Source organism: Lygodium microphyllum, chromosome 10 (genome assembly GCF_053477565.2).
Source record: "Lygodium microphyllum isolate KBCC chromosome 10, Lygodium_microphyllum_v1.1.10, whole genome shotgun sequence".
Taxonomy (NCBI): Eukaryota; Viridiplantae; Streptophyta; class Polypodiopsida; order Schizaeales; family Lygodiaceae; genus Lygodium; species Lygodium microphyllum.
The window spans coordinates 3,393,327-3,465,415 of record NC_141144.1 but is presented as its reverse complement, the minus strand read 5'-3'; the positions used below and the strand labels follow the sequence as shown (position 1 = coordinate 3,465,415).

Genomic DNA, 72,089 nt, shown 5'->3' with positions numbered 1-72,089 from the left:
GTCTCAAGAAAGAGGAAGTCAAAGAGGGTGAGTTATAGATTCTAATAAACAAAAGAATTTTTGTGATAACAGAGAGTGTTGGCATTTTGGTTAGAAAGGTCACATTTCTAAAATTTACTCCAAAAAGAAGGCTGAAACTAGAAATTGAAAAAAGCAACGATACAATTATGCGTCCCCAGTAGTAGAAACAAAGACAACAAAAGTGAATAGTTGTTTGTTATGCAACACTTTATGAATACTATGATTATTGGTGGTTCATTAAAGAACGATGTATGGTATATAGACTCAAGTGCATCTAACCACGTGACTTCTCATGGAGAGTGGTTTAGAGAGATATACTTAGTCCAGAGTCTCTCGGTTGTGTGGAGATGGAGGATGATATAGCTCACCCCATTACTCATGTTAGAAATGTTTCTTTGAGTATGTAGGATGGTAAAGCTAAGTATTTGGTTGATATGCTACATGTACCACATATTAGAAAAAACTTGGTTTCTATTGGTTATATGGTAAAATAGGGATTATCGGTTCAGTTCACATCTGATAGATGGTAAGTAGAAGATCTCAAAAACGATTGCAAGTTCATTGCAAAAGGAAAACGTGTTGATAGATTGTTTATTGTTGATGCAACTCTACCTAAAATGGATGCTACCATGTTTGCATTAAAACAGTTCAGGTGTTGTGGTTGATATTGAAATATGGGATAAAAGAATTGGTCATGTGGATATGCAGTAGTTGAAAGACATGCGATCAAAACAAGTTGTAGATGGTTTACCCAAGTTTAAAGTTGATGGGATGAATAAAGTATGTGAAGCATGTCAATTTGGAAAGCAAGCAAGGCATACATTTCAATATGAAAAGCATATATACAATAAGCAACTTGAATTGATACTTTCTAATGTGTGGGATCCTACAAAGATTGCAACTTTGAGTGGTTGCAAGTATTATGTTTCCCTCATTGATAATCATACTCACAAAGCATGGGTTTACTTTATGCATGAGAAAAGTGAGGTGTGTGCATATTCCTAATGAGCTACGTAGAAAATTGGATCCCAAAGTAGAAAAATGTGTATTTGTGGAATATTCTCTTTAGTAGCATGGATATAGATATTATAACCGTGTTACATGTGAGCTGAGAGTTAGCAGGGATGTTGTTTTTTATGAAAAGCTATTTGTAGAATATGCGCAAACTCATGGTATTGATTACGAGGAGACTTTTGCTCCAATGGCTAAAACGGCCACTATAAAGGTTGTCGTAGTAGTGGCTCCATCAAAGGGTTGGATCATCCATCAAATGAATGTAAAGAATTCCTTCTTGTAAGAGGAGATGTAAAAGGAAGTTCATGTGGAGCAGCCACATGGTTATGCAGATGAGAGTCATCCAGACTATGTATGCAGGCTTCATAAGGCTTTGTATGGGCTAAAGCAAGCACCCAGGGTATGGCATGAAAAGATTGCAGAATGCCTTGTCAGCATTGGATTTTGCAGAGCATAGGCTAATTGCTCACCCTATGTATGTGAGAGTGATGCATTGTGGTCATTACTATATATGTGGATGATTTAATCATTGTGGTGGGTGATAGTACATAGATTGACCGTGTGAAGGATCTCCTCAAGACTAAATTTTAGATGAAGGATTTGGGAGAGCTACACTATTTTTTTGGCATAGAAATAATTAGGACTTTAGAGGGCATACAGTTATCACAAAGATAGTATGCATTGGATATGTTGAAAAGGTATGGTATGGGGGCTGATTGTAAGCTTGTTTCTATACCTTTGGATGTTAATGTTAAGCTTAGTGCACATGATGGTGACTTGATTGAGGATGTCACTTTGTATCAAAAGATTATGAACAACCTTATCTATTTGACAATCATTAGGCTAGACCTAAACTATACAGTTTGTTTGGAAATTCAGTTTATGCATCTTCCACGAAAGCCACGTTTGGATGCAGTGCGATGCACTTATGCTATGTCAAGTCCACATTGTACTATGCCTTATTATATGGTGCAAGTGTACTGTTGGACTTACATGGTTACATTGCATCTAGGCTGGTAGTATTTCAGATAGGAGATCTACCAATGGTTTTATATATTTCCTTTGGCAATGTTGTTTTACTTGGAGTAGTAAGAAACAGTTGACAGTTGCCTTGTCTAGTACAAAGATAGAGTACATAGGTAGTGTAATTGCAACATATGAGGTAGCTTGATTATGCAAGCTACTTGGTGATTTGGGGATGCAGGTGGACAATAAGGTTATCATCTACTATGATAACCTTAGTAGCATTCAATTGGCTAGGAACCTACTATATCATGTGCAAACCAAACACGTACAGATCCATTACCATTTCATTCGGGGGAGCGAGTTCTAACAGGTGATATATTGACTTGGTTTACATCAACACAGAGGATCAAACTACTGACATTTTCACTAAGGCCATGGGAGCTGAGAAGCTTCAACGCATCATGAGTATGCTTGGAGTCCATGACCTCATGCAAAGCCCAAGGGGGAGTGTTGAGATGTTAAGCTCTATATGACCTAGCATCCACTATGCACCTTGGTGATGTGGCAGGATATTATTCACTGGCATGTTAGGTGACGAACATGAGGATACACCTATGATTCTATAATTGGACTACACCTACGTAGTCCATCCTTGATTATGGCATATTCATTGTGCCACCTTTTTTTTCCTTGGCGGGTTCACACTTAGTGATCCCATGTACATACTTGTGGTACTTTCATATTAGTTTTTTATCATGCTGTAAACTTACTTCTTTTGCGTGGAAGAAGAAGAAGATTTCAACCCTATCTCTCTATGTTCTCAAGTCTCCTTTGCTTTTGTGTGTGTATACTCTTAGGTGCTTTGTCTCTCCTCTCTTGTGTGTTTTTAGAAATGAAAGGCTATCAAACAGTAAGATGAATGCTAAAAGAAAATGTTCATTAACTGACAAAAATTGTGAGAGAATGCTAAGATAGTTGATTTGCAAGTGTGATGCGATAGTCATGATGCAATCGAGTCCTCTTTGCTTTCTATTTATAGTCATGCCTCATAACCCTAACTTGATAATGCTTGAAACTCCAAATATAATAGTGATACACTAGAAAGCCTTAGGACGAAGGTAATGTAATAGCAATACAGTAGTGGACCAATTAATTACCTAAATTTTGAATGCAAGAGTGCATTAGATACTCTCAAGAAGACAATCTTGCCATATTTTTTCTATGCCTTGATTTTGCGAGACAAATTATACTTGAAATGTAGTCACACATTGAAAATGCAACATATTACTCCCTGAATGCAAGTGTGATTCGTTGATTAAAATGGTAAACTACTACTTTTGATGCCTTGTCGATGTAGTAGTCTACACTTATAGAGTAAAGCCCACTAATATATTGAGTGTACTGGTACAAATAACATGTCTCATGAACCAAAGAATGCAACCACTCCAATTATGACCAATGCATACATGGTGCATGCCTTCGAGGATGAGATTTTGTATTGAGCAATGGAAATAGTATTCCAAACTCCACCCAAAAGCACACAATATAAAACCTATGGCCAAAAAGTGTGAGACTATCACCCCTACCTCAAGTAGAGTTGGTAAGACTTCTTGTACCATTAACAAGATCATGTTGATATAGAGATGCACATCATGATTTGCACAAAGTTTCAAATCATGAGATAAGAAATGGAGAAAGAAACATACAAAAAGATTTGGGATGAATTGCTAGATGAGATGAAGATAATGCATGAACAAAATGGACATAACTATAAATAAGGAAATACAAATGCAAACATCATCAAAGCTTGACATGATGTAATGGAAAGATTGAAAAAGATATGCATACATGTGTAGATGTAGTAGAAGGAGCAAAAGACAAAAATAAAAAATGTGGAAAATGTTGCATAAGAAGACCATGAGATTAGAGACATGTAATTTCTTTCCCTGATGAGGAAGCGTTATATGAATTAAAATACCTTGTGAAGTATGGTTAGATTGCTTGGCAAGGGTTATAAAATAGTGTCTCACATTATTGCTGCTAGAAATGCATGAAAGGGACTAGAAATAAGAACTTAGGCTATAAAACCCTTAAGTTATGTCTAAAAACATATGATAAGACTAGAAGGGAATTGGAAATTTGAGGCTAAAATAAGGAAGAGGAAAATCATCGAATGCCTATGCATTGTATTATGGTAGGAGATCTAATGTGCATGAAAATATTGATTATGCAACTAGATGGATGTTGCATTTTACCATAAATGTGGTGCTTGAAGGATTTGTAGGAGCTCTTATGCAATGAACTCTAGAGGGATAAGGTGCTAGCTATCAAGGAAAGGCAAGAGCTACAATTGGAATTTGATGAGGAGAAGGGTGCTCATTAAGATTTCTTGCAACTATCTGCATAACAACTTCACAATCTCCAAGCCTAACAGGGAGAATAAGACAAGGAAATGAGATAAAAATGCAATAAGAAGAAGAAATACAAAAAGAAACGTGAGGAAACTATAGCACAAATGGTAGAACTTACAATTCAAGTAGAGTAGAAGAGCTAAAAACTATATTTTCGTAAAGGGTGAGTTGGTTCTCTACTATGATATACACCTAAAATTACTACGGGGAAAATTAGAACCCAAGTAAGATGGTCCTTACAAAACCATACATATAGAGAAGAATGGCTATGTAGGCCTTTTAGTAGATTTGCAAGGGGTGGAGTTTAAGAACAAAGCAAATTTCAACAAGTTTAAGCCCTATTACATGTAGAGAGATTATGTGGGGCTTGGTGCCTTTGCATATATCTCATCATGGTTCTACTTTTGTGTTGTGATTAAAGGTATTCAATGAATCTCATGTAATTGGTTAATTAAGAAAGTTGCTTTTATGTGCTCTTCCAATATGGTAGGACCGTAATTAAATACTAAGAATATCAAGTATGTTGGGTGAAAAGCAAGTGTAGTTGTCACAATGACACTATCCTTCAAATGGGTGGACCCAATTAGTCAAGTGTTTTCCTAATAGAAATTCATATAGGAACATGGCCGAATGTTGACTGCCTAGGGTCATGTCATAGATCTCGACTAGCATTGTTTTAGGGAGTCACAATGAGATTATGCTGAGACAAAAGGGTTGAGCATAGCTTCCCTTTATCTCTTGCTCACTTTGAACCAAATGTAGCGATAGTCCACTCTTAGCCTTGATTGATTGCAAAGCGATCCTTCTTGGCTTGGTGCTAGATTGTTGATAGACATTGATAGGTCATGGATCCCTCAAATTGATCCCGGTGGGTAGGGTGTGACCAACTAAATGTTGCTATAATGTTTGCTCCCAGTAAACTCAACTATATGGTTAAGATTGCAACCTTGTTTAGTATTTGAATTTCCTACAAAGTCATACTTCCTTTCCCATGCCTTCACAATTACACAAGTCATGAGAGATGGAACATAACTAGTATATGAACTTCTGCATTAATGGGATCAAGTTTAGGATGTGATGTCATGGTCTAGCCTCATATGTTAAGATGGTGTGATCAACCTCCTTGTCAATGAGCATTCACATACATTTTCTATGAATAGAGAACATGTAGGGGTAGAGTAGGCTCTTCTGATGTAATATCCCCACATGGCTAAGGAAAATAAAACAAAGGTTTGATAAACCTTAAATACTTGATTCTTTTTTATCAATTTCAATGCCTACACTCGACTAAACAACCATGCCACTTGACTCAACGTCATCATCCTCTTAGACATCATCTAACATGTAGTTTGCATAGAAACCTACGATCAAATTGTTAACTACAATCAATGACATATAAAAAGAGACACCATACTGGCCACAAAATCATTACGAGTAGGGGCTGCCTCTTATTCATGGAATCCTCTGTGGCTAGAAGGGTAGCCAATAGAGGTTGCCACATGTGGAACACCTCCTCCTCATCTCAAACTGCATCAACGTTATATCCATTGGACTTGTGTGACCTACCTCAAACTCCTCATCACCTTCACTAACAATATTGTCATCCTCCCCTTCATAATAACCAAATTAGTGGAGCAAACTTAGCCTAATTTAATTGTCTTTAGCCCAAGTGCAATATCACTTCAATCAAGGCACAATGAAGTTAATAGTAACGAGGAGAGCCATGATTTATTAAGGCTATATAATAGCATTGAGGAAACATATTATAGTTGATTTTCTATTATCAGTTTCAATTGTATTGACAATTGTTATTGGAAATTACATTATGTGATAGTAACCTTTATATTTTAATGAAAGTATAACTTATACTTGATTTGTCATATTATAAAAGGTCTAGATGATCCCATGACTAGGGTATTCTTAAAAGGAGTACAATTAGCCTGAGTAGCACTTAGGCTATTTATAAAATCCTAGTAGAACTTATTTGTTGCATAGGAAGACCACAAGATTAGAAATGCCTAATTTCTTCCCTTGATGAGGAAGTGTTATCCAAATTAAGATACCTTATGCAATATGGTTAGATTTATTGGCAAGGGTTATAAAATAGAGTCTTACATTACTGCTAAAAATGCATGAAAGGGACTAGAAATAAGAACTTAGGCTCTAAAACCATTAAGTTATGTCCAAAAACATGGGAATTGGAAATCTAAGGGTGAAATTAGGAAGAGGATAATCATTGGATGAGTATGCATTATATTATGCTAGGGGATCTAATGTACATGACAAGTTGTTATGCCCTTTGTTAGAGAGGAACTTATGATTTTATTATCTTCAATCAAGAATGTTAATGAGGACTTGTATGAGTTGTTAAGAAGTTATGTTGCTTGTTTTGAAAAGAGATTGTTTCCTAGTTGAGATATATTGTTTGCCTTGTTCTTGATTGAATTGTGCGAATCCCCTAAGAGGGAGAGCTACACTTATTCCAAGGGTTTGTCAAATGAGGGTTTGATGCACAATGGCTCACCTCCATGAATACACCGCAAGAAAAAGAGGCCAGTAATGGCAAGAAACTCAAAAGGGCACTACTTGATACACTAGTTGAAGATCAAGTAGTGTGAAGGCTGCCACTAAATGTTGGTTCACTCCTATGACATATTGCAAGCTAAGGAGGCTTTGGACACTCCATGTTGAGCCTAGGACAGAGATGGAAGGACCTCCATGTCCTAATATATTTGGACATTGGAGGACCATATTCTAGATAAAGGGTGGATTATGGATTGTGTCCATGGAACTTGGACACAAATATCCAAGTGTTTGGATACAGATCCTGGTGTAAGAGATGGAATCTTGGATTAGCATTGCACCTTAGAGAAGATGCAGATAAGTACATTATTGTTACTGTCTTCTAATGAGTGTTTGATATTGTCTTTGTACAGTGTATAAATTACATGAACAAACCTTGTGCTAATGGATGTAATTAAAGAAGCTATTTTATATGTTACATTAACCATGCTAGGTAATTAACTAATTAAAAATTACATCTTAAAATGAAAAGTAGAAGGGTAGATTTCCCCCTACTATGCTTGTGTAGCCTTGGTGAGTCAAGAGTTTTCTTTTAAAGTGTTAGATTTAGGAGGTTTTAGGAAATAGTTGGATGATGATTTTCTTAGGAAATATTATAGAGCTTGACCTCATGTCATTTTAGGGGGCTAGGGTGAAACTTTGTCTCACAAGCAGAGGGGTTGATCCATTACCTCCCCCTCATTTTTCACCCTCTGAACCACATGCGACATGGGTCTGCTTCGGTTCAAGCTAATTTGTAGGTGACCATAGTATTGTTTAGGAGCCTTAATTTTAGGTCAATCCTTGTAGATATAGACCGAAGCTTTCTTTGCAAGGTAAACTCAAGTGAGCCTAGGTAACAATGTCTGTGATATTCCAAGGGAGTTTTGGACAGTGTCACCTAGGAATATCTCTTAATGGCCTACCCAAATCTCATGCCATCAAGAGAGCACTTGAAAAGCACATTACATGTGGTATTAGAGCAAAATAATATAAATAAGTTAGCAATACTTTTGACTTATTGACTCAAGAGCAAAAGATTTGAAGATATCATAACAAAATTAACTTAATGATAGGATATTGGATTGCCAGGGACCTTTTGCAAACATGAATGATGAGCTGAAGAAAAGAAATATCTCTTGAAGAAGAAGAAGCCACCTGAATTCATAGGGAAAGGATCCAATATCAGGATTGATGTTGCAGTCTACATTGAAACCCTTAAAGAGTATTTTGATGCAACTGGAACAAGTATAGTTAACAAGTCTGTGATTGCAAAGCTATGATGACTAGTACATGAGACACACTTGTGGTGAAAGCAGTGGTGTGTGGACAACACTACCACTGAATCCCTTCTAAGCTAGAAATATATCAAGAAGGCTATAAGACATAGATACTGTGGGAGCTTTCGCTCAACCGCCAAGACCCACGACCGCTTATTACTTCAAGCGTTCCAAGCGAGCTCTAATGGCTATCTCTCACCTAGCCGATGCGTCGTTGCTCCTACGAGTGTAGTGAGCTTACCTTGATGCTTGATTGAGTACCCTCCTCTCTCTTGCACTCCGGTAGCTCCACGATTCTTGATGCTAGCTCAAGCATCCTCAAGCCTCCTCCATCTCCAAGCTCCATCCTCCATAGCCGCGCGCCCAAGAGACGAGAAGAGAAGAGAAGAGAAGAAGGGAAGAGGAGATGGTGAAGAGCTTCACCCTCTTGATCCCTCACTCCCACACACACTCACTCCCTCACACTCTCACACTCCCTCTCTCAAGAGCACACACAAGCAAGAAGGAGAGAAGAATAGAGGAAGAAGAAGACTCTTTTTGCCACACACCAAAGAATGAGCTTCTCATTCACTTTTCAACTTTATATACAAAGCCCTAAATCCTTTTTGGGCGGTCATCCCCTTTTCCCTTTTTTACATGGCCGGCCGTAGCCTAGGCACTTTTTCCTATTTCTCACCATTCTAATTTATCCTATTCTTGACTAATGCGTACACTTTGCACAGGAGTGAGCCTGGCACTCTTTTACAAAGATTCGGGGGCGCTCCCACATTTAAATGGTGCGCTAAATCCTTTTGTTGTCTCGGAGTGACACCGAAGCTTTCTGAGGGTCGTGCCCGAACATTTAAAATTTTCAGGGTCTGGTTACCGGTCAAGGTGCCTTTTTCTACTTTTATCCTACTTTTTCCATTTTCCGCTCCTCTGTGCTGCGGGAAACACGGTAACAGATACTTGCTGCCTTCCTATCATTCCATGAAGATGAATGAGTTCTTTTCCCTTCACCAGCTATGACTTAGCTTGGAGGCTTGTCATTCTTGGTTTGTGACACTTCAAAAATATGAAGAGCATATGAATGCTACCCAACAAGTGGTAAAATTCTACTATGGAGTTAATCAACCCTTGGATGCTTATCTAGAGTCCCTAAGGTCAATTGACTTGCAACACGCTCTTGTACAAGCCAAACCTTGATTGGCCAAATAAAGACCAACTTGTGGAAGATGCTACCTCTCAAAGAGTGCCAAAGAAGACCAAGACAACTCAAAAGACCCAGGAAAGAGGTTCCACAAGTGCCATGAGATAGGGCACATTCAAAAGAGATGCCCCAATCCTCTATGCTTCCTTTGCAATGATCTAGGACATATCCAAGAAAATTGCCCTAAATTAGATCAAGAAGAGGAGGATCCAACAAATAAATAAAGTAGTGCAAGTTGAGAATGTGATTTACTCCAAGAGCCAAAGAATGATGAAGGCTTAGAGCCCACTAAAATCTTTAAAGATGATTGGAAACCCTAGAAAAATCTTCATGAGATGTAATAAGCCTTGTACTAAATGTACTTTGCAATGGACATGGTATTACAAAGTTTTGTAATAAATTTATATTTGAATCCATTGTATCACTTTGAAAATTGAGTGCTCATGTGGTATGAGAGTAACACAATGGAAACGTGGTGGGCCCATAACCCACATGATTTGCAATGCAACTTACCTAAAAGAATGAAACCCTAAGTTCTTCTTGAGACAAGGACGTCTTGATTTCTCTAAGGGGGAAAGGATGTAATATCCCTGCATGAATGCCCACATGACCAAGGGGTAAAGGAAATAAAACAAAGAATAAACCTTAAGTACTCGATTCTTTTTCATAGTTTCAATGTCTACAATTAACTAAACAACCGCCGCTCGACTCAATGTTTTCATCCTTCTTGAAATCATCTAACACACAATTTGAATAAGAAACCTAGCATCAAATTGTTAATCGCAATCAACGGTAGCAAGCGAGAGATGCCATGCTAGCCTCAAAATGATCATAATAAGTAGGGGTCACCTCTTATTTGTGTGATCCTGTGACGTACCCACCTTAATTTCTTGACAGATAACGTTTTAGTAGTCGCCCAGAGTTTTCCTTCCAGTCGTCGCCATCCGTGCTCTAACCAGAATGATCAGATTTTATCTGGTTGGTTAACCCTAGGTCTACCCGCAATGGAAGTGTCCTGTCGTTACCCACGAAGGACCAACCTGAAGGTTCCTAATTGATCTAACGGTCACCTGTCAACAACTAGCTCACATTCGAAGGTGTCCTTCAAGAGGCTTCTTGTTTGGAAGGAGTGACTACCATTACCCTTGGTTCATGGAGTACACCACTTTTTTCCAATTAGCAGACAAAGGATTTATGAGATCCATCACAATGCTCTGGCATAGCTGTCGTACCTTTCCCCTAAGATAATTTACAATTTGGGTTATGAGACCAAACCGTAGGTAAGTCAACAAATCAACCCTTCCTAGAGTTTCTTCCTAGCGTTTGTTTTTGGGGAAACCTCTCGGCTAACCGAGACCACCCTGCCACCATAGGACTGGATTCGATCAGGAATCCATCCACCCACTTCCCTCTATGGAAGTTCTTAGTTATCTAATTACCTACCACATTATATGAAACATATAAAAAGAGCTTCATTAATTAAAATCCCTTTATGCACAGCTGTTCGTTTATGTAATTTACTCATAGACATACAACCAGAATAAAACAAATTCATTGATCATATTCCATAATGTGTGTTCTCCTGCCCATACAAGAGAAAAGAAAAAAATTACTATTTTGCATGCTACCTCATCCATCACATCTGCACGTCACCAAGATCAAATCCACCTATAGCTAATGTTATAGGTGTCCCCAATAGAACTCGGGCCATACAGGGGACCAAGTAGTTCCTAGGTGCAAAAAGGGATTTACTAGTAGCCAGAGCCCCCCTAGCACCTTATCCACCTCCTACTTAATATGATCCCTGCTGGGAGACCTCTCGCCATCGTAGTCGGTCCATGCTTCTACGGCGGTAAAAACATCCCCTCTTGATATGGGGATTCAACACCTATCCTTGGGGGAGGTATAGGGCTCCTCAAATTTTATATGTTCCAACACTTAATTCAATCATGATCTAATCTAGAAAATCATAAACAAGATTGATATCTGCAAGCAATTATGACTTCAATCAATCATGCAACTTTCAAGTGATGCTTAATTCTAGTAGCAATCGACACTTGAATGAAATCTTCCCCTTGGAATTTAACTAGGGGTATCTAGATTTTGGGGTCTCTAACTTCCCAGTTCTTATAACCAAGTTTCTTGGTCTTAAGTTAGTATTTCTCAAGAGACTTATCTTATTTCTATTGAATTTGGATAGAACATTTTTAGAAAAAAAAACTTGTGGTATCGCAGTTGGTAAAGGGTTGTCATCCACACCCGTGACTCCATTAATGACTCCCGTGCTCGCAACTCCAATTGTTACTTCCACGTTAGTAGGGGCATTTGCGATTTTTGCTTTTGAATTCTTTTTCTTCGGGGCCATGACAAAATAGAGACAAGAGTAGAGGTATGATAGAATAGGATAGAGTTCTTCAGTGTCTTCTCTTCTCGGATTAGCGTAGGAGAGGATGAGAGTCCTTCAGCGTATCCCCTTCCTTGGGTTGAACGAAATGATGTCTCTTCGTCTCGTGGAATAGAGTTTCCTCCTTCTCGATCAACGTCTCGTCCTTGTCAAGATTGCTCGTTGTCGCTCCTCTGGTCATCCCCAACCCCTCAATTTATAGTTTTACAAGGGGGAGGGGGGATAGAAGAGAGGACACTTGCTTTTTTTTTGTGTGTTTTTTATGACATCATTGATGACAAAGAGAGAACACTTTCTTTTAGCATTTTTAACAGCCCCATTGATGACATTAGGGAGGGACTCCATTTTTGCAGCGCGAATGTAAAAATTAACAAGCATATGGGTGAGGACGCACTACGCACCCAGCCACATCGATGACAAAGAGAGAACGCTTTCTTTTAGCGTTTTGACGTCATTGATGACGTTAGGGAGGGGCTCCATTTTTGCAGCGCGAAGGTAAAAGTTGATGAACATACGGGCGACTCTAGGCATATGACCAAGGCAGCAACCAAGGCATCTTGGCCTTGGCATACTTGGCAATAAGCTACGAAGGCTTCGTTGGTGCCGTTGGCTGCGCGCGCGAAGCTCCCACTAGCTTGTAGGAAAATCTTCCCAGGAGGTCACCCATCCCGATAGTGTCATCACCCAAGTGCGCTTAATTGCCAAGTGACTATCCACTAGAATAGTTCTTTTTTTGTTGTTATGTACTACAAATATAGTTTTAATAAGCTAGTTTTGGGAGGGTCTCCCAAGTCTTTCTTCCATGAGCTGGCATATAATGCCTCATCAATTATCTTTGTAATGAGAGTCAGTTTCATAATTAGAGCTAGTATTTTTAATTCTTCTAAAAATAAATTAGCGACATGAATCAATTTTTCTTTGGAATGTATACGCACATTAGAATAAACTAAGTAATGGGGACATTACATTCTTCCCTCCTTAGAGAGAAATCGAGATGTCCTATCTCAAGAGAAACTGGGGGTATTCTTTCATAAGTTTTACCTCATCGACCCAAGTGGCATCCTCTTTAAGATAATCCTTCCACTGGATGAGATATTCTCTAAGGGTCCTATTCCTAAGGATTCTTTCTTCTACATCCAATATTCTATCAGGTTGAAGTTCAAGTAAACCTTGGCTCGACATTACAACTTGTTGATCATTAAGAATATGATCAGGATTAGGTACATAGGGCTTCAAGAGACTTACATGGAATACATCATGAACTTTTAAGGTTTCGGAAAGTTGCAGCTTATAAGCATTAGGTCCAAGAGCCTTGATGACTTTGTAAGGTCCAGAGTATCTTTGGCTTAGCTTCTTGAAATTTCCCAATGATAAAGAACTCCTCTTTGGGCGTACACAGATAAAAACCTTGTCCCCTTCTTGGAAGATTTGCTCTTTTCTCCCTAAGCCAGCATAGGCTTTCTGCCAATCCTTGGCAGCTTGTACATCTTGCTTGATGGTTTTGACTTGTTCGTCCATCTCTTCAAGCATCTTCTTAGAAGCTTCAACCTTCAAGGTAGAGTCGGAGAAGTTTAGTGGGGTTAGGCATCCTTGTCCATATAGAGCTTGAAATGGGGTCATTTGATAGGACGCATTGTAAGCAAATTCCACCAAAGGTAGATATTGTATCCACCGTCTAGGTTCTTTGCAACAATATGCCCTAAGTATGTCTTCAATGACCTAATTTACACACTCTGTTTGCCCATCAATTTGAGGGTAATAAGCTGTACTAAAACAAAGCTGTGTACCGAGAGCTTCAAATAATCCCTTCCAAAAATGCGAAGTGAATAGAGAATTACGATTGGTGATAATTCTCTTTGGTAGTCCATGAAGTCTAAAGATTTCTTTGACAACTAACCTAGCAATATTTGATGCTTTGTAGCTGGTTTTGACCGGAATAAGGTGGGTAACCTTAGTCAACATGTCCACAATTACCATGATCGAGTTGTATCCTCCTTGAACTGAGGGTAATCCAACTACAAAATCCATACTAATGAATTCCCATTTCATCTGAGGAATATCAAGTGGTTGTAGCTTTCTTGGCAGCTTAACTCGTTCGGCTTTTATTCATTGGCAACTCAAGCATTCAATTACGTATTTAAGTATGTCACTTTTGAGCTTTTCCCAATGATAGCTTTTCCTAACTGCATTGAGAGTTTTGGCATAGCCAAGATGTCTTGAAAATGGGGAATCATGAGCTTCCCATAATATCTTCTTCTTAAGATCTTGACTTGAAGGAATACATAATCTTGTCCTGAAGGAGACAAGCCCTTCATCAATAGAGAAGTTAAGATACTTTGTCTTAAGCTTAGAATTTTGTTATTTATTCTGAATTTCCTTTAGCATTTGTTGATATTTGGGATCATTATTCGCCTTCTCCTTGGCTAGCTCAATGATGGGATTGCTAGGCATTGATATCATTGTAGTTAGTGTTTGAGCTCTAAGAGGTTCTTCTGAGATAAGTGCATTGAGAAATGATTTGCAGCTTAAAGCATGTGCAATTACATTCTCTTTGCCCAGTCTATATTTGACCTCAAAATCATACTCTTGTAAGACTTCGATCCATCGACGTTGCCTTATATTTAGGTCTGGTTGAGTGAAGATCCATTTAAGACTTTTATGGTCAATTACTAGTGAGAATTTCTTCCCGAGTAGATAATGTCTCCATAACTTAAGAGCATGGATAATTGCAAGTAATTCCAAGTCATGAGGAGCATAATTTCTCTTGTGAGTCTTCAATTTTCTAGAGAAATATGCTACTGGATGTCCTTCCTACATGAGTATGCATCCCAAAGCAAGAGAGCTTGTATCGGTCATCACCACTTCGAATTCTTTGCTAAGGTCGAGTAGTTTGAGGATTGGGATTGTGACTAGACTTAGCTTAAGCCCGTTAAAGCTAAACTAAGCCCGTCAAAGCTAGACTATTCAACTTGGGTCCATTTAATGGCAACCTGCTTCTTGAGTAGGTCGGTGAGGGGTGTAGCAATCAAGGCATAATTATTGATAAAGACCCGATACCATCTTGTTAAATCCAAGAAGCTACGAACTTCGGTTATAGTGGTTGGAGGCGGCCAGTCTCGTACATCCTTGACCTTGGCCGAATCTACTGAAATTCCCTCTGTTGAAACTATAAACCCTAAATACTCGATTTTCTTCCTGAAGAATGCACACTTCTTCTTCTTAGCATACAATGTGTGAGACTGCATTGTCTCAAGAATTGTCCGTACTTGTGACTCGTGGGTTTGTTCATCCTTGGAATATGTTAAGATGTCGTCAAAGAATACAAGGATGAAATCATAAAGATAAGGTCTGGATATATATTGCATTAATCTGTTGAAGGTAGTAGGGGCATTTGTTAATCCAAATGATATTACGATAAACTCGTAATGACCGTACCTTGTGCTAAAAGCGGTTTTTGGGATATCTTCTTACTTGATTCTGATCTGGCAATACCTTGATCTGAGATCAATCTTGGAGAAAATCTTCGTTAATTGTAGTCGATCAAGTAGTTCGTCGATCCTTGGAATCGGATACTTATTTTTTATTGTTACCTAATTTAGCCCTCGATAGTCAATGCAGAGATGGAGAGTTCCATCCTTCTTTTTCTAAAATAACACTAGAGCTCCCCAGGATGAGTTACTCAGTCTAATGTATCCCTGATCTAAGAGCTATTTGAGTTGTTCCTTTAGTTCTATGGCTTCTGGAATGGACATTCGATATGGTCTCCTTGCAACTAGTGCAACTCCTAGTACTAGCTTGATTTTGTGGTCGACTTCTCTTTGTGGTGAAAGCTTAGTTAATTCTTTAGGAAATACGTCAGCATATTCCTTAAGCCACAACTGTTCATCTTTGCCTTCTTTATCCTGTTCAGTCTTATTTAATTTGATTAGGTATATAGGTGAGCCTTTTCTTAAACCTTTAGCGATTCGAGAAGCTTTCGCTAATTGAATCTTCGGTTTTCCTACTTCTCCTTGTGTGGTCACTTGTTATCTTACAAGATTCAAGAATGAGACTTGGCCCTTTTCACATTGAATATGAGTGTCATTGGAAACCATTCCTAACATGCTTTCATAGGTTCCCAAGTTTATCACTCTGAATTTCATGTTGGTTTGATTGCCGCCCATATTAAACTCCACCTTACTTGTATGTTGTGTTGAGGAAACTTCTTTTGCATCAGCTACCTCAACTATCAGCCCAGGTGCATGCATTGTGTCTATGTCTAGTTTCCTAGCACACCTTCGTGATATGAATGAATGTGTGCTTCCGCAATCAATCAAAATTTTAAAGGGTTTAACCCATTTTTCTGCTTCAACCTCGATGTTTTTGCCTTGGCCATCAAACTCAGGTGGTTTGATTTGCTTAAGCAGGAACTTTTTTTCTTGGATCTCAGCAGCATTAAGGGTAGGAACAGCTTCCTGTGGTATCATAAGATTTTCTCTAGTTAGCTCTATGAATGTTATCATACAATTTGCTTGTATCTTTTCAAAGAGAAATCATTTCAGAAGGATAGAAATGCTTTATATTAAATTTTCAAAGAAGATTACATCATGATAGAGTTTTATGAATGAACTTAAGGAATCTGACCATGGATTTTTGATATATCTACTAACTCGTAATTCTTAATTGCTAGAATAGTAACCAATTTCATATTCAATGGATAGATAAAATAATTTCGTTTGTTGTAGGGGATAAATACATGGTTTTTTTTTGGGATGACTGGTTATTTGGGAGAAAAGATTTCCCTAATACAATCTAGGCATGGTATTTGGATACATCCATTGGGTAATAATCAGGCTTTGAAGAATGGATATCTAAAAATCGATACTTTAAAGGAAGATCAGAAAGTCCATCTTTAATGTAATTGCGGTGTTTAGAGCGACCAACAACTACAATTCGGTCCGCTAGGATGACCTTTATCGCTTCCTCGTAAATATATCGATTTAGTTTAACCTCTCAGTCTCTAGTGAATAAAGTTGAATTCATTTTGGCTTCATGGAATAAATAAACCTTCACAACTTTAAGGTTTTCCATCCATCTTATTCTCTTCAAATTGTTCTGAAGGAAGGTAAGATAGCTTGCATCCATATAACAAATTCCACCACTTATCATCCATCATCTTTCCCGATACAGTGGAGAAGGATCGTAGATGCAATTCAGAATTCACATCACTTGCATTCTCCATCCATAATCCGTAGAATGCATTGTCGATGTAAACATTGCTCGTCAGAAGACTAGGAATCGTTTTAAGATGTAGCCACCTTAATTTCGTGACGGATAATGTTTTAATAGTCGCCCAAAGTTTTCCTTCCAGCTGTTGTTATCCGTACTCTAACCAAAATGATCAGATTTTGTCCAGTTGGTTGACCCTAGGTCTACCCGCAATGGAAGCATCCTGTCGTTACCCACGGAGGATTGACCTAAAGGTTTCTAATTGATCTAACGGTCACCTATCAACAACTAGCTCACATTTGGAGGTGTCCTTTTGAGAGGCTTCTTGTCCGGAAGGAGAGACTGCCACCCTTGGGTTATGGAGTACAACACTTTTTTCCAATACAGACAAAGGATTTATGAGATCCATCGCAATGCCCTGGCAGCGCCGTTGTACCTTTTCCCTAAGATAATTTACAGCTCGGGTTCTAAGACCAAACCCTAGGTAAGTCAACAAATGGCCCTTCCTAGCGTTTGTTGTTGGGGAAACCTCTTGGCTAACCGAGACCATCTTGCCATAGGATAGGATTCGTTGGGAATCCATCCACCCGCATACCTTTATGGAAGTTCTTAGTTATCTAATTACCTACCACATTATGTAAAACATATAAAAATAGCTTCATTAATTAAAATCCCTTTATGCACAGTTGTTCGTTTACATAATTTACTCATAGACATACAACCAGAATAAAACAAATTCTTTGATTATATTTCATAATGTGTGTTCTCCTGCCCGTACAAGAGAAAAGAAAAAAATTACAATTTCTCATGCTGCCTCATCCGACGCATCTACACGTCACCAAGATCAAATCCACCTATAGCTAGCATTATAGGTGTCCCAAGTAGAACTCGGGCCATACAGGGGACCAAGTATTTTCTAGGTGCATAAAGGGATTTACTAGCCAAAGCCCCCCTGGCATCTTATCCACCTCCTACTTAATACGATCCCTATTGGGAGACCTCTCGCCATCAGAGCCAGTCCATGCTTTTGCAGTGGTAAAAACATCCCCTCTTGGTATGGGGATTCATCACCTATCCTTGGGGGAGGTATAGGGCTCCTCAATTTTTATCTGATCCAACACTTAATTCAATCAAGATCTAATCTAGAAGATCACAAACAAGATTGATGTCTGCAAGCAATTATGACTTCAATCAATCATGCAACTTTCAAGTGATGCTTAATTCTAGTAGCAATAGACACTTGAGTTTTACGTAATGAAATCTTCCCCTTGGAATTTAACTAGGGGTATCTAGATTTTGGGGTCTCTAACTTCCCAGTTCTTGTAACCAAGTTTCTTGGTCTTAAGTCAATATTTCTCAAGAGACTTATCTTATTTCTATTGAATTTGGATATAACTTTTTAAGAAAAAAAAAACTTGTGGTATCGCAATTGATAAAGGGTTGTCATCCACGCCTGTGACTCCCATGCTCGCAACTCCAATTGTTGCTTCCACATTAGTAGGGGCATTTGCGATTTCCGATTATGAATTATTTTTCTTCGGGGCCATGATAGAATAGAGACAAGAGTAGAGGTATGATAGAATAGGATAGAGTTCTTTAGTGTCTTCTCTTCTCGGATCAGGGTAGGAGAGGATGAAAGTCCTTCAGTATATCCCCTTCCTTGGGTTGAACGGAATGATGTCTCTTCGTCTCGTGGAATAGAGTCTCCTCCTTGTTAATCAGCATCTTGTCCTCGTCAAGATTGCTCATTGTCGATCCTCTAGTCATCCCAACCCCTCAATTTATAGTTTTGCAATGGGGGGGAGGGGTAGAAGAGAGGACGCTTACTTTTTTGTGTTTTTTGATGACATCATCGATGACAAAGAGAGAACGATTTCTTTTAGCGTTTTTGACAATGTCAGGGAGGGGCTCTATTTCTGCAGCGCGAAGGTAAAAATTGATGAACATATGGGTGAGGATGCACTAGGCGCTGCGTGCCCGGTGTCACTCCAGGCATACGGCCAAGTCATAGACCTTGGCATCTCGGCCTTGGCACACTTAGCAATGGGCTACAAAGGCTTCGTTGGCACCGTTGGCTACGTGGGAGAAGCTCCCACTAGCTTGTAGGAAAATCTTCCCGGGAGGTCACCCATCCCGGCAGTGTCGTCACCCAAGTGCGCTTGACTGCCAAGTGACTATCCACTAGGCTAGTTCTTTTTTTGTTGTTATATACTACAAACATTGTTTTAATAAGCTAGTCTTGGGAGGGTGTCCCAAGTCTTTCTTCCATAAACTGGCATATAATGCCTCATCAATTATCTTCGTAATGAGAGTTAGTTTCATAATTAGAGCTAGTATTTTTTTTATTTTAAATGTGAGACATTAATCAATTTTTCTTTGGAATGTATACGCACATTAGAATAAACCAAGTAATGGGGACATTACAGATCCCGTGTGGCTAGAAGAACAACCAATAGAGGTTGCCACACGTGGAACACCTCCTCTGCATCACGAACTACGTCAACATTATATCCGTTGGACTTACGTAGATTGCCTCAAACTCCTTGTTGCCTTCACTATCAATGTTGTCATCTCCCCTTTAGTAATATCCAAACAAAGTAGAGCAAACTCAATATAAATTAACTGAAGTGCACTATCAATTCAATCAAGGCATAATGTAGTTGATAGTAATGAGGAGAGCCATGATCTATTAAGCCTATATAATAACCTTTAGGAAATATATTACAATTGATATTCTATTATCATTTTCAATTGTATTGGCAAAGGGAGAGCTTAGGAAGTTATCAAAGGAGGCCTTGAGCAAAACATAAACATTCCTTTTGCTGCACTATATTACCCTCAATGTTAGAAAGAGAGAGCAAGAGATTAGAGAGATAAAGGTAGAATAAAGGGAGGAGGATAGAGGAAGAGAGAGAGGATAGATAGATAATGAGAAAGAGAGAATAAGAAGAAGAGAAGAAAATAAGATGAGAGAGAAAAGGGACAATCTCACACCCATGAATCCCCAAGGATCATTCTATGGTGAGGTGGCCTTGGTGAGCCAAGAGTTTCCTTTAAAAGCATTATATTTAGGAGCTTTTAGGAAAGAACCAGACGATAATTGTCTTATGAATATTAGATAGTTTCACCTAGTGTCATTTTAAGGGGTCGGGGTGATACTTTGCCTCCTAGGTAGAGGGGTCGATGCATTAGCTCCCCCTTGTTTCTCACCCTCTTTGAACCAAGTGAGAAACAGGTTTGCTTCGATTCAAGTTGATTTGGACATGACACTAGATAAAATGTTAGGTGGCCATAGTACTCTTTAGGAGCCTTAATTTCAAGTTGACCTTGTAGATATGGAGTGGAGCTTTCCATGTGAGGTAGACCCAAGCAAGCCTAAGCAACAATGCCTGTGATATTCCAAGGGAGTTTTGAATAGCATCGCCTAGGACTAGGGCTATCCAAATCGTGCTGTCAAGGGAGTGTTTGACAAGCATGTTACATATGACTCAAATCAGGTTACTCAAATTGATCTCACTCTAATCTCATATTTCTTACTGTCCATTGATGGTTCATGCAAGGGGCGCTTTAGAGGAACATGCTCTTAATTGAGCTCTTATTAAAATGCATTGTTCCTTCTTCTCATAATTCCACGTTTCACGACTTACTTATATAACAAGCCTTGAAAGGTCTAGGTCCACATAATTTCCTTTTTTATTTATGTCCTTTATTGGAGTATAAGAGCACATGGTTACCTTTATTAAAGTTTTATGGTTAGGTATGTGCCATAGGTCTAAATGGAGTCTCCTTTATGGCTATCTTGCATGCACATTGTTACACCCATAATGCTACCATAAGTATATTATTCTAATCTCCCTTGAATCCTACCATGAGTTTACTATCCCAATGCCCCTCAATTGAGTAGATTGTCATTGGCAAAACATTTGGTTGAGCAGATTGTCTTTGTTAGAACATTATAGTCTTTTTTGCATGCTCAACATTTCCATTAGCTTGAGGATAATAAGAGATGAATTTTAATAAATAAAAAAGAATGTAGAGAATGGATTCTCAATGACTTCATTTAAGAAGTCTTCCCTTAGTCACTTGCCAATTCAATAGGATATCCAAATCTTAAAATTACTTGCATGCATATGAACTTCTTTGCAATCAAGCCTTTACAATTGATTTCCTAATTCTCACGATGTTGGCAAGCTGTGATGGGTATTAGCTCCATGTTAATTTTTTTTATTGGCACTTTATTTTATTGACATGCATCATAGTATTTCCAAATCGAGCTACATCATTCAAAGAGTTAGCCCAACAAAGCTATACTCAAATCATCTTTCTATTTATGGTCTTTAGTGTTAAAGTTATATTTGGGTATTTGTAATGGAAGGAACTTCTAACTGAAAGGAAAATGCTCTATAACCAGGAAATACAAGTCATATACATGAGAATCCATAGTCATACCATATATTCATGTCCAGCATGTGGTGCATGGAAGCTATAGCTGGTATGAAGGAGAAGTAGGCAATATGATATTCACCTCATGCAATGGTATCCATGAGAACACACCCTCAATGACGATGGGAGGTAGAACCTCAATAGCTCCATGTTGGATTGCTTGATCAAAATTTTTGTACACAGGCAACCTCTTGCCTTTTATATGGCCCCTTAATTCTCTAAGGTTATTATTACAAAGCCTTTCAAGAACTAATGCTAAATTTTACTTTATTATAGACTATTTCCTACCCGAATAAGTTTTGTCCTCAAAACTTGAGAATGGCAAGAGTACAAAAATGAATCGTATGAAAGAGCTTGATCATGAAGGTTTGTTGCTACATATGCTTCAATCCTCAATGAGAAGAAAACACTATCACTATTGTAAAACTGTGAAAATCTTGAATGTCATGTCTTGAACATGCCTGGTGTAGTAAAAAGGCCATATCTTTGGATAAGAAACTCCAAATGAGACAATACCAAAGTCCAAAGAGTTTGGGCCTAATTTTGGTCGAAGGAGGTTTCCTTTGAAAGCTATAGAAGAGGAAGACAAGTCAAAAGTCAAAAGTGGAATGCTACAAGTGCGAAGAAAAGGGTCATATTTCCCTAGATTGTCCAAATGTTAAAAGATCCATGGATTACAAGCCCCTTTGTAGTTGATGCAAAGGGGAAGTCCATATTGCTAAAGACTATCCCAGTCCAACTCCTCAGAAGACTAACACCACTGATAATTAATCGAAGGCTCAAGAGCATGCATCCAAATTAGCGGAATTGGACATTGCTACAATTACACATGCCAAGAAAAGAGAACCATCAATTCCAACATAAACTAATCCTCATTCTAGTAGAGCCAAGAGGAGTACGGTGTAGGAAAGTGCAGTGCAAAGCACCCCAGTGTCACAGAATAATATAGAGACTATCCAAGAAGTAGTACTAGAGGTCTAAGAGATAGAAGAGGTGGATGTACCTCTAGTGTGGTAGAGGAAGTAGGAATGCAGTTGTTTCTTAAAGAAAGGGAAAATATCAAAGTGGGTGTTGCCCCATTTCCTAGTCAACTGGAGAAGCTAGTGGACTCATAACTGATACATTCCATTTTAATTTAACATTGCGACAATCGTGCTGATCTTGTCCCCCAACTGTCACAAAAGGTGCAAAAGCACTCATTGCACATGTTGGTGCAGATGTTGGTACATGAGTTGATATGTGCATTGGTATATGGTAATAACACATATATCAATGCCTATTCTAATGAGTTTTTCAATGATTATATTGACACACATATCAATACACATTTCAATGGTGGTGCCTAGCATTTTAAAACTTTCTTTGCTTGTATTTTTGTTCGAGATTTCACTGCTATACCCTTCATTTGTTGCAATGATGTAATCCCAAATACTTGAAGATATTGCCTCTTTTTGTGATATTACCCTTCCATCCAAGTTCATGCAAATCCCCCCTTAATTATGCTAACAAGGGATGCCTTTTCAATGTTAAATTTAAACCTAGTTGCCTTCTCATATATTTCAAGGATTGCCATAGCTATTTCCAAGTTTACTTTTTTGCCTTGAGAATCATTAGAAGGTCACAACCCTTTGCAATATTTATTTTTATGCCTTACCTTGCCGAAATAGTTGCTTGCCCTTATAGCTCACTCTTTCTAGACCTCCATTCTTTAAAGGTCTATCAATTAGACAAGACGTGGGTGCATGGCCAAGGCAAATGATATAGAAGTTACATCCTTAACTAAGGATGTTATTTCCATAAGATATTGGCATCCAACGACTCAATTTAGTGCATTGACTTTGTTTTGGTAATAGAGTGATCATGCTTCTAGTCCAAGATATTGACAACCTCTAGATTCCCAACAGTTTGACCAACATCAATACATGCTTTTGAGACTCAACCAAAAATGCCTCATTGACTTGATATTTATGCCATAGCCTTGGAATTTTCTTACACCCAAGCACCAAAGTGCTCTAAAAAGCTTTTTCTTTGAGAGTTTTACCACCACAGTTATCCTCCTCCATCCTCATTATGTCAACTTGCTCCAAGAGCACATGCATGCCATATGGGTCAAATCTCACTATCATTTCCAATCACTACCACTTCCATTAAGATCATTGTAATATATATTGTATAGGTTCAAATTTTCTCTCTATTTTGTTATCTACATGACATTGTGCATTTGCAAAATGACCATACTCCCATTGAGTTTCTTCCATTTTAGGCTCATCGTAAACCCTAGAGAGATAGAATGAGGATAAAAAACTAATCATCTATTAAAACGCAATGCAATCTTTTCTAATTCCCTAGTCGAAGCAGCTTGTCTCGCCATCTGTGCCCTCTATAAGAGTTGAACTTCAACTTCATTTAGCCTCTTATAATTGGTAGACCTAGAGAGCCATTTAAGTATATCAACACACTTAAGTTTTCCTCTCTCCCTTCCACAAAACCATAATCCTTGTGACTTTACACATTGCTAGATAAATTTATTGAAATCGTCCCAAGGATCATCATACTTTATTCTAATGAAATTCACTCGATTGAAGTGGCTACCATTTGCCACAGGTAGCTTGTGTTGGGCTTCCACTCTATGTAGCTCAAGAGAGACGAGAATTGGCAAGGACAAGAAGATCATTATACAAAAGACAATCAAAATTAGCCTTGACATTAACCACCAAGGGGGCCCATGTGCCATCTATATTCATTAATATCAGTTAGATTGACCTGATGAACAACACAATCCTAGGCCTGGAGTTCATACCCTGGTGCTTTGGAAGCTTTTGTGGAGGCATCATGATCTCTAACCATGTTGAAGTCTCCACCAAGCAAACACCTTTTAGAACATAGATTTCCAAACATAAGCCATTGCTTTTTCCTCAACCTCACATCATTATACCCATACATGTTGATGATTTCTAAAGAGATGTCTTCCAAGTTTATAGCCACTTATAATAGGGTGCCATCTTGTCCATTAAATTTGACTTTAGGATTTCCACAACTCTCGATGATAGTGATGCATCTCAACTCAAATCCTTGAGCTTACCTACATAGCAAGTATAGTCCCTATAGAAGAATGTTGGCCATGTTTATGATGAAATTTATGCTTTTGGATCAACATCATATCCAATTGGTGTATGTAGACCCACTTCCAAAAAAGGAAACTTTTACATTATGAATAAGCCCTTTCACATTGAAAATAGGAACTTAACTTGCTCTATCATCATACTACGCTTAATGATAATTTGTGTCAACCATTCTCTCAAAGCCTTTTTCTCCGTTTTTTAGGAAACCAGGTCATTGACCTGTGAATTATCCTAGGTCCCATCTTATCTATGTTGATTTGGGCATTAAATTGACCATCTTGCCTTGCTCCATATATTGTTGCACCATTGTACCTAGATAGCATATGTAGTAGCTTAGCATCCATACCATGATATCCTTACTCCAACAAATCCAATGGAATCCTTCTAAGAGTGATGAAGACATGTTGCCTTTTGAGATGGTAGCTCAACTATTCCAAAAGTTCTTAACCCGATGAAGTTTTGCCCAAGTGCTCTCTAGCACAGGTAATCATCGCGTCTCCTTGCCTCCTGTGTTCTTAATAAAAAGCTAGCTGCCTTCCTTCTCCCCCTTGTTAGGACAAAGTTTATAGGCACTGCTTATCTATTATTTCTACTTGCTTTAGCCCACATTGATTTGGTAGAGAAAGGTATCGAGGGTTGAAATTCCTCACCTTGATTAGAACATTTTCTATAATAATGACCTTGCAGTCGATAGTTGTAGTAAGCTCTTATGAAATTGCTCCATGCAAGGTTGCAACTCTCCCACATATGGAACATCCACATCAAGGTACTTTGAGAAGTTTTTAGCAGTGTCATAGAAGAGGAGGAACTAATTTCTAAAAGGGCTAGCAAGAGGAGGATATATATAGAGGTTGAGAAAAATCCTAAGTGATGTCAAGCAACACGTTTCATAAATATGTTGAAAGATTAGAGAATTACCCCCCATACAAGACATTCTTTTCTAAAACACTCCTTCCAATTTTAACAAGCTACCAAGGCATGATATACATGAAGTCTAGCCCTAGAAATAGATCCCCTATTCTAAGACCCTCTTTGTGGTTTCCTTTTTGTTGAATACCACTTTGAAGACCCTTTGCCACCATAACAAATTTGGTCCACAATACCCTTAGACTTGATTATGTATTGAACTAGGTTGCAACATCCATGGCCTTTGGAGGTTTACTTGTGAAGAAAACTAGAATTGCCTTTGTACTAACTTTTGAGAATGTTCAAGCAAACTTTGTCAACATCAAAGGCCACCTTCCTTGAACTATTTCACCCATCTCCATATTTATGCAAAGGGATGCTACCAAGAGCTTAGAAAACAATTGCAAGTTGGCATCGATTCAAAGCTGGAAGTATTCCTATATTACAATCGATTGCCTCGTGATTCTTGAGAGTGTCGCCCAATGAATTAGTTTGTGTAGTGCTTCCACCATTTGAATCCTCTTCATTATGCTTGCATTTGAGAGAGCTCGTTGCACAATCCATGTAATCAAATACATCCTCATTGTCATCCACACATTCTTCTCTCAGAGTTGTGCTTGCAGATGAATTCCATGGGGAGCTCCCATGCAGGGGTTTGCATGGGGAGGCGCTACATTGTCATGCACCCCAATTAACTTGCCTCAAGTGTGATTGATTGGCAAGTGGTTGCCACCTCGCAACACCATCCTTTTGGTCAAAGTCTTAACCTCACAGCTGCAAAAACCAATATCCAAAACCTGATGCCTCTCCTTACTTCTACTTATTATGTTGGGAGTCTAGTGAAGGCGTAGCGACAATTGCATTCGTGTTTGTTAGGAAAGGCCGCTTTGACAGTCTGTGGGCGTTCACAACTTCTGAAGTCTTTCCGACCACCTTCTGCTGGGTAGTAATACGCCGCAGATACTGTCTCCTCCGGCATGGGTGCAGGCCAGGATAATAGAGACAGCAGCGCGCACAAAGCGAAGTACTTGAGGTGCATCCTATGCGCCAAAGGTTATGTGGCGCAGCAGCCTGATGCGGTATGTATGTACTGAGAATCAATGTGGGGGCGGAGAGAGAGAGAGAGAGAGAGAGAGAGAGAGAGAGAGAGAGAGAGAGAGAGAGAGAGAGAGAGAGAGAGAGAGAGAGAGAGAGAGAGAGAGAGAGAGAGAGAGAGAGAGAGAGAGAGAGAGAGTATTCAGTACCTGGCAAGTCCTGCCATGGATCATGAGAATACACAATGATCCTGATCCTGTGCCTGTCTTTCTGTGTTGGCAGGGGGACGACACTCCGTTTCCGGAAGAGTGGAGTGAGGCGTGCAACTCGGTGCTTGCCAGTGGCACTGAACCCGAACCACAGGTAAAACAATCGTTCTGCTCTCACTCACTCTCTCTCTTTCTCTACGCTAGCATCGATGTACCTGCTTAGTTTGCTTCTTGGTATCTTTCGTTTGAAGAGTTCCAGATCAAGCAATGGTTAACTTTTGCGAAGGATTTCCAATCTACCTGATTAGTATGGCTCTTGATATCTCTCATTTCAAGAGTTCCAGGTCAAGCAATGGCTAACTTTTGGGAAGGATTTCCAAGAGGAAGATGATAGCAAGCTTCAACAGTTGAATGATTATCTGTTGAAGCGAACTGTCTTAGGCGGTCCGGGCACCTCTATCTCTCTAGTTGATATTGTGGTGTTTGTTGGAGTGAGAGATGCGGTGGTAGGTACATTCCAGTGCGCTTTTTTTCCTCTGACATGTTTTCTGGATTGCCTAGTCATATTTGAAGCTTCAATGCAGGTAAAGCTAGTGGCAACGAATGAGTATAATTATCAAAATCTAGTGCGCTGGTTTGATTATGTTCAGGTGAGTCTTTCAGCAACAGCCATGACTTCTTTATGATATAGATATTAAGAACTTCAAATAACAGCTCCCTGCCTGGCTTTAGAACGATCTGGACATCAGTAAATTGCTTCCAACTGTACACATAAACAAGCCTGTGGTTGAACTTGAGGTGCGTCAGTTTCACATGGCAATGCTTGCATTTTTAAAATCAGAAACAATGACGCAGGCAATCTTATTTGACCTTGTGTCAGGCATTTCAGAATTTCATGCAAGATTCTCAAAAAGCCATACAAAACATTGCTACTGCCGGTGAAACGACAAATAATGGCAATGAGAAGACTGCATCTGTAGGTGTTCGTCCTGCAAATTTTACGAGCATTGTTGTAATATTTACAAATTTGTGGTTAATGAATACACATCATGCAGTTTCACTGATGTGGTTTAAAGTGCTAATGTGTGATGAACTATCTTATTTGCCATATGATCTCATTAAAAGCTGCTTCAAATTTTTTTTTGGAGGAAAGCAGTCCCATTTCCAGTCAGGGAGTTCTGTGAACAATGAAGAGAGGGGGGCTGTATTTATAGGAATACTAAGCTTTTTGAGTTACAGGGCCGAATGAGACAAGTGTTAAGCCAAATTCATGTGGCAAGTGTTGGTGAGGACAATCTGCCTATGTTCTAGATTGCTCTTTCGAGGTGTATATCAAAAGATAGTTGTAATTAAAATTTAGTAGGAATTATGAAAATGCCAAAACTAAAATAATAACCAATAGCTCCTAAATTTGAATAGATCCCTATTTTTCTAGGATGACACTTTTAGGGCTGTTGTATAATGGCTACTTTTTAGAGATACTTGGAACCTAGGGATTTTCAATATAGGTTTCAAATGCAAGCTCTTTTAGAGCATGTCTCAAAAACTACATTGGAAACTGAATTCGATGCTTCTATTGTAAGTTTCGTACATCAAGTGTGATCGTACCATGTTATTTTTGTATAATCACCCACCATGCGTAATACAATTTAGCAATTGTGTTTTTGATTTAGATGTCAAAACATATATGTGTTCTAATCCAAATAGTGTAATTTGCTTGTAATGAAAGTCAAGTTTGTTGAAGTAACTTCAAATTCTAGCCCAACTGGAGAAACAGTTCGGATTTAAAATTGCATGAATCTATTGATGAATTTCCATTTGAATTGGCAATGGCATTCCATAGTCTTGTGGAATGTTGGATCAAAAGATAGACCTTATCTCAGAGGTGGTGTCTCATTTGTTGGTAACCTTAATAAATCAGCCCATAGGAGGAAGATGAGGGAGCTAGCTAGTTATATAACTATCTTGTAAAAGGCTTGAGCTTAGTAAGTCTCCTTGGGTTGTGAGAGTTTTTTCTATAATAAAAGATGTTGATGATAAAATTTCCAATAACTTGATAATAAAGGATAAATATTTGCAACTTACTATCAACGAATTGATAGACCAACTTCGTTTTGCAAAATATTTCACCAATATGTGTTCAAACTTTGGATATGTTTGGATATAATGAAAAAAAGGTGAGAAAGCTTTATGCAATAGTCGTATTTTGGGCACATCATGTCTATGGAGGTTTCATTCGCCTTTTTCAAAAGATAATTAAGGATCGCATTAAAATAGCTAAATGCATTTCATGACTTGTATTTGTAGGGGAGGCCTCCCCTTGTGGGGATTAGGGTGTGTGAGTCTAAAGAAAAAAAGGCGAGAAAAGCTATATGTTGTCAAAAGATGACGTACTAGCAAGACAGTAGGGTTTGCGAGGAGGAACATGAAGTGAACTCGTCAAACATGGAGAAGGAGGTTGGAGAGAAGAGGTGACAGACTGAATGAATTAACCATGAGGAATGAATGAGAGAGTGGCCTATAAATAGGCACAATCAGTCTAGGGTGGCGCCTCTTTTTGGGATTGCAAACCCTAAACGCAAAACGCAGAAACATAAAAGCACAAATTGTGGGTGAAGGGTTTCTCAATATCCCCTCTCAAGCCCAAAAAGGGAAAGAAGAGAAGAGTGAGGTGGAGATGGAATGCTACATGTTGAAGAATGCTCATGTAGTAGGTGCCACTTGGATAGTGTCTCTCATGAGGAAATTGTGCACTTGCCCAAGTGCCCTAGTACAAAGATGATGAAAACATGCAATGCATAGAAGGAATGTCGGACTTTGTGTGGTGTCGAGAACCATAAGGATATGCCCGTACTCAATCTTGGGAGTTGGCTCCATGCTGACGAAGTGACCAAGGCAAGAAAAAGAGGAGGAAGAAGATGTAGAGGATCCTTAAGATCCTAGATTTCCACTTGAAAGGTAACCTGCAGTAAAGAACAGTAGACAGAGTGAATTGGGAAACCCGAAACTGAACCTCGGGAGAGAAGCCACTAGCTTCGTGTATCCACGCAAGAAGGAATACGAAGGCCTCGTCACCAAGTCGTGGTTGAACCTCCAAGGCCTTGATCTAGGTAGATCCTTGAGATCTTGGGAATCAATAGGTGAGATGACCGCTGGAAGGAAGCCACCCTATCCAAGGGTAGAAGAAGGTGAAAGGCCTCCGCCAGGGTGTGCGAAGGATTGAGTGGGGGGTGGGGATCCCCCTTTGAAACTAGAGGAATAGGAGTCCCCTCTGAAGTCGCAGTCGACGTAGATGCCCCCTTGGAGGGCAAAGAAAGATCATCCCCCTTTGAATCCCCTCCGAGGTAGATAAGGAATCCAAAAACTCATGGATCATAGACTCTGAAATGTCTGAGGTTGAAGGAAGTGCCGCTGGTCGTGCTGAAGAAGGTATCTGGGGTGGTGAAGAACTCCCAGAGGTGGCCTCTCAAACTTGAGTAGGCGAGGGTGAAGGGTGACTTAGACCGAGCAATGAGTGGGCAATAGTCGCTATTTCTCAATGAAATAGACCGGGAAGCCAAAGAAGAGGAAGGAGTCGATCAGCCATTGTCTCTCGAAGGAGCAGACTAACGAGGAGACGGTATCAAACAATCACTGTCTCTTGATGGAGCAGATTGTAGAACCGCGGGCTGTGGCAGCCACTGAACCTGAAAACAGGTGGGAGAGGATTGTCGCTGGCATTGCGACGATCTCCAGGAGGTCGTAGCGCCAATCAATCCTCCATGTGCTCAAAAAGACTAAGTGCACACTGGATGCGTCTTATTGTCTTGAGTATAGTACTCTGATAGCTGATGTAGAACAATCTGTGGCCCAGAAAGGAGAGGTGGCACATGAAGTGCCAAGTGGGAGACGCATATACTCGGGGGGGTGGGGAGCAAAGGTCGAAGTGGGCAAGTATCGGTGGTGTGTCCGGTGATGCCATAGTAGGAGCATCTAGTAGTCTGGTCATTTGTTGGGGAAGAAGCCATGGGTACTAGTGTGCCTTGTTGGAGAAGGGAGGGTGGGAGGGAGAAAAATGATATCTTCCAATGTGCAGCAGAAATGATAGAGAAATAAAATGTTGATACCGAACCCGCCACTGGTCTTTGCCTTCTTTGATGAGGAGGATCTTTGCGGGCAAACGTAGCCAAGGAAGGTTGAATCTAATGCAGATGACAGTGCAGGAGAGAGAAAGGCTAAAAACGCAGGTGAGGAGAGACTAAAAACGCAGGTTGTAGGAGAGAGAAAGACTAAAAACGTAGGTGAGGAGAGAGAAAGACTAAAAACACAGGCTGCAGGAGAGAGAAAACAGCAAACGCAGGCAGTGGAGAGAGAATTTGTTGTGACAGGCTGAGGAGAGAGAAAAACAGCAGCCAGGTTGCAGAGAACAGCTGCAAGCAATAGGGAGGAGCTGCCAGTAGTTTGGCTGAGCCACCAACAGCAGGGAGGTGGAGGTGGCAGCAGCAAGCTTGAACGCATGCTGGAAAACAGCAAATGTAGGAGTGAGTAGCTGCCAGTTAGGATGTTGATGCAGCGGAAGAAGAAGAGAAGTGGATGCCGAACCCGCCCGGTCTTTGCCTTCATTGGAGTGGAGGATCTTTGCCACTGTTTGAGCAGATCCAACTCTAATACCATGTCAAAAGATGATGTACTAGTGAGACAGTAGGGTTTGCGGGGAGGAACACGGAGTGAACTCGGCAAACATGGAGAAGAGAAGAGACGAGAGAAGGAACTCTAATGAATGGAATGATGAAGCTCTGAATCATGGAGTGAATGTGATACAAGGGAACAAGGGTGCCGTAGCACAAGGAAGATGATGAAGACGGCCACGAACCACGAAACACAATGTTCTCTTGAAGGGGTGTGAGGGTAGTGGAGAGGTTGGAGAGAAGAGGTGACAGACTGAATGAATTAGCCGTGAAGAATGAATGAGAGGGTGGCCTATAAATAGGCACAGTTAGTCTAGGGTGGCACCCCTTTTTGGGGCTGCAAACCCTAAATGCAAAACGCAAAACGCAGAAACACAAAAACGCAAACTGCGGGTGAAGGGTTTCTCAACATATGCAATAGTTGTACTTTGGGCACATCATGTCCATTGAGGTTTCATTGGCTTTTATCAAAAGATAATTAAGGATCGCATTAAAGTAGCTAAAACCTTGACAAGCTTGCTTAAGGATATTTGGAGCAAGGAAAGACACGTTAGCTCTCATGTTCTCTAGAACAAGGAGTTCAATTGATGTTTCCAAACATTGAAGCAGCTAATTACAACTACATTTTGATACAGATTGTTGAAGTAAACATAGTATATACCCTATGAAATTCATATAGATGCTAGACAGTATTATGTGCGGCCTTTATATTGATCTATCACCTTTGACATTTGTATTTAGCTCATAAACAAATAGATGTGTCATGACATGCAAGAGAAAGGGCTCTTAGTGGTCATCATGCGCTTAACCTTTGGTGTCATTTGTTATATGATGCTTGATTCGTTGTGTGGACGGTACACCTCATTGAAATTTCTTTGCTATCAACTTGATCTTAGTGGTTGTAAGGCAATGTGGTCTAACTTAGGTAAGAGTTTACTTTTATGGCTTGCTATTGTAAGGACACACTTTGGTGTCATTAGTTATATGATGCTTGATTCATTGTATGGATGGTATACCTCTCACTGAAATTTCTTTGCTATTGACTCAACCTTAGTGGTTGTAAGGCAAGGTAGCCTAACTCAAGTAAGAGTTGTTAGCAGAGTATTTGTCAGCTCATGTGTGAGTCTGAGCTTGATCTGGGCTGGGCATTTTTATTAGGTATTTTAGGTTTTTTCTGGTGTGGCATTTTATGCCAGTGGAGCATTTTTATGCACCAGTCGGCCAGCATTAATGCTGGCCGACCAGCATTTATTACTCCCCACTTTTCAGCCTATTTATACTCAGTGGCTCCTCCTCAGTCAGTATCATCATCTTCACCATCTGCAGACTTTGTGGAGAGAGGAGCTAGTGCCAGTGCCCACGCTTCCAGTGACTCACTGTTGTATGCGACTGTCTCGTGTTCAGATATATGGATTCCATTTCCCGTGCATACATCTGAGTTCTCATCTGTATCGTGTTCTTTTCTTTTCTCTTTTTGTCTTGAGTTTCAGCAGTTTATTTCAGCACATGTTTATGCTTCCACCGTTGCTCCACTTCTGACATGGTATCAGATTTCAGGATTTGTGCTCCTGCTGTGTTTTCTTGCTGATTTTAGGACTGTTTTGTACCCCTGCTGATCAGACGACTGCTGTCGCAGCTAGGCGACCTGTTTTGGGGCTGTTTTCAACCTGCGTTTTCTGCAGTTTTGCCATCGCCTGCTGCCTACGCACCCTCTGCTGCCTGCATTTTCTATCAGCAGCTGCTGGTGACAGTTTTCTACCTGTTTTCCTCCAGTTTACAGCCTGTGTTTTGCTGATTCAGCGTCTCTCGTGGCTGGATGACTGTTAATTCAGGCCGTTTTTGCTGTTTTTGGCAGTTTTTGACTTTTTGCAGCAGATTTTGTCTTCTATTGATCAGATTTTGGGTTATATTGCATGTGAACTCTCATTTTCTACAGTCCGTGCTTGTGTTTTGGCTGTGTTTCCTCTCTAAATTCCATCTCTTCTCTACTTCTCTTCTTATCCTCTCCATATGGCTCCTCCGTGCACTTCCACTGATGATAAGTTACATGGCCCTGATTATCTCACATGGAGTGCTGTCATGAAAGCTTGGTTTGTGCAGAAGCGGTTATGGTACATCGTCTGTGGAGCTATTGCTCGACCTCTCCGTCCTTTTCCTCTTCTTGAAGACTTTGATGAGGACAACCATGAGGAAGCGGTGCTCACATGGGACTCGGACGATGCCCGTGCTTACTCGGCATTGCTTCGGTGTATTTCTAAAGCGGTCTTACTGGCGGTTACCTCCTGTAGGACATCTCCTGAAGTATGGCAGAAGTTGCAGCAGATGTACGAGGCACCTTCCACCATGCGGGCCATCACACTTTATGGCCAGCTCCAACAGATGAAGTTTGAGCTCGAAAGATACTATTCAGTCTTTTCTTCTTCGTGTTACGCAGGTACAGGACCAGCTTCGGCACATGCAATCTGCTCTTCCCGAGGTGCATCTCGTTGGGACGGTTCTCTACAAGCTCCCTCCGGAGTTTGATGGAGTGGCCAATGCTTTGCGGGCGTAGACATCATCGACTCCTGTTTTTACACATATGACCTCGATGCTTCTTGAGCATGAGATATCCTTGAGATTACAGGGGCTGCTTCCGGCACATTATGGAGGCGAGGCTTATGTAGCTTTAGAGAGGGGTGACGGGAAGAAGAAGTCGAAAGCCCAGTGTTACCACTGTGGCAAGAAGGGACATTTGCGGAAGGACTGCAAGACGTTAGCGGCTTCCAGGAAGAAGGAGCAGAAGAAGAAGCGGGATGTTGACTCTACCGATGAGTTCTCTCCTTCATCAGACTGCGACTCCAATCCTCCGACCAAGGTGAAGTCCAAGGCGTGGAAGGGATCCTCTTCTTCGGATCGCGGGAAGGGGTTGGTGGCCCCTTCCTCGGCTGCTTTCTAGTGGTGGTGATGAGGTCATCCCTCACGACTCTCTTGTGCCAGAGAGGGAGTGTGAGCGGGTGTTCAGATGGGGCAGCCGCGCCTCATCTCTACTTTTATACAGGTGCACAGGTTCCAGAGAGGGACGTCCCTGACGCATCGATTTCAGTCTGGCGGAATCAAATCCTAGAGCTGGGATTGACATCCAGGTTCATGATGAGCTGGTTATCTGACCGAGAGCGGGAGGCTTTCGTCTAGAGCTCACATGAGGGGACACTTTGGCGGTCTGGCCAAAGGCGGGGAATCCATGGTCACCTATGTCCAGGGGCATTTTTGACAAGATGGTCTTGTATGCTACTGCGAGACATTGATGATGGACACAGAGACATGCTATGATCTTCTCTATTTTCAGGTGTTTGGTACGATCGACATCGACATCAGGTTCTCTCCGAGGCACCTTGGTGGTGGCTTGATCACCCACTGCTTGGGTATCCATGGTTCTACTTGGTGGTTCTATGTTGTATAGTTTTTGATCCCTTTTCATTCTACTATTGTATTGTATCAGATCACTCATGATCTGAGAGAGGGTGTTAGGAGAGTATTTGTCAGCTCATGTGTGAGTCTGAGCTAAATCTGGGCTGGGCATTTTTATTAGGTATTTTAGGTTTTTTCTGGTGTGGCATTTTATGCCAGTGGAGCATCTTTATGCACTAGTTGGCCAGCATTAATGCTGGCCGACCAGCATTTATTGCTCCCCACTTTTCAGCCTATTTATACTCAGTGGCTCCTCCTCAGTCAGTATCATCATCATCTTCACCATCTGCAGACTGTGTGGAGAGAGGAGCCAGTGCCAGTGCCCACGCAGCCAGTGACTCACTGTTGTATGCGATTGTCTCGTGTTCAGATATATGGATTCCATTTCCCGTGCATACATCTGAGTTCTCATCTGTATCGTGTTCTTTTCTTTTCTCTTTTTGTCTTGAGTTTCAGCAGTTTATTTCAGCACATGTTTATGCTTCCACCGCTGCTCCACTTCTGACAAGAGTTTGATTTTATGGCTTGCTATTGTAAGGGCACAATGAATCAAATTGACAATGCTTTTAGTAGAATATTAGGTGTCGTACTTTATCATTTAGTGGAACCCTTACAAACTTTCTTTCCTTAAAGGGGCGTTGCTAAATAGATCCTCACTTTGGAAGAATTTATGAAATAGCCCAAGATGAAACTGTTTCACTTGGAAAGCTTTGATAGTTTGAATGCTTAAGAATGCTTGAAAGCTAGCTAGTGAGAGAAAGAAGTTAGAAAAGTACTTTGTCAAATATGGATTACTGTTTAAACAAGGTAACATGTGCGCTAGTTTCGATAAGATATTTGCAACCAATGTTTTAGAGTGTTATAGTTAACCTAGTGCTTGAAACCGAGCAACAAAAATCATGACATGTATTAACAATTAATTGTAGTGTAGTAATGTCTAATTTTGCTCTTCATTAACAACGCCAAAAAGGCTTTATTTGCATTTATTGGCTTTATCTTACACGGTAGGACAAATGTACCAAAATCCCCTAATAAAGATCATCTTGTGGATATTCATCCACACCCGCTCTCATTCTTCATTCAAATCAGATTCCTCCCACTATTGATCCTCTCTCCTCCTCATTAGTCTATAGTCTGTCCTGAGTGTTTGGGGGTTGTCTCTATTTCACAAGGTCATGTGAGGCTACTTAGCCTTGTCACATGCTTGGTGCACATAGGTGATTTGTCAGAGACATCCTTTGTGCTACAACTTGATTGATGTTGTCTTAGTTTGTTATCAATCTTGCATTTTAGACTTTTAGTTTGGTGTAAGGCCATTGTGGTATCCATAATTTCCATCATCATCAGCTGGGTTTTGTGTATGGAGGGCTTTTCCAAGTTGGTGATATTAACCAATGTTGTGTTTGATCAGTTGACATGTGACCTTTTTCATGCCTAGCTTGTTGGTCACTATTCTAAGCAGTAAAGTCATCATTCACTTAGCCACATTTGCATTTCCAGCCTTTAGATTGCATATTCTCTCATGTCATGTTTCAATAATCATTATTTGCCTATTGGAGCCCATCTTTAGCATCCCTCATCTTCGTTGTTGAGTTCTTAGTCCAAAGGACTGTGTTTTGGTCCCTTCACAATGTGAGTCCCTTCAAAAGTGTTGCTACTTAGTTGGTTAGGAAAGCACTATTCGATGTCATCATCCAATCTTTGCTCAACTCAATACTAGTCTACGGGACAGAACCCTAATGCTCCATTGTATCACCATTGTACATGATTCATCATTTCCATTCTCTGTAAGTTTTTGAGTTCATTCATTTTGTGTGTTTGTCGTACTTTGTGTTCCTCCCTGTCAAGAAATGATTGTTGTGAAAGCAAACTAGAGAGATAGTAAGGTTTGTGGGGAGAAACATAGTGTGTGTATGACAAACACTGAAAGAGAATGGGAACTTAGAAAACATAGAAGAAGAAGAAGATGAAGCATTGAATCATGCTAAGTGCAAAGTTGGTACAATGGAGCTGAAGGTCAAAAGATGATTGTACTATCTTGTTTGAATTAGGTGGTAGCATTTGAAGGGAATCTACATAGCGAAGGGAGTGAAACACAGTCCTCTGGGTAGTGGGATGTCGTAGATGTTTGCTGGAGGTGAAGGACAATTGTTGAGGGAGCGGAAGGCAGTCCTTACATGTTGTTGGAGTCCAAGAAGATCACTAGCTATGAACGTGTACATTGAAAGATGAGGATCAATAGGATGGCTTGCTAGATAAGGAAATCCAGCCCTTGATGGAGTAGGAATTGCAAAAATGCAAGTATCTGAGGTGGCAGGCCAGGGAGGTGTTAGATTGCAAAACATAGCCTAAAAGGCCGCCGCCAGGTGGAGAGCATTGTCTCTAGGAAGAGAGAGGTGATTTGGTAGCAAAAACGTAGGTGCTTGTTGACCGCAAATGGATATGATGGTCAGCAGGTGGACGAAGAGAATTTGCCTCCAAAAGTGGAGGTACAATCTGGCGCCAAATGGTTGCCAAGTGGAGGAAGAGAATCTACAGCCCAAAATGCAACTTGGAAGGTGAAGGTTGCGTGTGGTGCAGGGAGAGATGTAGACCACAAATTGCAATGTCCAATAGGTGGGGTTTGAGCAGTAGTGGAGGGGAAGAGAGTGACAAAACGTCAAAAGGAGTGAATGTAGGATGGTGAATGGGTGGAGTCAAATGTCGTATATATAGGCATAGTTTGTATAGAGTGAAGTCTCTCGGGTGGCAAACCCCAACTCTCTTGGAAGGAGCTTAGAAAGCCTTTTTGGGATTGTAAATAGAAACTAAAAGTAGAAATGGAGGGAAATGGTATTGAATGATATGGTTTCTCAACACTCCCCACAACAATATTGTTTTTCTACATGGAATTAGAGTAGACGTGGTGCAAGAGCTAAAGATCCTTATCTTCCATGAAGGCGAATAAAGGTAATGTGAAGTGGCAACATCATTAGATTCTAGATTCTTCATTCCATAGCGTCACTCGGGAGATACCATTATCTTGTTTTCCCTCTCACCTTCCATTATATGTTTGGTAGATTGATGCTATGGCTTCTTCCCCACAAGACGGAACACAAACCATTGGGTACACGTACTACAGCAAGTCATCAATCTTTGCTGCTTATGCCATTGAAGTAAATGTGTCTACCTCCAAGCTCTCCTCATTTTTGCCAGATTTACATGCTTTCTTGGATTCTGACCTGGTTGATTGTTAGGAGTTATGACACACATGTATCCACACGTGGTTTTGTTTTATGCCTTGCAACTTATGCATATCATGGTTGAGCAAAAAGTAGCCTATCATAGCCACTTCTAGTTGTGAAGCCAAGTGGAAGATAACTTTGACAACTAAGGTTGAGTGTGTTTGGCTTAGACACCTTTTTGTTGATGGGTGATAGATAGCCATTTGCTACTACAATCTTCGTTAATGGCTAGAGTGCATTGTAAGTTGCATGAAAGTAAGTGTTCTATGGTGTTACTAATGACCTTGATGTACCTTATCATTGTGTCAAGAAGAGATTTTTAGATCATAGTCACTAGTGACTATCATTTTTGAACTTCACGATTGTAGGGACGGAAGATTCTTTCCATCCCACGTCCCATTCCATGACACTATATAGTCACAAGTGATGGCGATTCCTTCCTGTTCCCCATCCCATGTCCTTGTCCCGTTTTGCATCACTTGTGATTGTGGATTTTCTACAAGAGAAACTAACTTGGCCTATGTGTTAAAATAGGATAACCTTGTAGATCTTTTTACAAAGGCTTTGCCTAATGAGAAGTTTAAAGCATTTGTAAATCTTTGGGCCTATTCCCCTTGGTGAATTGATTAGTAGTCCGCGAACTTGTCAATTACCTAGTACACGATTGCCCCCTTCGGTTCATAGCATCACTTCTAGAGGGGATTTTGTTACATCCTTGGACATTTGGATGAGTGCTAGTAGCATTGGTCAAGATGGTCATGAAGTGACTTAGTGCGAATGCACTAAGGGCACTTCAAGGTTTAGCAACTGAGTCCTATTTATAGGACTCAAGGCCCTATTGTGCACATCATTGTGTGATTACCACTCTTGGACTTCTAGCTCGTAGATCGATGTGTTTGTACACAGGGGCAATGTGGATTGGTGGTATGGAACACCAGTTCTTGGGACATGGTTGTGATCTGGTGTGTTGCTAGCTCCTAGGCTTGGGGTTGAGCCCATTTGGCTCTATGGCTAGGAGATGAGTTTGATGTTGGTTGAATGTACATTCGTCGATATAGCTTGTGTTGTGTCTCATGTGCAGGTTGGATCTAAGGTGGATGTTTCAGATTTGTTACCATATCTTGGTAGTGATGTACGTGAACACACTTAGGACCATGGCACCCCTTTTCCCTCACTAGGAGGTTCTTACCCCGTCTTTGTATATTTGCCCAATTACTTTATTTAGTCTCGTAAATCTTCTACATTGATACTTCTCAATACACTTCTGGTGTTATGTGCTTTCAAGCTGCTTCTTCTCCCAGCTGTGACATGCGTTCTTGCAACCCTAAATCCAAGGGCTCATAATTCTCCATTGGGTGAGAGGGTTGCGTGGGCTGAAGGGATAAGAAGGCAGTTCTGCTCTTGATGTTGGTTATCGTTATATGCAACTTGCAGAATACATTTGCACCACTGCTTGAAAAGCATTGCAGTCACCAGTCAATTTCTACTGCGTTAGATTTTCTTGTAGAAGTTGAGTATGGTCAAAAGTTAAAAACGAATATTTGGGAAAGCATTAGACAATTATTTAAAGCATTACATAGTCATCAAAAAAGCTATATTCTTATTTCCTCTCCCTAAAAAGAAAAGAAAGCAATGAAGTCCAAAGAGGATACTAAAAATCTGTTTCTTATTTGAGATTACATTTGATCAAGTGACTCAACTAAATTTCTATCACCAATTGAGATTTGCAATTGTTAGTTCAGTGTTTTGTAGTAGAACTGAAGCCTGGCTGATAGTTTTAACAGATTCCTTACGTAGGGTTTGATATGTTCATGTGCAGATTCAAGCACATAGTTTTGTAGAAAAGCTCTGATTTTTTCTTTCCCCACAGGTGCTAATAAAGCCTGCCTTGGAGTCTAAAGAAGAGGCAAAAAATATGAACTCTGTACATGAAAAAAATGATGACCTTGTAAGTTCTAAAAATTTCATTGCCAACATAAGTCGATAAGCTCTTTGAAGATATGTGTATGCTTGCTATGATGAGCTACAGGTCAGTCTTATTTTTCATGAAGTGTATAGTTTGTGGTTTTAGGGGAAAAAAGTAAAGGAGAAAAAGGACAAGGGCGAAAAAAGCATTTCAGCCAAGAAAGAAGTAGAGGCGAGTGTTAGTGCGTTGGATATACGTGTTGGTCTGGTGAAGAAATGTTGGAAGCATCCAAGTGCTGATTCGTGAGAATTTTGTCTCTTCAGTCTTATTTGCTATTACACTTTCATCTAAGCCTTTAGTTCAAGGTCCTTGGAAACTATGACCAGTAATTCAGCATACAATTGCATCTGACTATCATAAAATCTGTTATTGGACAGTTTGCTTGTGGAGGAGATTGATCTGGGACAGGATGGTGTCCGACAGGTGGTGAGTGGGCTTGCGAAGTTTGTGAAAGAGGAAGAAATGCTGGTACGTGTTATGACTATGCCGAGTCTTCTCTGATTTAGTGTTTGTAGCCAAACCAATTGTGTAAAAGAATAGGCTGTTCTATTGACCAAGCAGCTTATCCAGGGACTCTAATAGTACTGGGATGTTGTACTTGCCATACCACTGTATTTTGCAGAATAGAAAGGTGGTTTTGATAGCTAATGTCAAGCCTGGAAAGCTGCGAGATGTTTTGTCTGCTGGATTGGTATTTTCTTCACTTTCTTGCTGTTGATGACTCTCTCTTGGAGTTTACCTTTATCTTTTGAAGTGAGGTAAAGAAGTTAATATTGAAGTGCGGTTTCTAGGTACTTTGCGCGTCAAATTCAGATCATAGTGTTGTTGAACCATTGATTCCGCCAGATGCTGCAACTGTTGGTGAAAGGATAACATTTGCTGGGTAGGCTTCAGCTGTTACCCTGCACCCAAGAACCATCCGCATTGCTAAAGTTATGAGAGTACTGCTGCTTTTTCTTCTGTTGAGAGAGGGGATGGGAGCGGTGAGGGTGACAGTGAGGGTTGGTACCTAAAGCTTTGTTCATTAAACAAGAAAAAATCTTTCCTACCTTCAATAAGCAATTTTATCATTCTTCCAGGCATGAAGGAAAAGCAGAGGATGTTCTTAATCCAAAGAAAAAGCAGCTGGAGAAGATTTCACCGGTATCTTTCTAAATGGTTTTTGATGTTGTAGCCTGTACAGTAAGATTAATTGGCACGTTGTCATGGGTTAGAAAAGTATTTGTTTCAATCCTCATGTTGAAGTCAGACAATTTTAAAAGGGAGTAGATTGTGGGTTCTTTGGCCTTCTTATGTGACACAATCCTGCTCTTTTAATTGTAAGATTTTACTTGTCGTGGAGTTGGAGCTGGTCTAAGAAGTCTTGAAATAGGCTGGATTGTAAGTTCATGGATGATTTGAGTTGCTTGAACTCTTACCTGTTGCAGGGGCTGTTATAACAGACTGCCTTGGGAAACATAGCTGACTGCAACTTTGCAATGTGGCAGTCTGTGGGGGAGGGGGTGGGAGTTTCATGGATGTCCCAAGTTGCTTGAATGCTTCCCTGTTGTAGGGGCTGTTAGAACCAAAAGAGTGCTGTGGGAAGCATACTCTCCTGTCTGCTGACTGCATTTTTGCAATGTAGCAGTCCTTGTGACTGCCTGCGCATTGGATTGGATGGACCCATCTCATAGATCATTATCCTGCTGGCGACTAACCAGATCTTTCATGTTTATGCTGTTTGACACACTTGTCACTGGTCTCATCTGTGGTATATGGACATTGCACTAGTCAAACATTTATGTTGACCTTATTGATCATGAAAGTTTCACTTCTGCGTGGCTGCCTCATATTTACCACTTCACCTTGCGATGTACATCCCCATGAAGGCTGTTCCATTGCCTTTACTTCTTTCTCATTTGCACTCCTCGAGTGTTCAAGCACACCCACACCCAGAATTTGGGATGGGGTGTTAGCAGTCACAGTCGACTCCTTGGGCAGGTGACATGGACAACCAGATCCACCATAAGTTCCGTTTTATTTCTTGATCATGTGCTAGTGCTTGGAGCTGTAAGTGACAGCCCAACATCTGTCTTTCTTTTGCAGAGGTATAGTGTAGAGCCGCTGGTTGAACAGTCCTGAATATTTTTGTTGGAGGCATATGCTAGTTGGGATCCATTTTTTCCAAAAAGACAGGCAATGGTTCTTGGCCTAAGTTCTAATGGTCAGAGCTGCATGAACATGGCCAAGAACCCAGTGAAAGCACATAGAAATCCAGTACCATTATGTTAAATAGAGGATCTTGGATCAAGTGCTAGAGCTTGCATATTGTGCTATTATGGACAATGTGGTAGGGCCATCTCTAAAACGGTTTGTTCTATCTCTCTATGACACCAGTCTCTAGTGGCATGTAGACATTGGTGTATTTTGTGTGGATGCCATGAGATGCACAATACTGCAGATTCTATCATTAAATAAACTCTCTACCATGATCTACTCTTCATTGTCCTGATCCTCTGAGCAGACGATTTCTCCCCCATACTCCTCAAACCAGAGAAGCTCTAAAATGCTTTTGACTAATACTCCAACATGGTGTAAATATCTTTGGTGAAAGATGAGTGTGTTTAGCCTCGTGTCTCAAACAGCCCCAAGGGCCAAAACACCACTTCAAAAGAAATATTCTTGAAACCAAGAAATAAGACACGTTAGGGGAAAAGGCACTATAAGTGGGACAGTGTCTGATCCCCCCCCTCTAACCCTAAGTTTAATTTAGCTCCTTTGCTGGCCACTTTCAGTCACCATCTTGCAGCTACTCTAAATGCCTTGCAGCTGCTGTTCATCTGGACTGGCCTGCTCCCCCTGCAACATCGATGACTGCTTCCTTCAGCTCATTGCCATCTTCTTCAGCTTGTCACCACCTGTTGTGCCTGGCGGCATCTTGGCCAGCCTGAGGCATGCTGCTGCTGCGTGGCAACCTCAGCCAGTCTGTTGTCAGCTTCTCCAACAGGTTGCTTTCACTGGTAGCAGGTTGAGTTTGTCTTTACCAGGTTGTCTCCTTAATTGTGCGGTTACAGCAGCCCTATTGCTCATGTTAGCAATTATTACCAGCAGCTGCATTCTGCTACAGTGGCCACTTGCTCTATGAGGCTTACAACAAGCTAGCCACAAGCAATTGGTAGGACATTAAAGATCTTGGTGTGGACTTATACACATTGTTTCAATTGTATCAAAGGCATGTAAAAGAGAGAATGTTTCTTGCAAAGGGCTACTAGCAAAGCTGCTACTACTCTTTACTTATCCACATGGAGGTGTGCAAAGAAAACAATGTACGACCTCTCAAGACTAACAAATAAACTTAATCAAAAGAGTGGAGAGAGTACACAATAACTCGACAAACAAACTCATATCACAAATGGATCGAGTACAATGAATAGGCTCAATGCAAAAGAAGGCTGTCCAATAGCCACTCTCTCTTGAAGTGGACATAAGTGATGCTAAGGGGAGCAGGCTGAAGGATGCTAAGGAGCGTCACATCCTCCAAATATATACTCTACACAGCAAATCACCACCTCTTGATGCCAAAGAACAACGATGATATCTCTTGTGTGTAAGGATATGCAGAAATGATAACAAACTCAGAGGACCTTGAGAGATACATGACTAAAATCAGCAACTGTAGCAATTCTGGTCAGCCCACAAGCAAGAGGAGAGGCTTGACTGCCAAATGCAGGTGTCAAGGGCTGTGAGGTTATACAACCCACACCTTGTGTAGATTCATTAAGAGAGGCTCTCCCATGATCTTATGCTCAATTGAGGCATCTTAGCTAGTGAAGACAATCGCGTGCCAAGTTGAGAAATACCATAGATAGAAAGGAGATCAAACCCTCGTTAGGAAAAAAAGAGAAGCTTAGAAGGTAAATTATGGTGTTGATGGTTTGAAAGTAGAGGAATTGTGCCTAGTGTAAATTGGCACGCAGAATTGTCATCAAAGGTGTCAAAGCTCCATTTGTCCTACAAATTGTGAACGCAATCGTTGTGGGGAAACATATGGCTAGCTTATGGCTTGTGGCTCCATTATTTGGCTTTGGGTTCTATTGTAGTCAAAGCAACCTCCTAACAAACATCGTCCCTATGGTCAGCATCACACAAAATACCTGATCCTTCATGTGGTTAACCGTTGTCTCTCTTTGCAACGAAGACACTTCTTAGAGACCCTTAAGTTTTGATGATAAATTATTCACCCAAAAGATAGTGCCTTTAATCATTCAAATCTTGAATGATGAGCCATCAAGTCCTTTTCATATGTTGAAGCATTCTTCTTTGCATTTTGCTTTATAAGCAATTGTATCTCCTCTGTGGTTCAAGACTGCACCCCACCTCGATGCAATCTCTTGAAGTTTCACATTCAAGAAAGAAAGGTTATGACAAATTTAGTACAATGAAAATTGGTCCTTTGTTGATATAGAATTTTAGAGCTTCAAAAGTTTCAATCTCAACTTTGGTCCACTGAAACACCCCTGCTTTCTAGGTCAAACTATGTAATGGTCCAACAACCATTGCAAACAATGTTTTCAAAGTTTTTGAAATACTATTTTCAAGTGTTGCTTGTGCTCTTCTTTATCTTGTGAATAAACCGAATATCAACAAAGAAAGTACTTGTAAATCATTGGTACGCTATGAAGATTCCTTCCATCATTCTATTGAAGGTTATAGAAGCATTGGCGAGATCAAATCATAGCACAAGAAACTCATTACAATCCAATGGTGGTCCTATTTATTGTTTTATGTATATCCTTTGGTGCAATCCTTATTGATGGTAGCCATTCTTCAAGTCAATCAAAGTGAATATTCTGGATCCATGCAATCTATCCAAGATATCATCAATCCTTAGTACGGGGAATTTGTTCCTAACTATAATTTTGTCTAGAGGCTTGTAGTTCACCTGTAGTGTGCTATGATCTGAAACCAACCTTCCTTCTTGGAATGGGTGGTGATAACCAGATTTAAGAGTTGTTGGCCCCAAAATTGGCGTCCCTTGCAGTATTTCTTTAGCTTCATTCAATTGGAAGGAGTATAACTTGAGATTTTTCAATCTCCTCTTGCTAACCAATTGCTCTTGCTATCATAAATGACCAGTAAGCCTTTTGGGTCATTTGCCCCTTGATTCACCCAGGACTTTTTTTCCAATTTGACCCTTGGCCAGCTGGCCAAATGCTGCCCCAAATCAATTTGGGATGGGCTGGCTCCTGAAATCCCTTGATAATCTTCAATTATCGGCTGTTGATTTCAGTCCCTTGAGCCTTCAATCTTTAGCACGGATCCCAAGGTGGCTGTTAAAGCCTAATTTCTGCTGTAAATTAGGGTTTACTGCAGAAATTACAAATCAGCCCACAAAAAATGACTGAAATCTTCTCTAAATGGCTGAGAATTGCTGAGAATGGTTGAGCATAGGTTGAAGGAGATGAGAAAATGCTGTAAAGTGAGAAAATTTTGAGATTTTTCGCGAAGAACTGATCAAAATCAGTTGCTGCCTTGTTGTACCAGCCCCAAACGGATGCACCAACAACAATAGAAGCATCAGAGACTGTGATCTTCAGGAGAAATTCCATCAGTAACAATTGCCAGCTTCCCAAGGTCAAGAATATGCAATCTCCATCACCAAAATGGTCTCCAATGGCTGGGAAATGGCCCCAAAAACTGGCAGTAACAGTCCAACACCTCTTTCCAACACCTCCAAAATGAAAAAACGAGATTTTCCTCTCCCTTCAGCCCTATATAGCCTTTCCCCCACTTGCATGGGAAAGTTTTACCAAGTGGCAGCTTTCTTAATCCATTTTCAGCAATTTCCAGTCATTTAATCAAAATTCAGAATTAATTAATTCTGAAAATTAATTCAGCCCTTAATCCATGTTCAAAAAATTGACCTTGCCTATCCAAAAATTAATTGGCTAGGCCATTTGCATTAATCCATTAACCCAAAGTGGGCCCATGCATTAATTGACCCCTGGACAAGCATTAATCCATTAATTAATGCCTAGTCCCTAGTGTCACCACTAACACTTATCGGCCTATTAATGGTCCTAGGGGCAAACTAACACCAAAATTCACCTAGAATCTAACAAGTGTAACTTGTTACAACTTTTGCCTTTGACACCCATCTTTTGCATAGGGTCCTTGGGCCTTCAACTGTGAAAAAGTAGCTTGCACCTCACATGTGCAACACATGTGCATCTTTTAATTGCACATTTGATTAACCCTTTAATCAAATGTCAATTAAATATAAGCAAAGCATCAAATTTTCACGTCCTCGTGACAAACCACCCCCTTGAAATCCTTGCAACCGTCCTCGATTGCACTGTGATGTGTCAAAGCAAACAATATTGCATTGGAATTTTCACAAGGCATCATAGTCAACACAACATTGGCCACTGCTGGCTAACTATCTCATATGCCCACCATTTGCTGGAAATTTCCAGCCAGCATAAACATAGCATAAAGCTCAAGAAGAGTCCAGAACTGTTGCTAGAAACTCATCGGATGCATCCCAAATTCTTGTTTCTCAAGAGTGCTGACTACACAACCATAGTAAAACATAAACCGAGCCGAAACCATGGCTGAATTGTCAATGGCATTCAGTACATATGCTGTTGTCCATAGAACCAACTGAATACCACTGAAACTAATGATCATACATTGAAAACTAACACTCGGTAATCAGTCTCTCATGATCATATCTTGATGCAAATGTACAGTTTCAAAGCTGCAGTGAAAACCATACCCATTTGCATACATACTACAGTGACTAGTACACTGAATAGTGACCTCATGGCAGACATACTGTTAGCACAGTACCTTGGATGCATGCTGAATACATCCGAGATCCACTATACACAAGAGCAGTCCATTCTTGGAGGAGTGGAAGTGCTACCTCCCCCTTGAGTATCAGGTGGTACTTTGGATCCTTGCCCTGCTGTACCTGAAAGAGCTCGATCCAAAGTTGGCTCTAACTGAAAGGCATCAAGGTAAAGTTGCAATAACTGAGGATGGTTTGCCAAGTCATCCTCTTCTATCCATTTAGCATCCATTGGTGAACAGTTGTGAAACTTCACCCAATAGCTTATGGAAGCTTTACCTTTGACCTTTGCTCTTTATGTGCCAAAATCTGCTCGGTTACCAATATCTCATTCAACTTGTCTACATTGGATTGAATTTTAGCAAATACATCCTTAGGCACATCAACATAAAAATGTTAGCCTGCTCTATTTCATTGTTAGTCTGTCATCTCCTGGTTGTGAGCTCCTGTTAGAGTCTGGCAGGAGACAGAGGAGCTCTGTCAGTTTATGTGTTGCTGATTTTTGTTTTGCATTTCCTTCTCGGGTGGCTCTTTGCCAGTTTTGTGCCCTTTATGGGATGGCGGCCACTTTTAGGGCAGGTCGGCCACTTTTTGGGTTGGGGGGCTATATACTGTCTTGTAGATTTCAGCACGCTTTTCCTCCTCCCCCACTCTGGCATTGGTGCTGCCATTGTTTCCAGCCTAGTCTGGTGCCCTCACTGATGCTTGGAGCTGCGTGCAGGGACTGATCAGTCCACTTCGGTGTATTCAGCATTCATTTCAGTCAATGCAGATTTTCTTCCTTCATTTTCTGCTTTCTCTCTCTCTCTCTTCCTCTGTGTTCGTGTTCCTTCTTCTGTTGCGCACTCACATGGTATCAGAGCCTAATTGAGAGCACGGAGGAGCTTCCATCGATAGAGAGACACCATTCCCTTCCTTGCTGCTGCCATATCTTCTCCAACAGCCAAGGCGGCTCATTTTGGTGGTCCACACTTGCGTTTGCTGCAGGCGGCAGTTTCGAAGGCTGCCACGTCATCATCTCACTCCTCTTGGGTGTGTTTTCTGCAAGGTGGCTTTCTCCACAGCTGGGCGACACTCCTGTTGGCGTTTTGCTATTTCAGAGGTTTTCTCACCCTCTGTCGGCCCTCCTCTTGTTGGTGACTTCATCCCAGGCTGCGTTTTGGTGTTTGGTGGCTTCTGCTTTGGTGATCTTCATCATCCATACTTGTGTTTTGCAGCTCCAGGTGTTGGGTGACCTCAAAACCCTGTGTTTTGGTGGTTTGCTTGGTGGTTGGTGATCCCTCTGGTGGTGATCATTCGACATCGGCAAATTTTCTTTGGTGTGTTTGGTGTTTGCAGATTTGGAAGATGTCTTATCAGTTTTTAGGCTTTGATGACTCAGAGGATAAGCTCCTTTCTCATCATTGGAGATGGGATTATTAGGAGTTTCATGATCGACGACGGGAGGAGACTCCTCGCATCCGTCCTTCTTCAGTCCATGGATCTCAGAGGGTTCCATCTACAGTGAAGGTTCCATCGGTGAAGATTGCTTTAGATGTTCGGATGCCTTTCTTGATTCCCTCGATAAAGGTGCCCATACTCCCTTCCTTTCCGAAGGAAGACAAGTTGGATGGTTCCAATTAGTCCCTTTGGTCGTGCAAGGTTGAGCGCATCCTCGATACATTCGACCTATGGGAGCTTGTTTCTTCACCCATTGACCGTCCCCCCGTGGATCCGTCAGATGGAGCTTCTATGGACCGTGCAGCCTTGTGGGATAGGCTCAACTCTCGAGCCCGTTCCTTTCTCTTTATGAGTCTTCACGACTCTGTTCTTGTTCATGTTCACAGGTTAAAGACCGCGGCGGAAGTGTGGAAGAAGCTTGCGTCTTTGTACCAGCATAAGATGTTCGCCCACAAGATTTCTTTGGAGAAGAAGTTGCGGATGCTCAGTCTTGATGATTCTTCTTCTATGAAGGAGCACATCACGAAGATGGAGGACATGCGAGGCGAGCTAGCCTCTCTTGGTCGGGTGATTTTGTTCGAGGATATGGCGATGATTCTCTTGACTCAGCTGCCCTCACCTCGGTATAATGTCTTCTATACTAGCCTCACCATCTCGAGGACCCGCGAGAAGCTTCTATGGGAGGAACTTTCCCCGCTTGTCTTGGAGCACGATGAGCGTCCTAGAGAGGTGGGTGCTAGTGGCTCCACCAAGGCTTTTACTACAGGTACCAATGGTGGCAAGAAGAAGAAGCAACAGAAGGAGAAGGCCAAGGACAAGGAGAAGGACAAGAAGGATGCGACGAAGAAGCCCAAGTGCCCACGTTGTGGGAAGGACACTCATCCCGAGGAGAAGTGTTGGTAGAAGTACCCCCATTTGAAATCCAAGGAGAAGGACCCCAACCACGACAGAGTCTGCTTTTGTGCATGTCTTTATTGAGGAGGATACAACCCTAGCTTCTACTACTTAGGAGAAGCCTTGGCTCGTGTATAGCGAAGCATCTTCTCACATGACCTTTAGATAGGATTGGCTTTAGGATCTTCGTTTGAGAGGGGGCACTGTCACCATTGGTGACAACTCTATAGTTCCTGTTCGAGGTATGGGGACTTTACCTATGTTTTTTGACAGGCGGTCTTCTTCCGCCAAAGTTCTTTATGTACCTGATTTGGATTTTAATCTATTGTCAGTGCATGGTCTTACTCAGCTAGATACCCGAGTCATTTTTACCTAGGATGCTGTAACAGTGGAGGATGCTTCTACAGGCGATGCTCTTTGGACAGGTACACAGGAGGGTGGGCTGTACAAGCTCACAGCCTTGGCTGCGAGGGCTTGCCACGAGCTTGGGCTGCTTTGGTATGCTTGTTATGGGCTTCTGAACCTCAATTCAATTCGGCGGGCTTCTTGGAGGAAGATGGTGGAGGGACTTCCAGATTTCCCTCCTCTTCACACTTTATGCCCCAGCTACTTGAGAGGCAAGCAGCATAGGCAGCCTCATCCATAGGTTGCTTCCAAGAGGGCTTCTTCACCGCTTGAGTTGGTTCACACCGACCTTTGTAGACCTATTGGCACGGCCTCCCTTGGGAAGCCCAAGTATCTGATGCTGATTGTGGACGACTTCAGTCGTTATGTGTGGCCTTACTTCTTGGAGTACAAGAGCGAGGTGTACTCCTGTTTCTGCGAGTGGAAAGTGTTTGTGGAGACACAAACTACTTCCAAAGTTCGTGGTGTTCGAGCTGATGACGGTGGCAAGTTTATTCTCACCTTTTCTCTCAGTTTTGCAGGGATCACGTCATTCGGGCGGAGTATTCCCATCCGAACACACCATCAGAGAATGGTGTGGTGGAGCGTGCGAATCGGACCATGGTGGAGATGGCCCGATCCATGCTGAAGCATAGGAGTCTTTGTTACTCCCTTTGGGATGAGGCGGTGGCTACGGCGGTGCATATTCGCAACCGCTCTTCGACTTCGGCATTGCAAGACATGATTTCTTTTGAGGCTTTCTTTGGGAGGAAGCCTTTCGTGTCCCACTTTCGCATCTTTGGATGTGCTGCTTTTGTCCATGTGGACAAGAAGAAGAGGAAGACAAAGCTTGACTCTAAGTGGAGACAGCTTATTTTCGTGGGCTATAGCACAACCACGAAGGGATATCGGCTCTACGACCCGACCACACGGCAGGTTGAGGTGAGCAGGGACGTGATCTTTGATGAGGCTTCAACCTCTGAGCATCCGATTGATGGTTCTCTTACAGGGTCTTCTTCGACTTCGACGGACCTTCCTCCACCTTCTCTCCCTACTCTTCCTTCCCAGATGCCTCTTAGCACCCCTCCTTCTTCTTCGGCTCCTCCCTCCTATTCCTCCTTCTGTCCCCTCTACTTCAGCTTCCACTCCCCCTTTGGTGGATGTGACTCCTTCTACGAGTACTTCCACCCTTTCAGCCTCCCTTCATGAGTCTTCTAGGGATCCACAGCCATCCGATGGAGAGCCTTCTTTAGATGAGGAGGATCTACCTTCCCTTGGTGAGGCGGCGTCCCTTTCAGTGACAGGTGCTTTGCAGGTTCTGGAGGCTACTCGGTCTCCCTTGCAGTAGGAGGAGTCTCTTCGGATTCCTTTGTGGTATCACCGGCTTATGCATGATTCAGGTGTTACTCACTTTCCTGCTTCTTCTACAGGCCCACGCAGATCAGCCCGATTACAAGCTCAGTGGGATAGTTCACTCTGTGTGAACTATGCTCTTATGTCTCAGATTCTTGAGGATTCCAAGCCTTCCACAGTGGAGAAGGCTCTTGCACAGGATGTTTGGAGACAAGCTATGCAGGCAGAGCTCGATTCCATCGAGCGAAATCATACTTGGGAGCTTGTACCACGTCCCAAGCAACGGAAGGTGATAGGTGTGAAATGGGTCTTTAAGACCAAGTATCTTGCAGATGGCTCCTTGGACAAGCATAAAGCTAGGCTTGTTGCCAAGGGTTTTGCACAGCGGGCAGGTTTGGATTACTTTGATACTTTTGCTCCTACCACTCGGATGTCTACCATTTGAGTTCTTTTGGCTCTTGCAGCTCACCGCCGTTGGCCTGTTTACCAGATGGACGTCAAGTCAGCCTTTCTAAATGGCGTCCTCGAGGAGGAGATCCATGTTTCACAGCCTCCAGGTTTTCTGGTGCAGGGGAAGGAGGATCACGTCTAAAGGCTGCGGAAGGCCCTTTATGGCCTGAAGCAGGCTCCTCGTGCTTGGTACGAGAGGATTGACCGCTTCTTTCTTTAGAGTGGTTTTCAGCGCTCTGATTATGACCCCAACCTCTACTTTAGGGTTGCGGGTGATCTTTTTGTTTTGCTTATCTTGTATGCAGATGATCTTATTATTACAGGGAGCGACACTCAATAGTTGGAGCACACTCAGTCTATTCTTCGGCAAGAGTTTGACATGACGGATCTAGGGATCCTTCACTTCTTTCTAGGTCTGGAGATCTATCAGTTGGCACAGGGCATCTTTATCTCGCAGCATAGGTACATCTCCGAGCTTCTTTCGGAGTTTGGTATGGCCGAGTGTCGGCCTATTTCATGCCCCATGGACCCTGAGTCCAAGATTTTGGCAGATGGCGTTCCCCTTTCTGATGCCACCCTTTACAGGTGCCTTGTTGGCTCACTTATCTGGCTTATTCACACTCAGCCGGATATCTCTTTTGTGGTGGCTTTGTTGTCTTCTTTCATGAAGACTCCTACACAGGATCACTGGAGGGCAGCGTTTCGCGTTCTTCAGTATTTGTAGGGGACTCAATCCTACGGGATCTTGTATGGAGAGGGGACCACTCTTTTTGGATGGAGTGATTTTGATTGGGCAGGTGATGTGGATTCGAGACGATCCACTACAGGTTATACTTTTAACCTTATGTTGTCTCTTGGAGCTGCAAGAAGCAGCCTACTATGGCACTTTCTTCTACAAAGACTGAGTATCGAGCCTTATGTTCGACCGCTATTGAGGCAGTTTGGCTCTGTCGCTTGATGGCGGAGATTGGCTTTTCCCAAACAGGACCTACAGAGTTGCGCGTGGACAACCAGAGTGCCTTGCTCTGGCAAAGAACCCGGCGTTTCATGCTCGCACGAAGCACATTGAGGTTCAGTACCACTATGTTCAAGAGCGGATCGTGGAATCGGAGCTGGCGGTGGCCTATTGTCCCACGGCGGACAATTCGGCTGATCTCTTCACGAAGCCTTTGCGCAGGCTTCTTTGCTTCATCACATGCGGATGTTAGGTCTTCAGACCATCCCAGGATCTGAGAGGGGGTGTTAGCCTGCTCTATTTCATTGTCAGTCTGTCATCTCTTGGTTGTGAGCTCCTGTCAAAGTCTGGCAGGAGATAGAGGAGCTCTATCAGTTTATGTGTTGCTGATTTTTGTTTTGCATTTCCTTCTTGGGTGGCTCTTTGTCAGTTTTGTGCCCTTTATGGGCTGGCGGCCACTTTTAGGGCAAGTCGGCCACTTTTTGGACTGGGGGGCTATATATAGCAGCCTCCCCCCCCCCCCCGATCAGTCCCAGGCATCATACCGATGTTTTCAGCTTGCACACCAGGCATCATACCGATGCCGCCACACATCGGATTATGCATTCCATGAGCCATACCCGAGTACATTGGGTTATGCAAGCCATGCATTGGTTGCTGAAAGTTATGGGAGATGTGACATACATTCCCACATTCGGTCGCTCACCCACCATAGCATGAAAAATTGTGCTACCACCAAAGTAAGCTGGCTGCCCCAAATTCTCATGCAAACCTTGCTGTCCAAAAACCATAGGATTAGCATTTACATCATGAACTTGCATTTGCATTTCTTGCCCAACTGGACCAACTGCTTTTCACCATGAGCATCTTTAGGAGCATCTTGAGAAGGCTTTGGCTTGTTCTTCGGTGCATCTTGCTGTCCCGAAGTTCTAGAAGAGGATTTTCTCTTCTTGCCCTTGTCCTCCTTCGTAGGAGTGTTCAAAAACCGAGTAAATTGAGGATCTTTTGCCAATTCAACAAAGATATTGGCTGCTGCCCTCATTCAATTCTTGAATGCATCATCGAATTCCATTTCCCCTTGTTGATCATCATCCTCTTTCTGCATTGAGGGTCCAACATCTTGGCCTTCAGCCACATTTTCAGCATGTTGTCCATGATTCGTGCCTTGTCCAAGATCAGACATTGCATTTCCTTCTTCCCCATGTGAATGTGCATCATGAGAGGCATCATTATCGCTTGATTGCATCCCACTGTATGAAGACATCTTGCTGTAATTTCTCAGCTGAGCACAAAGATCAACACTAGTACAAAGCTTTGGCTTGCAATCAGGTGCCTCAGGCCCACCAAATCAAGAGATTTGATGTATCCTGGCAATGCAACCATGAAACCAGCCTTCCTTCTCGGAATGGGTGGTGATAACCAGATTTAAGAGTTAATTACAGCAATAAATAAATGCACATAAAATGAAATACACACTTTACCATAACATCCTTGGACAGTAGACTCCCTGTTGGCCCCAAAACTGACGCCCCTTGCAGTATTTCTTTAGGTTCATTCAATTGAAAGGAGTACAACTTGAGATTCTTTAATCTCCTCTTGCTAACCAATTGCTCTTGCTGTCATAAATGACCAGCAAGCCTTTGGGCCATTTGCCCCTTGATTCACCCAGGACTTCTTTTCCAATTTGACCCTTGGCCAAATGTTGCCCCAAATCAATTCGGGATGGGCTGGCTCCTGAAATCCCTTGATAATCTTCAATTATCGGCTGATTTCAGTCCCTCGAGCCTTCAATCTTTGGCACGGATCCCAAGGTGGCTGCTAAACCCTAATTTTCGCTGTAAATTAGGGTTTACTGCAGAAATTACAGATCAGCCCACCAAAAATGGCTGAAATCTCCTCCAAATGGCTGAGAATTGTTGAGAATGGTTGAGCATAGGTTGAAGGAGATGAGAGAATGCTGTAAAGTGAGAAAAATTTGAGATTTTTCGCGAAGAACCGATCAAAATCAGTTGCTGCCCTGCTGTACCAGCCCCAAATGGATGCACCAACAACAATAGGAGCATTAGAGGCTGTGATCTTCAGGAGAAAGTGCATCAGTAGCAATTGCCAGCTTCCCAAGGTCAAGAATATGCAATCTCCATCACCAAAATGGTCTCCAATGGTTAGGAAATGGCCCCAAAAACTGGCAGCAACAGTCCAATACCTCTTTCCAACACCTCCAAAATGAAAAAACGAGATTTCCCTCTCCCTTCAGCCCTATATAGCCTTTTCCCCACTTGGATGGGAAAGTTTTGCCAAGTGGCAGCTTTCTTAATCCATTTTCAGCAATTTCCAGTCATTTAATCAAATTTCAGAATTAATTAATTTTGAAAATTAATTCAGCCCTTAATCCATGCCCAAAAAATTGACCTTGCCCATCCAAAAATTAATTGGCTAGGCCATTTGCAACCCAAAGTGGTCCCATGCATTAATTGACCACTTGGACAAGCATTAATCCATTAATTAATGCCTAGTACCTAGTGTCACCACCGACACTTAATGGCCAATTAATGGTCCTAGGGGCAAACTAACACCAAAATTCACTTAGAATCTAACAAGTGTAACTTGTTACAACTTTTGCCTTTGATACCCATCTTTTACATAGGGTCCTTGGGCCTTCAACTGTGAAAAAGTAGCTTGCATCTCACATGTGTAACTTTTAATTGCACATTTGATTAATCCTTTAATGAAATGTCAATTAAACATAAGCAAAGCATAAAATTTTCACGTTCTCGTGATATGATCCATCTTTCTTTTGAACTAAGAGAATTAGAGAGCAAAAAGATAAGGAAGTAGGTCTTATCAAACCCTTTTCCTCAAGCTCCTTTACATGCTTCATAATCTCCTTTTGTTGTGTTGGGCTCACATGATAAGGTGCCTTGTTTAGAGCTGAGCTCCCAAGATTGAGGTTAGTGTATTGATTTTGTAGCCTCTGTTGTGGCAGCATAATACTAAACAATCTTCTAGACTCCTTTAGAGAATTTACTTCTCCTTGTTTATACTTGAGATGGACTCTTCAACTCCTGTCTTTTTGTTAGAATCCTTGACAAAAATTCAGTATTAGGAAATGGATATTTCTTTGCTTTAGAAACTTGTGCATGGGATAATATGGGGATAGAGTTTCCTTTAACTCCCACATCAAAAGGTACATTTTTACCTTTGAAAGGAAACCTAAATGTATTTTGATTCCAATCAATGGCCAAATCTAATCTTTTATGCTAGGATATTCCTAATATAACATCATAATGGCTCAATCTCCCATGACAAAGTTCTCATGATCTATAGAGTCCCCTATCCCAATCCATAGTTCCCAAGGATTGGATTTATTTGAGATTCCATCTTTTGAAAAGTAATACCTAACATTTTTAGTCTTTCAAAGCTCTACTTTGAAAGATGTAAAGCATCAATAATTTGAGGATGGATATAATGATGTGTAGCTCCGGTATCAAAGTGAATGACAACAGGCTGATTGGCAATCTTACCACAAGCCATAATAAGCTTTCTTTGATTTGGTGGAATCTTGTCTTGCTATAAGGCTTCTTTGGATACATCATTTGCTTGTAGTGACTTTTGGGGTTGCTTCTCCTTCTTTGCCTTGCTAGGGCATTGATTAGCCACATATCTCTTTTCTTTTAACTTGTTTTGTTAAAGGTTTGAAGCGCACTAAGATCTAGCTCGATTTCCTTTGATCTTCAATACGTCTTGTTGTCCATAGCAAGCAACGAGCCTTCAAACCAATTTTCCCCTTGGTATGCTTGGGGATTGGCCTTGAATTTATTCCTTGGAGGACAAATTTTGCCCCAAACTTAACATTAGTTGGCTGGCCTCTTGAAGTTCCTTGAAATACCTATATTTTAGATGCTGAATTTCAAGTACTAGGCCCCCATTTTTGAGCACTCATCCTAGGGTGGTTGGTAAACCCTAGTTTCTGCTGTAAGTTAGGGTTTGGCATGAGTAATCCTTCAATTGCACCCACTTGGGACTGAATTTGGCTAAGATCTCTTGAGGGAGTTGTGAATTGGCTAACAAAATAGAGAGGAAGCTAGAGAGAGAGAAGTTTCTAAGTTTCATCACCAAAATTGGCAGAAATTTAATGTCGCCCTGTTGTAAATGGCTGATTTACTACAGCCCACGATCAAGAAGAGCCCCACATGCAGTTATCTACCCTTGTGGATCCCAAAATTGTTGTCACTTGCTTGTAGATTGTTGGGTATGGAGCTCAAGTGTGACAACATGCTATGGTGGATGGAACTCCATTGGGAGGGGAAACACAAGTCTTGCATGTATACAAACCTAAAGAAATAGATTGATAATGCTAGGTGAGATAAGTGAGATGCAAGTGATAGGGCTTGAATATACAAGCTAAGCTGTGTAGCTAACCCTTTGGCCCTTATTTTATTCTAAGTGGTGTAAAAGGTGTTCACACCTAAACATGCACTTTTACACACAATAATGTGTGTTCACACATAAGGATAAATAAAGCTAACAAACTCTCCTTCGTGTCATGGGTGATTGAAGGTGTGACATGTAACATATGAAAAAGGAAATGGGAAGGTCTTACCTCAAAGAGGTAGTGTCTAATCTGTACAATGATATTCTAGAGAGGAGATACATAAATAAGAGAGATGCAACATGAGGTAGGTCATGTACATGGTCTACCGAGAAGCTTAAGGACCCAAAGTAAGGCATGGTTTAGAGGTGCGTATGCATGGCTTAGAGGCTGATCAAAAGCAAGCGTGGCTTAGAGATGTTGGGCACATGACAAGAGGCCAAATATGTGAGTATAGCTTTTGGGCTAAACTGAGAGGTCATGCGCAAAGTAGTTATAAACCCCCCTTGAAATATAGATGCTTTGTGAATCGGAAGGATAGAAAAAAAGAAATACAACTCGTTTGGATTAAAATCTAGGTAGAGAACCTGGCATAATTATTTAATATTTGTTTCTGGGATAAAAATCCTCCTTCCCTCTCCATATTGATGTCGAGGATGATGTAGGACTGCTTGCAATGGCATTGCTAAGCATTGGATGATTGTTGGTCATTTTTTGGCTAATGTCAAAGGCGAGCGCTTGGGTGGTTGCAGATGTGTCATTGAACACCTTGATTGGATGCCGGAGAGTGCCAACATGATAACCCCCAAATTTGATCCAAGAAGTTTTGAGAGATTTCTGATGAAATTTAAGTGTCCCAAATTCCATGTGAATAGGTCTTAACAAATGTTTAAACATTTCTATTGATTAAGGTTTAATTGTGAGAAACCTTATCTTTTTGGTGTGTGGCAATGTCGAGGTAGGTAATAAAGGCATAGATAATGTGGGTGGAGAGATTGTGCTGAGTATCGGTATTTTGCAGGTCAATGACGAGGTCTCATGGGACCCGACAACAACCTGATGTGAGGCGACGTCAAATTTGGTAACATGGTGGACTTGGTGTCAAAAGTGAATGCCACAATGTCAAGTGTGCTTGCTGTCTCGTTGACCAGTTAGTTTGCTAGAACTTGACGACTAGTGCTAATCATGAGTAGTCTGTTTGACTTGTCAGTTTCAATGATGATTGCACTATGTGTAGTGACTGTTGGCTACAAACCGTCAACTCTGATACTAGTTGTTGGAGATGTTGGTAGCTAGAGGAGTGAGCAGCTGAGAGAGAGAGAGAGAGAGAGAGAGAGAGAGAGAGAGAGAGAGAGAGAGAGAGAGAGAGAGAGAGCTTTTGCTACTTCCACTGTGATTGGTATGACTCCATATGAGTCATATTTTGGGTCTAAGCTAGATGTTTCTTATTTTGGGGTTATTGGGCACATCCCGAAGACACAGCATGACAAATTTGAAGCAGCTTCCAAATGACGTGTTTGTGGGGTATAGCTCGTAGTCTCAAGGCTACTGATTGTACTGTTAAGCGAGATGTTCACACGAGCTGTGATATTCGGTTTATGGAAGTTCCAACCTCAAAGGGGGGTGAGGAACACCTTGTTCTTGGAGATCCCGGTGATACCTGCATGCCAGCGACTATTTCTCTGTAGCCTATGCCTCTTGAGGGCTCTCCTTTGGATGAGGAGCTTAGTTCTCAGCCATCGGATTCATTGATTGCTCCCCTGCCGTTGATGGAACTTCTCGAAACTTTAGCAAATGGAGAGCAATGAGGTGTGATCCGGCCTCCTCCTCATTGGGCTCATGACACTCTTTGTGATGCAGGGATTGAGGGGGGGTCCCTGAGGAGTGATAGCCGTAAGATGGCCCGCGGCGTTCTTGGAGAAACCAAGCACACCACATTGAGCTTGTTTACACTAATTACTGTTTGAGAACTTGTATCATGCAGGATCGAGAGCCCACTTCCATGAAGGAGGCTTTGCAACATGATTATTGGTGAAAGTGATGGAGCAAGAGTTGGAGTCGATTGAGAGGAATGGCAGTTGGTTTCTCACGTTGAAGCCTCCTCATAAGAAGATCATTGGAGTCAAATGGGTCTTCAAGACTAACTATTGTAGTAATGGCATTGTGGACAAGCACAAGGCTTGCCTTCTTGTTATAGGTTTTGCACAACGCCCAGGTATTGATTTCTATGATGCTTTTGCCTCTACAGCTCGGATGGCTACTATTTGCGTAGTTCTTGCCTTGGCTAGCCATAGGAGACATCCGATCTATCAGTTGAATGTGAAGTTTGCCTTCTTGAATGGGGAGTTGAAGGAGAAGACCTATGTTGAGCAGCGTGCCGGCTTCAATTCTTCCAATGGTAAGATTTACAGGTTGTGGAAGGCTCTCTATGTCCTTAAGGAAGCTCGTGGTGCTTGGAATGAGAAGATTGACTCGTTCCTCTAGGAGAAATTAGGGTATTGGCTTCCAAAGCTGACCCTCAGTTGTATGTACATACCTCAGATGGAGGTCGTGCATTGTTTATTCTTTATGTGGATGACTTAATTGTTGTAAACGCCCCAAACAACGTAGTATGCTTAACAATTATGATATTCGCTTGTTTTCGAGATTTAGTATAAAAGAGAATGAACACTTAAAGCTGAAAATGAAAATTACTCACAAAATTACAGCCATGAAAATGTAAAAGTAATGGAGACAAGATTGAGGGTTGAAGATGGGCACCCCCCCCCCTCCCCCTTCCCCCCTCCCCCCCCCCGAAGGAATGTATTTCTGCTCAACCCAAGTCCCTTAGGGAAGAGCTCAGTTACAATCAACCTGAGAGTGAGGAGAAGTAATTCTCACTCTCACAAGATCATGCAAAGATGTACAAACACACATGCATTATCTATTATGCAATGATAAGAACTGATTTCTTTATAGTATGAGAGAAGAAAGAGGGGAAAATCAGCCTTTCTCCATCGTTGAACAGTAGTACATGGATAGGGCTTGCTTCTTGTTGCTAAAATGGAAGAAAGAGCTTGAGAAGGAGGTGCTGTAATGAATTTACAAGCTAGCTGTCCTGTAAAACAGCAGTGATAGAAGAGGGAATATGGAGGAATTTGATAATAGAGAAGTGGGGGATGGATGGGGCCAGTTTCTGGCTATCTGTGGGTGCTGTACATGAGTTTACAGCAAAGAAAAATGATGCTGAATGAAGAAAAACGAGCTCTTATTTATAGGAGAGGGAAGAGCTAGTACAAAAGGGGAAAGTGGAGTAGTACAAGACAAGTGTCCAGCCACATGTCATGAGATGTGACAAGTGGTGGGACACTTGGAAACTTGTGTGACAAGTGTCTTGACACTTGTCTCTTCTCTATGGCCTTCCTTTTTGGGCTGAATATTGTTAAGAATAGAAACAACCAAATTTAGTAAGCACAGTCAGAGTACAGAACTTACTATTTTTAGAATGATATCCCTATTTTTTAAGACTAGCATTTTTAGGCTAATTCGAGGCTCCTACAATTTAGGGACCTCCTAAAATTTAGGGATTTCCTAAAATTTAGGGACCCTCCCAATATTGGTGTCATATGAAAGCTTTTTCCGTGTACATCGCAAAAACAGTATCAGAATCTTCATGTGACTTTCCCATGCAGAGAAATGTGCTTTTCAAGCTTTCAGTCCACACATGCACATTATACAAGCATTTCATGATCATGCCATCTTGTTGATTGTAACTGTCTGTTCTGGTGGATCTAGCCCACACTTCAAGGCATCAATCCTTTCTGTGTGCGAGTCTAACCCTGATATGTGTGAGTTCTAGTCACAGGCGCCCAATCGGACCATATAGGTGGAAGTGTGAACTATCTTTTCTCTAACCCACCGCGTGGGTCCACCATAACCTGTAACCACTCATCAGTGGCCACCTCCAATGCACTTTTATTTTTATCTAATTAGTGCAAAGGAAATAAATTTAATAAATCATTATATAGACAAATTAATGAAAGAGGATACAAATTCTGTTTCTATAGAGTTGTGACAATTGTGACAGGTAACCATACTCAGATGGTCGAGCAAACGAAGGCAACACTTCATGAGAAGTTTGAGATGATGGATATGGCACTTCTTCACTTCTTTCTAGGTCATGAGATCTATCAGACTATGAGGGGGATCTTTATTTCCTAGTAGCAGTATATATAGGAGCTCTTGACTACGTGTGAGATGGAGGGATGCAAGTCTCTTACCACTCCTATGGACCCGAATTGGAAGGCTATAGCTCATACCAATTCTCCTTTGGTGGATGCAACCTAGTATAGGCAGTTGCTTGGCTCCTTGATCTAGCTTCTTAATACCCGTGTTGACTTATGTTATGCTGTAGGTGTGTTGGTCAAGTTCATGAGTGAACCCAAGATGGTGCATTGGCAACTGCTCAAAGGATTTTGCGGTTTCTACGGGAGACTCTTGATCTTGGGATCTATTATCCCGCTAGTACAGGTGCTACAGACTTGGTACTTATAGGATGGAGTGATTCAGATTGGGCTGGGGATGTGGATCATCAGAGGTCCTTGATAGGTTATTGTTTTACCTTGGGTGTTGGTGCTGTTTCCTAGAGCAACAAGAAGCAACTCACTGTTGCCCTCTCTTCGATTGAGGCGAAGTATCGGGTGGCATCCTCTACTACAGGCTTCGTAGGGTCCTAGAGAAGTTTGGCTGTCCATAGACAGGTCCTACTGTTCTACAATGTGACAATGAGAGTTGCATTGCCTTGGCCTAGAATCCTGTGTTTCATGCTCGAACGAAGCATATTGAGATCCGGTGCCATTTCATTTGGGAGAAGATCCTAGATGAGACCATTTCCTTGGTCTATTGCAAGACAGAGGACAATGTGTCTAGGATTTGAGAGGGGGTGTTAGAGTTTGGCATTCCCTGGACACACAGTTCCGTGTCTGAACAGTTTTGCAGCAATTTCTCTAGGCACTTCACATGGATTCAATCCGTACAGCAGGTGTCAAGGAGCACAGGTGCCATGTGGCACAGTCGGCCAGTGTAGCTGACTTGCATTAATTTTGGCATTTTTTCTGGCCTATTTATTGGCCCTGATTTCAGCAATCTCCAACAGTTGTTTTCACAGATTTCAAGTTGCAGATTATGGAAACTCCATAGTTACCAAGAACGGGAATGGAGGGAATGACATAAATAAATAAATAAATAAATAAATAGAGAGAGAGAGAGAGAGAGAGAGAGAGAGAGAGAAAATTAACACACAAGTCTTAGAATCTAGAGAGAGAGAACATATCGACCATAATTCATGAAATTAGAGACATAACGATCAAGTTTCAACAATAATAAAGATTCAAAACATTGTAATCAGCAATGGATTGTTGCATTCATGATTCAACATTGTAATCAACAATGTTGCATAAGTCCAACAAGTGTGCAGTGCAAAGACGCCAAATATGCACTAAATTTAAAGTCTAAAGATCCAAGTTACAAGAGTCCCAATTTCCAAGTCAATACTCTAAAGTTCCAAAAGGCTAGCTGCTAAGTGCTCTAATTCATGGAAGATGGCTCCATTGTGCCTGAATGCTCATCCTGCTGAACAACATCTTCGCCATCACCGTCATCATCATCGTCATCGTCATCGTCATCTTTTTCCCAACGTATAAAAGAATTAGCCTTTGTAACTGATGTACGAGCTAGCAAACGAAGATTGGAGCTCACATAAACTATGTCATTCATCTTCATTGTACCAAGACGATTTCTCTTCTTTGAGTGAATGTGATTGAATGAGCTCCATAGTTGCTCTAAACAAGAAGAGCTAATTGTTTGGCTAGGAATATGAATAGCCAAACTCTGCAACTTTGGTGCTCCTGCCTTGTAGTCCTTCCACCATAAAGCAGCCCCAATATTTGTCTTGTCCTCTAGTGCATCCTTTGTACCAAACATTCCTAATGTTTGTTCATATACAGAGAGCTGATTTTTAATTTTGCGTTGCGTTTCACGGCTAGGATAAAGCCTTGCAAGCAATGTGTTCCAAGCCTTGACCACCTCAAGGTCTCTTTCTTGCATCTTTCCTTGAAACTCAGGATCAAGTACATATGTTGCAGCATGCATAGGAGAGTCGTACTCATTCCATCTGCTGATGCATAACTCCTTGATTTGCTCATACCTGTTTGCATTTGGTTCCAAACTCTCCAACCTCTCAATCATGCGATCCATATCTTCATAGATCTTTCCAATGCATGGATTCATGCCATCTGCAAGTCTCAACATGTGCATAATAGGATCAACCATTTGGTTGGTGCAATTCACCTCATCCCAAAAATCTCTATCAGAGACATATGCATTACATAACACAGCAATAGCAGTGGCAATCCTAGTCCAATTTTCATACTCATCACTAGCAAATAGCTCCCGAATTGCACCTTTGCAATAGTGCAATCGACCAAGCATAATATATGCAAATCGTATATCCGAGCATTTGAGAAGTTCTTTGTCACTTCTCTTGTGAAACTCAGCATGCAAGTACTGATGATTACATATAAATGTGATAATCTTGTTGCCTTTCGCAACAAGAGATGCAATCCATGGCAAGTCCCCAATATCCTTCAACAAGTTATTCAAGCAATGCGCCATGCATGGACTAAATGTGATATATGGATGCATTGCCATTAAAATGTTTCATGTTGCCCTGTTTGTAGGTTCACCATTTGCCACAAACTGCACTACATTTTCTGCCCCAACAGCCTGCACTACCTCGCACCACTTGGATGCCAATACATCTGAACTCTTTCTAGTCTTTGAAGCATCACGACTACCAATAAAGTATACATCCCCACGAGAATATGCGACAACGCCATGTATGGACCTATGGCGTGTCACTCCTTCCATCTGCTATTAATGTCATTGCATTTCTTGCCCATTGATTGCGAATATTTGCTATTGCAATCTCTATGGCTGCTTTCTCCTTCTGAAGCAATGTAGTCATGATAATTTCTGATGAAGGGGGCTTATATGTGGGTCCATACTTTGCAATCTTTGTCACCATATTTAAAAAAATAAGGTGACTTGGCTGATTTGAATGCAATATGGTCATGGTAAAAAAAGTGTGCCACTGTTGCATCTATTTCCTCTTTTTTCTTTGGTTCCCATGAAGTGTGCAATGAACTCTGTCTAATGCCACGACCTGTTGCCATTGATGGCCCGCGAGAAGGCTGCGTAACCACTAATCTTGGTGGTCTTCTACATGAAGCACCATGCCCTACTGGCCTTGGAGTCCATGTTGTTGGATCCACTACTATATTTGGAGTCCTAGCATGTGAATTGCCCATAGAAGTGGCTATACGGTCAAGTAACTCTGCCTTTTCTCAATTGATACATTGGTGCCAAAACACACCTCTTTCCTCTCCTCGTGTAGAAGATGGGCTCTCACTTTATTAGCCCCACTAGTGCGAGCATAAGAGCAAAGTTTGCATTTCCAAGGGCGAGCCCCCCCACCTCTCAATGGCACCCCTGCATCTACCTCATCCAACCATGACCAAGTAGTGCTTCAACTTCGTCCAGTTGTTGACGAAGTACCTGCTGAGGATGATGAAGATCCCATAGATGTCAATGCTGCCATCTATATAAAAGTGGCAAATAATCATTTGCAGCCAAAATTTCAACATGCGTGTGTTAAATGTTTTCTAAAAATGCTAGAACTTCGGTGCTACTTCAGCCTGCATTCCTTTTACTGAAAATGCCACAAATTTGGGGCATTCCAGTTACATTCCCTTGCTGAAAATGCCCCAAAATTTTGCGTATTTTCAGCTCCCAAATTTGGGGTAATGACAAATTCAAAATGCCACAAATTCGGGGCATTCCAGCCTGCATTATCTTACTGAAAATGCCCCGAAATTTGGTGCATTTTCAGCTCCCAAATTTGGGGCAATGACTGATTTAAAATGCCCCAAATTTGGGGGCTCTTTTAGATCCGAGGATGATGGATCCCAATGCCCCAAATTGGGGACATTGCAGCCAAATTTAGGTCCCAAATTCCAATCCTTGAGAAAGGCCCAAATTTTAGGGCAACTACCAACAACTGAAGTCTGATCCAAAATGCCCCAAATTTGGGGGAGATAATGATCCTCACCTGATTGCGGGTGGGAGTCAGGCTAGGCAAGAGAGGCGGGCCAGGCAGGCGGGAGAGATAGGCGGGTCCTGGGAACAGGTGGGAGTAGGCAGTTGGAGCAGGCGGGGTAGGTGGGAGAGGTGTGAACAGCGAGACGGGAGAGGTGTGCAAGCGAGCAAGGCGGGAGCAGCAAGCGAGGAAGCGTGCGAGGCGGGAGAGTCGGTGGGCAAAGGGCTAGGAAGTCGCGCCCACTGAAACGAATCATGATTTTAAAAAAAAGGTCCATTGTTGGAACGGCCATTCCAAATAGGGAACGGCCCGAAATGGGAGGGAAGGGGACATGAACGGGCTGGAACGCTCTGCCAGCGTTTTCTGGGCTTAGACCTCTCGGAACGCGTTAATCAGTTCCTATGTGCCGGAACGGGCGGTCTTTATGGGAGACTCCCCTCAGGGCTGATGGAGACTGAGATCTTCGAGGTGGAGACATATGTAGATATTCTCTCTGCACACGTGTATATTTCTGCATCCTTGTACAACATTCTTCATTACAGATTTTCTGCATTTCACTGTCTCTTTCTCTCTCTCTCTCTCTTCTCTCTCTGTTCACTCTTTGTCTTGGTCATTCACTTCCGCATTGCTTCACTCTGACAGCACAAAGATTCTAGTATTTGGTCCAAGTTTGGTTAGCAGTAGAATGTGCTCCTTCACACGAATCAACTTTGCATTAGTACAGTTTAGAAAGGAGAATGACAAGGCTTGGCTTGTAAAGCAGCCCTCTCCATGGAATCACTTGATCATCATGTATAGTGTAGGGCAGTGAATAGGCATATTGACAATAGCCTACATTCGGTATGCCCAAAATGGATTTGGTTGTTTCCAAATAGAATAGTTGGTGCCATCCAACTTGTGACCCTTCAAAAAGTTTGGGAGAAAAGGAATATGCACCACTGGTGCATCTAGAGGATAAGCACGGCTCAATCCACCACCTTGGGTGATTGAGAAAGGTAGAAGACGCTTCCTTCAGCATAGATGTCATAGTTGAAAGCTCAAATAGGCCCCCCCACATAAGCAGCAAACTTAAAGGTCTCGGGCTGCTACAGGTGGCTGTCCACCAAACATAAATGTGCCAGGCTACTAGAGTTGTCCAACAAAACACAGATACGCCTAGCTGCTACAGATGACTGTCCTCCCAAGAGTCAAAGTGTTTGTAGCCTGCTCCTGTAGCTGTCCACCAAAATGGAGCTGTGCCGAGATCCTTTGAGGCTGAACAAACAGTGACCTTACTGACAAGGATGTCCACCATTGGGCAGTAAAGAAAGCTGCCTCGGCATGATCAGGGCTGAAATGCATCTCAGCATGATCACAATTACCTTAGCATGTTCAAGGCTGAAACACATCTGCAGGATTGCCAAATATCAGGGAAATTTGCCAAAAATAGTAGCAAAGTCTACTAGGTGTGAAAATTCTGCAGGGGGGTTTGCACTAGGTCAAATGCTCCTGCAGCAGGCTGACAACAAAATCTGCAGCAAGTCTAGCTGCTACTGGAGATGCCCACCAAAATGCAGGATGGTGAGGCCCTCTGAGGCTTAGAGAGAAAACCAGCACTGCCACGTGTGGGCAGACAGTGACCTTGCTGATGAAGGATGCTCACCTCTGGGCAGTTAATGCAGCTGCAGCAGTGCCAAACAGCAAGGAAATTTGCTGAGAATAGTACCAAGCTATACTACAATATTAGGAGCAACAATGGTTTCAGAGGGGGTGGTGCTAGGTCAAATTGTTTCTGCAAAAATTCCACAATTATCAAATGCACACATGTACAATAAGGAAAGACGCCCAACAAGGCGTACAGTTCAATATAAGTACAAAAGCAACACAGAAAATGCCCTCTCTTAAGGTACAGCACACAATGAACATGCCCTCTCTTAAGGTACATGTACAATAAGGAAAGACGCCCAACAATGCATACAGTTCAATATAAGTACAAAAGCAACACAGAAAATGCCCTCTCTTAAGGTACAGCACACAATGAACAAGGTTTAGAATCAAATTACAAACAATGCAAAAGTGTGCAAAGCATAGGAAGATGGGATGACCATTTTCTAGCTTCCCTCTCATCCCATCCCTATGCCATCCCCATCCCATGCCCATGTTAAGAGTCCCCTTTGATAGTGACAAGAGATCCCTATTCATGTCACCGTCCATATTCCCATCCCAATCCCAAAACTTGTCCCATGTTACTATGGTGCAAAGTCCAACTGCATCTCAAGGTAAGTTAGACTGGCCTAGTGCCTACATCAACAAGGGTGCTCTAGATAAACACTACCAACAGGATAGTTGGAACCAAAAATGCGAGATTCAAGACTTTGAGGTGGGTGATCTAGAGTAAGCAGTGCTTAGAATCTTACACAAGCAAGTGTGGCAGGCCACCCTTGTGATGATGCTCCTAGTTGGTGTTAGATCTAACACCAACTATGTAACCCAAAATCCAAAAGATACCATATGCTGAATATAGTTTTGCTGGACTAGACACCTCGAATGTCTCAACACTCTGGATTTGGCAAGATCTAAAAATTTGATCCCATGTTTGAATGCATACTAAAAGTGTCAGGCATGGATTCGCCATAAATAGGCAAGACACACCATATCTAAACCTCATGTACCCACGAGACAGACAATGCTAACAAAGGCTTGCTTGAATTAGCTAAAAGCTCTTGAAAAGGTTATATGTAGGCCATCACAGGATTGGCCAAATTATGAAGCTCCTCTTTAAACTATCAAAAGGACCAGCTAGAGCTATATCAATGTGTAGAACTTGGCCAATTATGTATCCCCTTTCTAACAAAGCACAGCTATGTGAGATTCTATTTGTTAGCCCAGGAAATGCATTTTCGTTTTTGACCATTTTGGGGAACAGGAAACACGTTTCTGCTGCTTTAAGGGTTTCAATTTTATTCTTTTCGAAGTTATGAAGTAGCTGCCTCAGTTATCTTGTTTCCTACATACACATCAAACATGCACACACACACACTCACACTCACATTCTCTCTCTCTCTCTCTCTTTTTCCTGTAATAGATAATTGTATTAATCACGAAAAAGGTACAAGATTACAAGATTGCAATAAACAGGATGGCTCTAGGCCATTGAGCATGGAGCAGATACAACCAACTCAACAGATCCTCTCTGAGACCTCACATTCAAAGTACAAAGGAAATAGAGTGACTAGAGGGGGGTAGAAGAAACTGCATCGGTTTCTCAGTCCTGCCTGAGTCCACACTGTGTTGCACAGCCCTGTTGCTGAGGAAAAAAGCTCTGTCTAGGTTCAGGTATGCTGGTTGCTCAATCAGCTACTGTTCCGGACAGCAGCTCTCTGCAATGTTGTGCCTGATGATGCACGGTCCTGTCAACCTGGTGCGCTGATAGCATAGCTGCCCTGAACAAGGTTGTGAACTGTTTTGCCTGGGACTGCACCGTTACAGGTCATGACCTGTACAGCCCTTGGCGTGCGCCCTGTTGCAGATCATGGCCTGTACCTGGAGCGCTCTGCTGCCCTGGCTTGTACAGGCAACGTCTGCCCTATCAGGGTCCGTGTCTGGACTGCCTGCAGTAGCTATGACTGCCCTGTCCTGTGAAGATGTGCATCTGCACTGCGTGGGATGCCTGTGCCTGTCTGTGACGAATTCCCCCCTGTGAAGCAGCCCACCACTCTGGCTGCACCTGCCTGAACCCTAACTGAGTTCGCCCCGAGAGGCAGTGTGAGGGCTGCACAACTGTCAGGAAGGGGCCACAAGGGCTGGATCACAACTTTGGGGGGGGGGGGGGGGGGCATGCAGCCATCCCCAGGAACAAACAGCGTCCCCCGCCCCACCCCGCAAACCCCCCCCCCCCCCCGGCAACACACACACATGTTCTCTCTCTCTCTCTCTCTCTCTCTCTCTCTCGGGTCTATGTACACGTGCACACGCATGCATACATACACATACCTTTTGGGCGGGGGGGGGTGTTTTCACATGTGTGCATGTGATTCTCAAATTCCCAATGCAATCCCTTGGGCCCAAATGATTCCTCGAGGTATTCCTAGGCATTATACATTTGAGGGCACATTGTGCATGACATTTGGGCACCTTGACTTCCTTGCGTGTCCCTGTGAAGATGTGCATCTGCACTGCGTGGGATGCCTGTGCCTGTCTGTGATGAATTCCCCCCTGTGAAGCAGCCCACCACTCTGGCTGCACCTGCCTGAACCCTAACTGAGTTTGCCCCGAGAGGCAGTGTGAGGGCTGCACAACTGTCAGGAAGGGGCCACAAGGGCTGGATCACAACTTTTGTTGGGGGGGGGGCGGCATGCAGCCATCCCCAGGAACAAACAGCGTCCCCTGCCCCACCCCGCAAAACCACCCCCCTGCCCCCCCCCCCCGGGCAACACACACACACGTTCTTTCTCTCTCTCTCTCTCTCGGGTCTATGTACACACGTGCACACGCATGCATACATACACATACCTTGTTGGGGGGGGGGGGGGGGGGGGGGTGTTTTCACGCGTGTGCATGTGATTCTCAAATTCCCAATGCAATCCCTTGGGCCCAAACTCGAGGTATTCCTAGGCATTATACATTTGAGGGCACATTGTGCATGACATTTGGGCACCTTGACTTCCTTGCGTGTCCCTACTTGCATTCTTGGGCAATAAACATTGTTTTTGGGCATCTAGTCAAGTTCTTTGTGCATTGTGCTTGTCAAAAGAGTTGAAAATCTTAATCAAAATCCCCTATCAAGGTATTCTTGTGCCATAATATCTTGAGGTCATCTTTCAAGACTACTTGGTACTTGTTCATCAACCTTATTCATTACTTGGTAGCACCAATTCACCCGGCAAGCATCCTGTGCTTCCTTGGCTACTTGAAGGCTTAAAACCTTGACAAGTATGCATCACCTTGATCATCATGCACTGTGAAGCAACTGATTTTGATAATTCGAGTGACAGCACACTATAACATTGATTGTATATATACTAAACTATTTTATGACTCATGGACCTTCACACTTGCACAATTCTTTGAGTTCAGTTTGACATGTCCATTTTTATGGATCAAATCATAGACGATGGTATGCACTACTTAAGCCTAATAAGAAAAAAGCACACAAATTTGTTTAATGTTTTGCAGTATACCTACTCTTCTTTTTTGCTCGAATATTCATGTGAGTCTGTTCTCAACTCCGGAATTGTCTTGAAAAGTAAATTTGCTACCCTTCTGGATTTTCAGCTGTAGCTTCTAAACTTTATATTTGTGTCTCAACTCAACAGGGAAAATACTTTCTGTGTACTGAATGATTCAAGTTTTCCTTCCTTGAATATCCTTTCCTGTTTTGAACTGCAACTTAAAACTTACAAATTGTTTCACAAGTCACCAGAGAGCTTTCTGTATCCTCACATGTTCGTTTATCCAATCCAAGTGGTTTCCATTTCAAATTTAACAAGTGCTTGAGTTTCCAACGTTTACTTCTTTTCCATTCAGGATTGCATGATGTTGAGCTTACAATAGAATATCTTAATTCCTGCCTGGTGCTTAGAATTCAAAAAGCAATATTCTTGAGTGACCAAAGTCGATGTGTCAAGTATATTTGTTCATACAGCTTTGGTGACTTTTGTATTGGCCCTATGGGTTTCAAAAGAATCATTTTAGTTTTCAGTTTCTGTTTGAAGAGACTGTTGTTACTGACTACAGCTTTGGTGACTTTTGTATTGGCCCTATGGGTTTCAAAAGAATCATTTTAGTTTTCAGTTTCTGTTTGAAGAGACTGTTGTTACTGACTACTCTCGTAAATGTGCAGGATCTTTTCACCGATGATAATGGCATTGCGACTTATCAATGCATTCCTTTCATGACATCCGCAGGACCTTGCAAATCTTCTTTGGCTAAAGCAGCAATTAAATAAGTTGCATTCCCTTTTTTGGCATCAACTTTCAGCCATGGGTTTTATTTGATCCGGGCTGGATGGAGTTCAAGATGTCCTCGTTACAGCTCCAAAATAGTTGCCCTTTTGTTTAAATTTTGTACCCCCTGAGTTTTCTTTAAATATGGTAGCTTCCTGTCTCTTACATTGATTTTATTTAGGCTCTGTGCTGTAACACTACAGGCTACATAACACCTTCAAATGGACAGGCTCACACATTAACATGTGTACAAAATTATGCCTCCCTTATGGGGCATTGGGTCCCAGTCGATTTCATATAGGCTTGATTGATTTCATATAGAACCTATATCCAGCTGTATTCAAAGAGCTGGTATCAATGAAAACATTTTTGTCTTAGAAGATCTGAACTTTGATGGCAGGTGAACCTCGTATCATGGGGACCTTGCCCAAATGTAGCAGCATTGCATATATCATTCATGGAGTTTTGTGCAAATTTGCATTATATTCTTTGTTTGTTCTTGTTAGACATTTGACAACACACCATACCCAAATGTAAATTTGTGTATTGGGTAAAATTGTCACTAAATTGCAGTGGGGTGTGTTTTGCTTCAGGGGGGTGTCACCTTATTGGCCCCTTTACCCTAACCACATTATCATAATGTAGGGCTAGCTTCCCAGACGAATAGGTCATCAGAGGTATTGACAAAAGCATGGAAAGTGTTTATTACAAAAAGGCTCCTATTCTTTGACAAGTGCCAGTAGGATAACACTTCTGTGCTCAGGAGGTTCAATAAGGTGACAAGTGTGCTGTTTGCTTTTGATGCTTATTTGAGCCAGAATAAAGTTTTCTCAATGCTCAGCAGAAGTTCAATACCTGTCATACCATTGTACCCTTAATTAGAGAGCTTTTGAACTGATGAGATGATGCAATGACTGGTTATATTTATTTCTCTGTGAGTGTGTAGGTCTTGCCTTCTCTTGCTTAGAACTGTTGCTTATAGATGATGAATCAAATGAGACCTGTGTACATAAGATTAACCAACAAAAATGATGGATTGTTTGACTAGCTCCTTGATCATGCTGAACTGCAACGTTTGACTTTACCCTTTCTCAAAACAATGCTTTGAGATGGGAATAGATGCACCTTGATGATCAGATAAGGTCCAATGTCATGATTTTGTCCATTTCTTTTCATAAAGGGATTGTATGTTCCTTGTTTGCACACATCATGGATATAAGGCAATGGGGCCCCTGCCACTGCTAGGACTACCACAGCCTTCAAGTCGAGGGGTACCACTC

The 72,089-nt window shown here is 41.7% G+C and overlaps 1 protein-coding gene across 2 annotated transcripts; it reads left to right on the top strand.

The window, feature by feature from the left end:
• The first annotated feature begins 26,335 nt into the window (after nt 1-26,335).
• LOC148029647 (Nucleic acid-binding, OB-fold-like protein) lies at nt 26,336-71,289 on the top strand. Of its 2 annotated transcripts, none has more exons than XM_087685890.1 (13): nt 26,336-26,605; nt 26,844-26,924; nt 27,115-27,276; nt 27,355-27,420; nt 27,503-27,568; nt 27,660-27,746; nt 39,979-40,056; nt 40,180-40,316; nt 40,452-40,542; nt 40,697-40,765; nt 40,866-40,957; nt 41,154-41,217; nt 70,707-71,289. In XM_087685890.1, exons 1-13 carry the CDS (start codon nt 26,504-26,506, stop codon nt 70,809-70,811), a joined length of 1,200 nt encoding a protein of 399 aa, XP_087542016.1. In that variant the 5' UTR covers nt 26,336-26,503; the 3' UTR covers nt 70,812-71,289. The 2 variants fall into 2 exon arrangements, with proteins under 2 accessions (XP_087542016.1, XP_087542015.1); XM_087685889.1 differs by having other exon boundaries at nt 27,651-27,746.
• The last annotated feature ends 800 nt before the right edge of the window (nt 71,290-72,089 follow it).

Coding starts and splice junctions, on each gene's coding strand:
- LOC148029647 (XM_087685889.1), top strand. CDS start 26,504: ATGGGTGCAGGCCAGGATAATAGAGACAGCAGCGCGCACAAAGCGAAG. Junction 27,747..39,978: donor GCAATGAGAAGACTGCATCT/GTAGGTGTTCGT, acceptor CTTTCCCCACAG/GTGCTAATAAAGCCTGCCTT. Junction 40,766..40,865: donor ATGTTTTGTCTGCTGGATTG/GTATTTTCTTCA, acceptor TGCGGTTTCTAG/GTACTTTGCGCGTCAAATTC.